The sequence below is a fragment of the Hylobates moloch genome, unplaced genomic scaffold (assembly GCF_009828535.3).
Source record: "Hylobates moloch isolate HMO894 unplaced genomic scaffold, HMol_V3 SCAFFOLD_6, whole genome shotgun sequence".
Classification (NCBI taxonomy): Eukaryota; Metazoa; Chordata; class Mammalia; order Primates; family Hylobatidae; genus Hylobates; species Hylobates moloch.
Genome location: NW_026652281.1, coordinates 139,247,999 through 139,320,087, shown reverse-complemented (window position 1 = coordinate 139,320,087; position 72,089 = coordinate 139,247,999). Strand labels below are relative to the sequence as shown.

At 37.4% G+C, this 72,089-nt stretch overlaps 1 long non-coding RNA gene across 2 annotated transcripts; it reads left to right on the top strand.

The window, feature by feature from the left end:
* The first annotated feature begins 29,056 nt into the window (after positions 1–29,056).
* On the top strand, positions 29,057–61,930 carry LOC131383802 (uncharacterized). 2 transcript variants are annotated; one of them, XR_009214115.1, is made up of 5 exons: positions 29,057–29,323; positions 57,599–57,832; positions 59,284–59,334; positions 60,786–61,068; positions 61,612–61,930. It is a non-coding gene; the product is annotated as an uncharacterized LOC131383802 (long non-coding RNA). The 2 variants fall into 2 exon arrangements; XR_009214116.1 differs by lacking the exon at positions 59,284–59,334.
* Positions 61,931–72,089: the final 10,159 nt, after the last annotated feature.

Here is a 72,089-nt window from a genome sequence, read left to right as displayed (position 1 = left end):
ATTAAGCCAATTAATCAAAATGCAATGATATACAACTAAATCTTCTTGAGATGTAACTGTTTAAAATTCAGGAGGTGAATGGAGAAGGAAGTCTCATTTCAACTTCTAGCTGCCCTGCAATGAGTGAGTTAGAGAGTACTGGTCCAGATTAATAAAGTAACTCTATTTTACATTTGGATTTTCATCCTTAATTATATGCTCACCTAATTTTACAATCCCACAGAGCACGAGGATTGAGTGGTGGCTCCCTTAGCCAATTAAAATGGGACTGTTTTCTTGGGAACATAAACATGCTGTCATTATTGAGTCAAACTCCTCTCTATTTCATTCCAGTGTTAATAGAAAACCATCAATTTTTTTTCTAAAACAGAGTTTTAAACAATGTGTTTTCAAAATGTAGCCTTCTCAGCCTCCCTGAACCTAGGAATCTTGCTGAGACAAGGGCAATTTTGAAGGGTTGGAGACATTGTAAAAACTACATTGGCCCTGCCCTGGGAAGAGCTGGTTCACTAGAGGTTATAAAACTTAGGCCATCAACTATTCCAAATGTTTCGCATTCATGGCAACACCTTTCTAGGGTATAGATTATGAGATTTCAATCTTCTTCGGTTGTGTAAAGAAATCTCTCATTGCTTTCAAACAGGTAAATAAATAGGGAGAGGTACACTAATTTCAGAATCCCAAGAAAGCAATTACTGCAAGGCTTCTGGCTTTTAACAGAATTGCTTTTTGTGTGGAAAAGAGAGATGGAGGCAGGGGAGAGAGAGGTGCTGGGTAAAGAATGACAAGTCTTATTGGTAAAGGTGTGTATATATACATATATATGTGTATATTTTTAATTTACCATTAGACTATGCTTAGCAACAATCCAAAATAAATATTTCATTAAAATCTTTTTCCAAAGGTAACCTTATGTTTTATTTTTAAATTCGTTTTATTTTTCATATTTAATTTTTATGGGTATGTAAGTGTATATATTTGTGGGGTACATTGGATATTTTGATACAGGCATTAATGTGTTACAATTATATTAGGGTAAATAGGGTATCCATCACCTCAAGCATTTACTCTTTCTGTTACATTCCAATTATATTGTTTGTTATTATATTTTTAAATGCACTATATATATTAAATTTAAATGTATTTAAATTATTGTTGGCTATAATCACCCTGTTGTGCTATCAAATACTAAATCGTATTCATTCTGTTTTTGTACCTATTAACTGTCCCCACTCTCCCACCCCATTACCCTTCCCAGCCTCTGGTAACCATCATTCTACTATCTCCATGAGTACAATCATTTTAACTTTTATCTCCCACAAATGAATGAGAACATGTGAAGTTTATCTTTCCGTGTCTGCCTTATTTCACTTAACATAATGTCCTCCAGTTCAATCCATGCTGTTGCAATGACAGGATCTCATTTTTTTAATGGCTGAATACTACTCCATTGTGTGTATATAAATGTGTTTTTTTCTCATTAATCTGTTGATGAAAATTTAAATTGCTTCCAAATCTTGGTAGTCGGGAATAGTGCTGCAATAAACATGGGAGTGCAGATATCTCTTTAATATAGTGATTTATTTGGGACACATACATAGCAGTGGGATTGCTGGATCTATTGCTGTAATTCTACTTTTAGTTTCTTGAGGAACCTCCACTTTGTTCTCCATAGTGGCTAGACTAATGTACATTTCCAACAAAAGTGTATGAGTCCAAAAGAACAAAGCTGGAGGCATCACGCTACCTGACTTCAAACCATACTACAAGGCTACAGTAACCAAAACAGCATGGTACTAGTACCACAACAGAGACATAGATCAATGGAACAGAACAGAGCCCTCAGAAATGATGCCACGTATCTACAACTATCTGATCTTTGACAAACCTGACAAAAACAAGAAATGGGGAAAGGATTCCCCATTTAATAAATGGTGCTGGGAAAACTGGCTAGCCATATGTAGAAAGCTGAAACTGGATCCCTTCCTTGCACCTTATACAAAAATTAATTCAAGATGGATTAAAGACTTACATGTTAGACCTAAAAACATTAAAATCCAACAAGAAAACCTAGGCAATACCATTCAGGACATAGGCATGGGCAAGGACTTCATGTCTAAAATACCAAAAGTAATGGCAACAAAAGCCAAAATTGACAAATGGTATCTAATTAAACTAAAGAGCTTCTGCACAGCAAAAGAAACTACCATGAGTGAACAGGCAACCTACAGAATGGGAGAAAATTTTTGCAACCTACTCATCTGACAAAGGGCTAATATCCAGAATCTACAATGAACTCAAACAAATTTACAAGAAAAAAACAAACAGCCCCATCAAAAAGTGGGTGAAGGACATCAACAGACACTTCTCAAAAGAAGACATTTATGAAGCCAAAAGACATATGAAAAAATGCTCATCATCACTGGCCATCAGAGAAATGCAAATCAAAACCACAATGAGATACCATCTCATACCAGTTAGAATGGCCATCATTAAAAAGTCAGGAAACAACAGGTGCTGGAGAGGATGTGGAGAAATAGGAACACTTTTACACTGTTGGTGGGACTGTAAACTAGTTCAACCATTGTGGAAGTCAGTGTGGCGATTCCTCAGGGATCTAGAACTAGAAATACCATTTGACCCAGCCATCCCATTACTGGGTATATACCCAAAGGACTATAAATCATGCTGCTATAAAGACACATGCACACGTATGTTTATTGTGGCACTATTGACAATAGCAAAGAGTTGGAACCAACCCAAATGTCCAACAACGATAGACTGGATTAAGAAAATGTGGCACATATACACCATGGAATACTATGCAGCCATAAAAAATGATGAGTTCATGTCCTTTGTAGGGACATGGATGAAAGTGGAAACCATCATTCTCAGTAAACTATCACAAGGACAAAAAAGCAAACACCACATGTTCTCACTCATAGGTGGGAATTGAACAATGAGAACTCATGGACACAGGAAGGGGAACATCACACTCCAGGGACTGTTGTGGGGTGGGCAGAGGGGGGAGGGACAGCATTAGGAGATACACCTAATGCTAAATGACGAGTTAATGGGTGCAGCAAAACAACATGGCACATGGATACATATATAACAAACCTGCACATTGTGCACATGTACCTTAAAACCTAAAGTATAATAATAAAAAATAAATAAATAAAAAATAAAAATAAATTTTAAAAAGTGTATGAGTGTTCCCTTTTCTCCACATCCTTGTCAGCACTTGTTATTGCCTGTCTTTTGGATAAAAGCCATTTTAACTGGGATGAGATGATATCTCTTTGTAGTTTTGATTTGCATTTCTCTGATGATCTATCATGTTGAGCATCTTTTCATATATCTCTTCAACATTTGTATGTCTTCTTTTGAGAAATACCTCCTCAGATCTTTTGCCCATTTCTAATCAGACTACTAGATTTTTTGGTTGTTTAAGCTCTTTATATATTCAAATTAGTAGTCCCTTTTTAGATATATAGTTTGCAAAATATTTGCCCATTCCATGAGCTATCTCTTCACTTTGTTGATTGTTACCCTACAGTGCAGAAGCTTTTTAACTTGATGTGATCCCATTTGTCCATTTTTGCTTTGGTTGCTTGTGCTTATGGGGATTATTCAAGAACTCTTTTCCCAGATCAATGTCCTAGAGTGTTTCTCTAAAATTTTCTCTTATTAATTTCATAGTTTCAGGTCTTAAACCTAAGCCTTTAATCCATTTTGTGTTGACTTTTATGTATGGTGAGAGATATGGTCTAGTTTGATTCTTCTGAATATGAGTATCCAGTTTTCCCAGCATCATTTATTAAAGAGACTGTCCTTTCCCAATGTATGTTCTTGACACCTTTGTGGAAAACAAGTTCATTGTAAATGTATGGATTTGTTTCTGGGTTTTCTATTCTGTTTCATTGGTCTATGTGTCTATTTTTATGCCAATGTCATGCTGATTTGGTTACTATAGCTCTGTAATATAATTTGAAGTTAGGTAATGTGATTCCTCCGGTTTTATTCTTTTTGCTTGGGATGTGTTGGCTCTTCCAGGTCTTTCTTGCTCTGTATAAATGTTAAGATTTTTTGTTTTCATTTCTGTGAAGAATGTCGTTGGGATTTTAAGTGGTATTGCATTGAATCTGTAGACTGCTTTGGGTAGTATGGATATTTTAACAACATTCATTCTTAGAATTCATGTACATGGAATACCTTTCCATTTTTTGTGTGTCCTCTTCAATTGCTTGCACCAATGTTTATAGTTTTCATTGTAGAGATTTTTCACTTTGATTAAATTTGTTCCTAGGTATTTTACTTTATTTGTAGCTATCGTAAATAGGATTACTTTGTTGATTTCTTCTTTAGATTGTTCATTGTTGCCATATAGAAATGCTATTGATTTTTGCATGTTTATTTTAATATCCTGCCATTTTACTGAATTTGTTTATCAGTTCTATTAGTTTTTTGGCAGGGTTTTTAGGATTTTTCAAACATAAGATTATATCATCTGCAAAGATAATTTGACTTTTTCTTTTCCAATTTGTATGCCCTTTATTTATTTTTCTTGTCAGTTTGCTCTGTCTAGGACTTCCAGTACTATGTTGAGTAACAGTGGTAAAAGTGGGTATTCTTGACTTGTTCCAAATTTTAGAGAAAAAGCTTTATGTTTTTCTCCATTCACTATGACATTAGCTGTAGTTTTGTCCTGTATCACTATTGTGTTGAGATATGTACCATCTACATCCAGTTTTTTTGAGGGTTTTTATCATGAAGAGATGTAGAATTTTATCAAATGATTTTTGTGCATCAATTTAAATGATCATATGGGTTTTTTTCTTCATTCTGTTGATATGATGCATCACATTAATTAATTTGCATATTTTGAACTATCCTTGCCTCCCTGGGATAAATCCACTTGATCATAATGAATGATCTTTGTAATGTGTTGTTGAACTCAGTTTGCTAGTATTGTGTTGAGAATTTTTGCTTCAATGTTCATCAGGGATATTGGCCTATAGTTTTCTATTTTTGGTGTGGCTTTTTGTGGTTTTGGTCTATCTCCCTGCTGAGCTACCTGGAGCTGGGGGAGAAGTGACACAAGAACCCGTATGGCCACTGTGCTGGGTAAGACTTGAAGTCAGCACAGCTCTGGGTCTTGCTGAAGGCCCATGGTGGCCACTGACTGACTACTGCTGATGTTCACTCAAGGCCCAAAGGCTCTACATTCAGCAAGTGGCAAATCCAGCCAGGCTTTGTCCTTCCCATCAGGGTAACAAGCTCCTCACTCCGTCCCCCTTGACCAGAGCATGTCCATAAATGTCTGACAGTTGAATTCTTTCCACCATGCATTTCTTTCTGCTGGGACAGGCAGCACTGAGTTCCAATTCAAAGCCCCAGTCACCACGCTCACCCTCCCTGAAGCACACAGATTCTTTCTTCGCATCAGAGTGCTACTACCAGGGGAAGAGGGAGGGGTGGTGTTGACAATATAAGAATGTCTTTCCTACCCTCTTCAATTCCTCTTTTCCTGCTAGAATGTTAAAACCTTGTGCTATGATTACTTACTTGATTTTTAGTTAGTTCTTAAGAGGGTGCTTTTTTTGGTGGATAGTTATTAAATTTGGTGGATAGTTATTAAATTTGGTATTGGGTGAGGTTGGGGGGACAATTGTTACAGGGTTCTATTTGGACATCTTGCTCTGCCTCCTCTTCCACAAACTTGTCTATGGTTTGTTTCTGTTGATGTTCTTTAGTAGAAGCTTGAATTCATTTTTGATACTCACATTTAAGTCAAAGATCCACTTTTAAATGTATTTTTAAATTGACAAATAAAATCTATATGTATTTGTGGTGTGTAATGTTCTCTTTAAAAATATGTACACATTGTGGAAAGGCTAAATTAAGCTAGCTAACATATGCGTCACCTCGCATACATATCAATTTTTTTGTAATGAGAAAACTTAAAATCTACTCTCTTAGCTGTTTTCAAGTATACAATATATTGTCATTAACTATACTCACCATGTTGTACAAAGATCTTTTGAACTTATTCCTACTGTCTAACTGAAATGTTGTACCTTTTGACCAACATCTCTTCAATCCCCAATTTAGTCCCTAGTAGGAACCAGTGTACTCTCTGGTTCTGAGTTTGACTTTATTTAGGTTCCACATATAAATGAATTCATATGGTGTTTGTCTTTCTGTGTCTGGCTTATTTTACTCAACATAATGTCCTCCAGGTTCATCTATGTTATTCCAAATGATAAGATTTCCCAAAATTTTAAAGGCCGAATAATATTTTATTGTTTATATATACTTTTCTTTTCTTTATACATTGATCTATTATGGACACTTAGACTGATTTCATAGTTTGGCTATTGTAAATAATGCTGCAATGAACATGATAATATAGATATCTCTTTGACTTACTGATTTTATTTCCTTTGGATATGTACCCAGTAGTGGGATTGCTGTATTATATAGTAGTTCTATTTTAATTTTTGGAGAAACCTCCATACTCTTTTCCATAAAGCTGGGTTTCATTTAACACTATGGCAACCAAAATTTACTTAAGAGAATACACTTGTACGTGTGCACACGAGCGCATACACACACACACACACACACACACAAACCTGAATAAATAATTACAATGCATTTCATATACTTAATCCTGTTAGTTTTAAATGTGGACTTTGAAAATTGTTTATAAGTCTTCTCATAAACTAGAAGGCTACAGCCATCCAATTCTGTCTGTTAGCATCTGCTAGATTTAGTATAGCCAAGAAATGCTGAGCTCCATGGCAAATGACATTGAAATTCTTCAACCTTTGAGACAACTGGCAGAAGAGCTCAACTTCTTTAATCTGATGAGGGCTTATCACCATACTCTGAGAGAGGAGACCTTTCTTCCTTCCATAAGTTCAAACTAGATCTGTCTTTTAAGGTCCATATCATGTGCATCTTCCTTATGAAGCTCTCTCCTGCTCCTCCATCACACATGGATTTCTACATTCTTTTATTGCTTAGTTGTGGGTATTATTAGACTGATATACTTTAACAAGCAACTGACCTCCCATTAACTCAGAAGGGTTTGCCTGGTACCCTAGATTTGAATTTAATTTCTCTCATTTTTATTTGTGATCTTGGGCAAACAACTAAGGATTTCTTTCTTTTCTTTTCTTTTTTTTCTCTTATTTCAGTGTTCTTCTTTGAAATATATATGTATTTATGTGTATAAATTGCATTGAGCCCAGTATCTGCTCAAGAAAGTGCAGGCTCCTATCTCCTTTTTCTATTCTTCTTTATCTTTCCTTTATCCTCAATAAAATAGATGATAATTTATATATTTTAGAGCTGGGTTAATTGGGTTATTGATAGATATTTAAAACACATTTTCAGATTAAAATCGGAATGAATAAAAGATAAATGGCATTTTTAGAACAAGGAATCTTTCAAAAAAGGAACTAAGAAAGAATAATTGTACTATTTTCACAATAGTTTTTGTAAAATAGAAAAAAGAATAGAAAAACGAATGGTTTTTCTGAAGTAGTATTGTAACAATTGTGCCAAGAAGGAAATATGTCATAGAAAACTGTAGCTTCTTTTCTCACTCTGTCAAGCTAATGCCATGTATTAAATGCATGACTACAATCTAATTTAAACTTGTGGTCAAGGGAAATCAATAGAGCTAAGAGTACACTTTGCAATTTTAAAGAATTAAGGTACCTCTAGAGCTTTTTAGTACTATTTCTCCCTTTTATAAATTGCTACTTATATAAAATCTGAAATGGAGACTTCTCTTAGAACTAGAATCGTATCTCCCCCTATAGAGCACCTTGTTTTTGGTTTCTTTTGTTTGTTTGTTTGTTTTTGACACAGAGTCTCTTTCTGTCATCCAGGCTTGAGTGCAGTGTCCCTATCTCAGCTCACTGTAACCTCTGCCTTCTAGGTTCTAGCAATTCTCCCACCTCAGGCTCCCAAGTAGCTGGGATGACAGGTGTGCGCCACCACGCCCAGCTAATTTTGTGTGTGTGTGTGTGTGTGTGTGTGTGTGTGTGTGTTTAGAGACAGGGTTTTGCCATATGCTGACCAGGCTGGTTTCGAACTCCTGACCTCAGGTGATTCACCTGCCTCAGCCTCCCAAAGTTCTGGGGTTCCAGGCATAAGCTACCATATCTGGCCAGAGTACCCTGCTTTTAGGGAACAAATAATTTACTAAATGTTTCTAGTGAGAGGAGAGACCCTGAAGGAGTTTGCTCAAATAATGATGGATGGTTACTGAACTGCCTGTTTAAGGAGGTGACTGGTTAACTATAGGGCTTTAGCCTTGCTTAGCTGGGTATGCCATCAGGGACCAGAGCAGACTTGCTTGAAGCAATAAAGAAAGTTTATTGGCTATATGGGAGAAGAGCTGGCATGGAAAGTAAACAATTGTGGCTGAGGACAAAAATATTATGGAGTGAACCACATATCAGATCTGTATTTTTAGTAAGTGGTCAGAAACATAACATATGAGTCTCTTAGGTAACCTCTATATTAACAAAGCTTGGTTTGGCCTCTGTCGGGCAGTCAATCATGGAGGGTTTTGATACTTATATCCAAAGTTGTCCCCTGATATAGGAGAATTATGACCACTGCAGTCTCCTTTACGTCTCTGTTTTTCAGGGATATGACAAAGTGCTACAACTTCAAGGTCAGTGCAGGCAAAAGCAGAAGCTGGCAATGAGAGGAGACCCAATGCTAACAACAGGTTGTCCAGGTCCACAGGAAAAATATAACACAGAAAACTCTATATAGAGTATCTTCTAATGATAATCCTCCTGATACTCTTACCTGCTTTTCTGTCTTTTTTTTTTCCTTGTAGGAGATATATCTTCCTTATATTATTACACTACAACTAAGGAAGCTATTGATGATTATTACAACTGCTGTTATAAAACTATTACTTACCATTTGCTGGATACTGTTCTAAATATTCTCCATGTGTTCAGATGGTTAATCCCTACCATTCTTTATGCCATTCTGAGCATCCTCACATGGGGTTTGGTGTTACACTAGGACATATTCTTTACTCCTTCCCTTACCAGAAAATCTACGGAACAAAAACAAGAGCAACCCAGGAATACATTTCCCAAAGATAGAGTTATTCACTAAGGACTAATAACCCACAGAAGGGTTCGGCAGAAACATCTGAGTGAGGCTTTGCATCTCAGGTCCTGCAGATTTAGCTGTCGAGATGGTAAGCAGATTTCCTTAATACTACTGAGGAAATTTATAACCAGAAACTTAGTGTTTCTGATGGAAATGTTAGGCAACAGAAAGTAAACTATAAAACCAAGCCTTTGTTTTATATTTATAGCTGTGGCATAACTATAATTCTACAAAGAGACAGCAAGTAAAATTATAAAAAACAAATGTAACATGAATGAGAACATTCTCGACTTCAAAATTTGGTCCATAATTTTTCCATCTTCAAGGCTTTTTAATTATTCATTCATTGAGTACTTTCTAAAACTTTGCAATATACTCAAAATAAAATAGTTGAAAGTGTTCTAGGGGAAAGGGGTAGCCAAATAGAATCTGACTCTTTGAATTTCCTCAAAGATGTAGTGGTTTTTAAACAAAATGTAAAGAACATCTCTGTCCTAGGATAAGCTTTACTTAATTTGTCCTGGTAGAAAGAAGCAAGACATTGTAAAGACGTAAGAACACAGGATGAAAAGGATATATAGAGAGAAGGAATAATTTAAAACTTGCTATGTAATAACAATAAATAATATTTGTTTTGTATTTATTACATGACAGGGACAATACACTGAATCAGCTTATGGTCTGAATGGAAACAAATTCCTCAGTGTAGGCCATAGGAAACATTGTTCATCTCCTATAAATCAGAAGAGCCCTTCAAAGTTAATTCATGTGGTTAGTATTTTCCAGACTCAAAGAGAGAGCATCTGACCTATTTTTGGAAATATATCATTGGTCATCTAATATAAAACTGGCAGTATCCACCTTAAAATTCAACTAAAAACCAATGGATAAGAATCACATTTAGGAACTCATGATTATTCAATAGGAAATTGTCTCTGCCTCCAGATCCGGTATTTTTGTTGGCATCTATTATCCTTCAATCATTGAGTGTCATCATTTAAAAGATCCTGGTTTTCATGCTCAAACAGATTGTGAATATATAATATCTAGAGGTAATACTAACTTTACTAGGTCAGTTTTATAGAGCTATACAATCTCTCCTGATGGTTAATTTTATTGCTTGGTGAGGTCTATGGTGTACTCTAACATGATAATCCTACAGAAAATGTTATTAAAATTGACCCAGCTCATCCAATGATATTCTTGGTGACGATAAATAGGTCAGCTAAGATGCCTGCAATACAGTTCAGATTTAAGAAGGCATAATAGAATCACCCCACCTCTACCATACACACACACACATAAGAAGCAGTCTTCGGCAGGCGCGGTGGCTCACCCTTGTAATCCCAGCACTTTGGGAGGCCGAGGCGGGCGGATCACGAGGTCAGAAGATCGAGACCACGGTGAAACCCCGTTTCTACTAAAAACAAAAAATAAAAAAAAATTAGCCGGGCGTGGTGGCAGGTGCCTGTAGTCCCAGCTACTTGGAGAGGCTGAGGCAGGAGAATGGCGTGAACCCGGGAGGCAGAGCTTGCAGTGAGCCGAGATTGCGCCACTGCACTCCAGCCTGGGCAACAGAGCGAGACTCCGTCTCAAAAAAAAAAAAAAAAAAAAAGAAGCAGTCTTTAATAATTGCATTTTTTTCCATAACACTGTTTTGTAAATAATTTCATACACAGTGCAGTTTTAAAGGATGGGAAATAATTAAGTACATTCGTACGAATTGGTCCCCTTTTTGATTCATGAATTAAACTGTGTTAGATAGCTTTTTTATGCCCTCCAGATCATCTTTTCTTATTAAATAGCCTTCTCTCTGTCTCCAAGAGCCTGACCTTTATGGATTCCTTGCTTCTTTCACTGGGTTGACAACTGGAAAGATGGAAAGAGAGAGAGGATGTTCAAGGTATTTATTCTCCCAGCTGTGGTTTCTCCTTGGCCTAGCTGCATTCCTCAACAAAAGGTCAAATCTCCTCTCCAGGTGGCGGTCTCCATATGACTGTCTTAAGGAATTTTTATAATTGCTGTGTCCACTCACCCCTTCAGGAGTGCAAACAGTCTCGGAGATCACCCTTCCACATCTTTGCAAAGAGTCCCTTTATTTAACTCCCTTGAGTTATCCTAATTGGAAAGTGCCATCTGTTTCCTGCTGACATCCTGACTAACATGCACATGATCAGATCTCAAAAATTAGTAGCATCATGTCACTCCTGATGATTGAATAGCTTGGTTTGAACAGTTCAGAAATTAATTGCAAGAGCCTCTTGCTATTGACAAGTCACAGCCAGTGCAGCAAAGCTCTTCTAGGGTGGATTGATCTTCCAGTTTGATACTATCACCATGTTTCCTTTATTCTGGTTTTCTAAAAGAAGCCATTCAGCTTCCATTTGAGATAATCATTGCAGCTAAAAAGTAGAACAAACTGTGCTTCTTTTAGATATTCAATAATTAGAGATTGTGTGAGGCAAAGATGACCAGATAGGACAAGTGAAACACTGACGAAAAAGCTTCAGCAGCAGCTTCGGTCCATAGAAAAGTACTAAACAGCTGGTCAACCAATCTAACTAAAAATATCAGGATGTGTCCTACTTTAATTGATATCCTTCCTTTAAAACAAAAAGAATTGGGAAGCTCTACTTCATGCCTTCTTAGACCATCCACAGGCCTAAAACATGAACCCTCACAATTTAACTTAGCTTCTTTCTCTTCTTTCTTCAGGATTCAGTTTTGACGTCTCTATTTTTGAAAAACTAAGGCAGATTTTCACAATATTGGGATATGTGCTATTTTCTGTGTTGCTTTAATATCTTGCTTGTATTCCAATGTATCATGCATTTAAAATTCTCTAAATATTTCCAATGTAAACAAAAGCTAGAAAATTTTTGTAATTTTTTAGTGTTCTCTAAAACAGAAGATTTTATAATAATGCTACATTCAAATTTACATTTAGTTAGTATGAAGGCCTTCTATAGGTACCCCACAGAGAAAAAAATACAGTTTTATCATTAAAGTAGAATAATTGTATCTGAAATGATAACAGCTTAATAAATACTAACTGAATGATTAAAATATAAATAAATATAATTATTAAACTAAAATTTACCAATCACATCTATAGGCCTAACTTTATACATATATTTGTTTCATTTGACTTACAGAAATTTTCAAAATAAGCATTATTGTTTCAGTTTCACTGATTAGGAATTTAATATTAACAAGTCTAATAATTCTATTCAAGGCACAATATTGGGAGTCATAGTACCAAGGTTTGAAACTATTGTCTACCTAAGTTCAGAACCTGTGCTCTTCCTGCTATTCACACTGCCCCTAGAGCACTAGAAATGGGCCGTAGACTGGAGAAGTCCTGGCATCTACCATAAACAATAGATGCAAGTAAATGCTTTCCAAAGGACAGATTTCTTACTACTTAATGATCTGGTGAATTAAGAGGTCAGAACTCAGAGGTCTAGAAATAAGAATAATAATAAAAAACAGCTAACTGCCTCTCATCACCTTACCATTTCAATAATGTTAGGTTCTTTTTTGGAATTCAGCTTGGTCACAGGTAGAAAAAATTAATAGAACTAATGGCAATGATCAATTCTACCTGTATTCTTTTAGTTGAGTATAGTGTAGAAGATTGAGGTTTAAAGGATGAAAGTTGTATTAATCTTAATGTGCCTTCATTCACCTGAGCAGAAACATCTCTTTTTTCCACAATCCAGAGTATGGAAGAAGCCATTCATCTGGGCAATGTTCTAGTGCAGTTGGAGTTATTTCATAGGATGGGAAATGAGTGACAGCAAGAAAGGGTTTCTGCAAGGCCCTAAGCTGACACTATTCAGCTGGAAAATCTGCAGAAGAGGTTGTGTTAAACTTGTTTCTGAAAGCAGTTAAACAGGTTATGAGACAGAATACTGCAATACCCTTTGAAGTAAATGAGCCCAAACTTTCTAAATATGCATGATGTCTGAGTTGGTCCTAGATACAGCTGGTTAGAAAATTTCTCGGTAATCTTCAGCTGGTTGCCCAGAAGGAGTTAAGGAACTAGAAATTATTGCTGAAGTAGAACAGCATTTGTGTATCTGCTGAAAAAATATAGCACTAAGAAGAACCAGCAATAGAAGCTAAATTTATTTTAGAGGTATACCTTCTGGCTGAGACTAACTCTTGCAATAGACAGAGATCAAAAGACGATGCAGTAAGAGACGTGGCAAAGAAACTGTAGACCGAAACATTGGTTGAACAGTGTGGTTTATATAACTTGAAGATGATAGCAAATATAAATGCTGATTTTATTGTATTAGAAATTATCTTTTCAAGTGACAGATGTATGTCAATTATATGCTAGGTAAACCTTTTTTGCCATTACATTTGTCTTTTGAAAAAGCTTTAAGGTCAGCAATTACTGGATTTGAAGATGCCGTCATGTTTCTTGAAAATATAACACAGTGCATGATTTGCAGGGATTTTGTATTATTTACTCAAGACAGTTAATTTAATAAATTTCCTGGAAATCATAACGCTATGTGAGCTCTGCAAGATTAAGAATCATGTATCACTAGTCTCTCCTCAGAACTTGTTGAACACAATGTTCAACACAATGTTGAACATGTAGAAAGTCTGCTTAATTATAGCATGCAGGATTAAAATGCCCGATATATCACAAAAACAGGGTGGGTTGATTATTTCTTTTTTGACTTTTAGCTAGTCCCAGGGCTAAAATTCTTAAGGACCCATTCATCAGCAATGTCAAAAGACCTGGAGGAAAATACATTAGTTCTCTTAAACTTCATTTGTTTCTGTACAACCTTCACATTTTTTTTTTTGTATGGGTCATCAATATTGCAACTAGTCAACACTAGTTGACTTATAATGCAGTGTTTACAATATTCTAGTCACAGTTTTGAGCATTTATTTATATTAAATTTAATCCTCCAATAATCCTGTGGGTAAATACCATGCTTATCTGGTCTATATAGCAGAGTTAAGAAGTTAAGAAACTTGTTTAAGTGGTAGAGTCAGAATTTATACTGGATTCTTACTAGATTTTAAGATCTTAAATATCATATAATACTACTTCTCAATGTTGTCAAATTTTATCAAATATTTTTCTTAAACTCACTATGCACATATTTTTTTTTCCAGAAAAACTTCATTCACTATGCTTATATATATACTAGTTACACATCTTCTTATTACTTCTTAAAGTAAAATATTTATTAAAGCACGTTTTAAAAATTCTGTCTAAAAATAAACTCACATAGAACTAATGAAACATGTACCATATTTTAGAGTCATTTGCTTGGTAGAAAACATGGATTTCTGAATCACAGGAGCTTTTGATTCTAGACCAGGGATCACAAGCACAGGGACATGCATCAGAGAGTGGGTTTGCCCATTCCTTAAAGTGCCATTGGCAGACACCAAGTAATCCTCTACAGTTCTCCTTCCCACTGAACACAGGTGAGGCTGCAGATTATTTCTTAATTCATATTTCTGGGAAATTATCACACACACACAACAAAATTCATATGAAAGGTGAAACAAAATTATCTGTATTTTAGACCCAGTTCTGTTATAAATCATTATGTTACTTTAAGCTAGATTTTCAATTCTAATATGCATCAGTTTCTCCTGCTGTATAACTAGAGGTTTGGTTAGGTTTACGATCAATTCGAGTTGTAGAAATTTGTTCTGTGACATTTTAGTTAATGGTCAGTCAAGTGCGGCCGTAAGAGTAAACAAAGAAGAGACTCAGAAAAATAAAGTTTATTATGTAACCACAGGTCCTAGAGAGATAAAGTCACTGCACACCAAGAAAAAGCCATGAGAGGAACACCTATGGAGTTGGTTCAACTAAGCAAGTAGAGAGCCTAAAGAAATAGAGGACCTGTGGGCAATTGCCATTATTAGGGGTCAGTGTGGCGGACATATGAAAAGGCATGAGACTACATTGGGGTTTTTGAATATTACTAGGTCATAACCAGGGAAGGGCAGGAAGGGAAATTTGTGGCAGGAGCCATCATTATCATAGTGGGGAAGGGTGTTCCCAGCCTGTTTGTGTAGATGTTGAGGCTATAGAAAAGAAAAATGAATATGAACTTCAATAAAATTTATAATGTAAATCCATAATGTTATCACTTTATTTCTCTGCCCCTTCTGTGTACTTATTTCCAATTTTTACCACAAATTCCTTATTTTTATTTTTATTTTACTTTTAAGTTCTGGGATACATGTGCAGAACATGCAGGTTTGTTACATAGGTATACCTGTGCCACGGTGGTTTGTTGCACCTATCAACACATCATCTAGGTTTTAAGCCCGGCATGCATTAGGTATCTGTCCTAATGCTCTCCCTCCCCCTTTCCCCCACCCCCAACAGGCCCCAGTGTGTGATGTTCCCCTCCCTGTGTCCATGTATTCTCATTGTTCAGCTCCCACTTATAAGTGAGAATGTGGTTTCACTGCAAATTCTTAAAAGAAGCTGGGTGCCATAAACATTACCACACAATCTATAATAATAGAAAGAGCCTTCAATAATCCACTTTCAATAAAGGATAGGACAACCAGATGGAAAATCAATAAAGAAGCAGAGAACTTAAACAACACTTCCAACCAAACGGACCTAACAGACATAAATGGAACTCCCCAACCAGTGACAGCAGAATACACATTTTTCTCGAGTGTACATGGAACATTGTTCAGGAGACATCACATATTAGGTCATAAAATAAGTCCTGATAGATTTTAAAAGATTGAAAATTATACAAAGTGTCTTTTCTGTTTGCAAAAGAATGAAACTAGAGATCAATAACAGAAAAAATTTAAAACTACAGAAATATGTGAAAATTTAAAAACACACTTTTAAAGAACCATTGCGTCAAAGAAGAGATCACAAGGGAAATTAGCAGATATTTCCGGACAAATGAAAATGAAAACAACATTTTCTAAAATTTATGAGATGCAGCAAAAGCAGTGGTAGGTGGGAAATTTATAACTATAAACTCTTACATTAAAAAAGGAAATATTTCATATCTGCTTTAAGAAACTACAAAATGTTTACAGCTTAAGGAACTAGAAAAGAACGAACTGCACCCAGAGACAGTAGAAAGACAGAAATAAGGATGCGAGCAGAGATAAACAAAATGAGAACAGACCAAACACAGAGAAAATCGATGAAACCAAGAGTCAGTTCTTTGAGTGGCTAAACAAAATGGACAAACTTTTAGCTAGGTTAACTTAAAAATTTAAAAAGAGAGAGAGAGAAAAGATTAACATAACTAAAATCTGAAGTGAAAAAGGGGGGATAACTATAGATTTTACAGGCAAACTTGGGTTTTACGACCCAACTTTGTCTCTTTGCAATTGGTGGTGCTTCCTTTCTCAGCATTCTAGAAACGAATGTCATCCGTTTAAAACATTTCTGAGAAAGCAGTAACTTTTCCAAAATAGTTACCTATGAATGTCCTGAAGAATCATTTTATCTTGTTTATGTAAGTATTATAAAAATTATCTGGGGTTTTAGGCTGAACACCTGTTCCACTCAAGAGAAAAAATAATCTGATATCTCCAGACATGTGTCAGTCATAGCCCTTGACACTCTTTCTCTTGTTTAGAAACTTTAAATTAAACAAACAAAACAAAACAAAGTCATAAATATAATTCGATAGAACATACTGTACGATGCATTCATGATGCATACAGTATGCATCATGACGACACATACTGAGATACCTATAGCTGAGTTAATGTGGTTGATGGGGTTTTGACTAACACGTTAGAAAGTTTTATTTATCATCCTGCTATAAACTGTGAAATAGTTTTCAGAATTTGGTGAATCCAGCTTTATGGTTTATAATTTATTACCATAATATTGGGTGGGGGAGACTACCTTAAGCCATTTGAGTCCCTAGAAAATGTCCCTTAAGCAAAAAAAAAAAAAAGGACCTGATGATTTCTGTGACTGTAATTTGCGTAGGCCAAATATATGTATGTTTAAAACCCAGAAAGGAAGGAATTATTGAACACTTTCAGGTCTACATTTTGTTACCTTTAAATTTTGACCATTTGTGCATTAAAATGTATCCTTAATCAGTACTGTTCATATCTATAGAAGGAGATGAAAGGGGAAAATGCACTTGCACTTGCAGTTTGCAGCCCCACAGTTAAAATAAGCTATTGATTAGAATTGCTTCTTTGACAGCTGAGAACAATTATAATTGCATGAGTTTTTATCAATGAAATATTTGCTAGTGAAACATTATATAATATTTACAATGCACAAATTTTCTTAGAGTTAATACTTGTTTTGGTTAACATTGCCTAATGCCAGCACCAGGGAAGAGCAATTAGCAAACTTCACCTTTCTGGTGAAAAATAAGTTTTTTAATATATTACATCTATTTATTGATCAATTATGGTGGTCTGTACCTGCAGTATTATTTTAGTAGTAAAGATCCAGATTCAGGCTGTGTTTCTCATGCTGATGCCTACAATGCAGGGTAGGGCTTGGCTTATATTCACTCTTCATACAGGGAGAAAATCAGATAGTGCTAGATTTGAATTCTCACTCAGGTACTTAATAACTGCATAATCTTGGTCCAGTCACTTAAACTGTCTGTCTCCATCCATAAGATGAGAATAATAAAGCCCACTTTATAAGATTGTTATAAAGACTAAATGACAACATATATCTAATGTTTATAGCATAGTGTCTGACACATTACTAGTGTTCACTAAAATATGACTGCTACTATTATTGTCATTTTTTTCACCACAGAGGCATAAATAACTTAATAGATAAAGTCACTAATAGTCACAATTTTGGATATCACCTACAGAATGAATATTATATCCCTCTATTGATGAATTCTATAAAGAATGTCACTAGAAAGAAAACATAATAGATTTCTGAGCCTCAGATTCCTCAATACGCTGCTCTGATTTGAATAGCAGTAGGCATTGGTTCCTCACAGCATGTCACTTTGTATCATTATATGCTCATGAAAAAAAAGTGATACACTTCATAAAGTCCACTTTGAAGAAGGAAAAAAATAAGAAATCAAATGGCTCTTTGCTGTCCCTACAATTTTAATGTGACAAAAGAAAGATGCTACTGAGGAACATGACTAACTTCAAAAATACAAATAAGCATAGAACTAATCGTATTGATTTAATTATTAATTCCTTTTGAGATGAATGCTTTTGTTACACATTTTTAAGTTTTATTACATCTTTTATGTTGGATTATTTTATGTTGTATTTTTAGTTGTCATAATGAAACTTCCTGTCATAATACAGCATAAGGAAAAGGGACATTTTGGTGGGTGTTTCAGAAGTAAGTCATAAATAACAGAAGAAAACAACTTGGTAGTTCACTATATCAATCAATGGAGGTATCCAAAATTATCTTATAGTTTCTTTATTTGAAAACATATGAATGTAAACAGTTTTGTCAAGAATTATTTACGAATGCCAATAAATACAAAAACTGTCCAAATATCTTCATTCACCTTAAGACTTAAGAAATTATTTCAGATATTTTTGACTGAAAAAGAAATGAAAAATGAAAGTATGGATTTTGAGAAATTTTTTTGATATTTCTTTTTTCCTTTGGAAAAAAAGTGTTAACATTAACAACATGTTCTATCAACTCTTTCTAAAAGCTCCTTGGAAATATCATAGCTTGGGAATTATAAATATGAGGACTCACTACTCACATAAAGTAAAATTGTTTTTTTATTAATACTAACAGTGTTTTATTTACTTGGAAATACTTGCAGAAATTTTACAGAAGAGAAAATTAGAGAAAAATATGGGTAGCTAAGAAGTATATTTAAAAATGTATAATTAACTACTTAAAAATGAGACTTTATGTCAGAAAATACATGACTTTCTTTAGAATATATTAGCTTGTCTTGGAGGTATGACTCAGAGGTGTAAAAATAATAATAAAAATACAAGCTTAATAGTAAATATCTACTTTTCACCTGGATGTACAAAGCTGCAAGAGACTATGGGTCCCATTTTAATAAAAAGAGCAAGCTAAAGAAGCTACAAAGACAACATTAAAACAAAGAAAGCAAATAAAACAAAACATCAGAGAGCTGAAGATGAAAACAAAACAACATCAGAAATGTATGAACTCCACTTCAGAAAGTGATGGACCCTTTCGAAGGCAGAAGAGCCTCCCAGCTGCTTTGATTTCTGGTGAAGAGAGAGGAGGAGAAAAAATCTTCCTGAGAAGGGCAGAAGGAGGAATCAGCTGAACCTTTAATACAGTTTTAATGGGCATTTGTGGGCTGGTTTGATAGATGAGAATACTGAGGAACCTCAGTCACAAATTCAGTTGCATTCTTCTACTAATGTTTCTTCTACTAGTCTTTTCTTAATCAAAAGCTGAGATAGGACACGAGAATTAAGGGGAATCCCATCCCTGAGGTGCCGTCCCCATTGCAAGGCAGTGGCTTACTTTATTTAGCTGAGCAGGGCAGGACAGCCAGAGAACAATTACCTGAGACACAATGGGTCATTGTCATTTGCAGGTAACCGCCGTCAGCGATGGTGAGGAGGACAGGAAAGCTGAGATAAATCCCTCTAAGCCACTCTTCACCGTCTCTGTGTGTATTGCGGAAACCCTCCACAGGCCGCACAGGTGAGGTAGGAACTCTGAGAAAGAGAAATCTTTCTCGGGCACCCCTGGTGTTCACTGAAAGCATTGCAGCTCTGCTTCAAAGGGTCAAATGGAGACCAGCTGAGGGAGGGAGAGTCCCAGAAAACTTCCCAAGGATTGACCTAGACACGAGAGAGGATTTCTCAGTGGCCCAAAGGCCTGGTGCCGAGCTTAAATTAGAAAGTGACTTCCCACGGCTTGAAAGCTGGCATCCGGAAAGGCACACGAAAATTACTGACATTTTGCTGATGTTCAAGTCCCAGGCTTGGATGAAGAAAATGTCGTTGTTCTTTTCACCAAGTAGTGGAAACCAGTGGTGAACCGAAGGAATAAAGCTGCAACGAAGTCCAGACCCAGGTGAAATATGGCTATAAGGGTGTTCCATTTTCTAGGCTAAATATTGTTTTGCAAATGTACTAGATACTTTTATATTCAATATCTGATGTACGGTAAAAATTACCAAACATGTAGAAACAAGAAAGTGTGGTTCATAGTCAAGGGAGGAAACAGGCTGGGCGCTGTGTCTCACGCCTGTAATCCCAACACTTTGGGAGGCATCCCAACACGTTGGGAGGCCGGGGCGGGTGGATCACCAGAGGTCAGGAGTTAGAGACCAGCCTGGCCAACGTGGTGAAACCGTGTCTCTACTAAAAGCACAAAAAATCAGCTGGGCGTGGTGGAGTGTGCCTGTAGTCCCAGCTATTTGAGAGGCTGAGGCAGGAGAACTGCTTGAACCTGGGAGGCAGAGGTTGCAGTGAGCTGAAATTGCGACATTGCACTCCAGCCTGTGCAACACAGTGAGACTCCATCACACACAAAAAAAAGAGGAAACAGAAAATTCAAACAGATACAGAGATAGCCTAGATTTGAAAAATTTATGCATGGATTTAGTTGAAAAAAATGTGTAACATTTAATAATAGAGGTATTTCAACACAGGGATAAAAACTATAAAAATAAACCAAATGAATTCAATTGACAGATTTAGCAGCATGCTAGCAACTAAAAAGGAAAGTGTCAGTGAACTTGAAGGCAATTCTATAGGAATTATCAAATTGAAACACAAAGTACAAAAAAACTTTTAATAAAAAATAGTTAGAAAAACTAGTTATTTGAATGGAAAAAAATAATCTCAACCCATTTCTCTGTAAGTATACGAAGAAGATATAAAAGCTAAAAAACAGTGATCCTCAAGTGAAATGTGGAGAAGTTAAAGGATGCATAGAAAGATTCAGAAGCAGAAATTTCAGTCACTATGTGTGCTGGCTCTATTCCATTTTTGTTCTGTCAGTAAAATTGATTACTGCACACTTTGAAAAAGTTCTTTATTCGCTTACATTGTGTTATTATATTAGTATAGTACTTTGTACTGAATGAGCCCTGAGTAAGAATGAGGATACTAGTTGTCCAACACTGTTGACAAAATTTTATATTGTAGTATTTCTATTAGCTACTCCAGCGTTTTTGGAATTATATCTTTTTGTAGCTTTAATTTATATTTCCCTAATGACTAATAATTTGAGTACTTTTACATGCTTATTGATCATTAATTTATCTTTCTTTAGATGTATCCAAGCCTTCTATCCACTTTTAATTGGGTTGCTTGCCTACAGAAGTTTGTTATGTAAGTTTTCTGTATATTATAAATTTGAGCTTTTGCCAAACATACGTATTACAAATAGTTTTTTTCTCAGCGTGTGGCTTGTCAAGTTATTTTCTTAATAATATATTTGACGGGCAGATGTTTTTAATTTTGATGAATATGATTTATCATTTTTTCTTGTATAGTTAGTACATTTTGGTCAAATCTAAGAAATACATGTGTACTCCAAGATTATGAAGATATTTGCTCTAATTTTCATTTAAAGTCTTTACTCTGATATTTATATTTATGTCTACAATAAATATAAAGAAAGATAAATGAATGATCAAAAAAGTTACTAAAAATCATTAGTCATTAGGAGAATAAAAATTAAAGCTACAAAATGATATAATTCCACAAAAAATGCTGGAATACCTAATAGAAATACTACAATATAAAATTTTGGCAAGAATGTTGGACAACTAGTATCTTCATTCTTACTCAGGGCTCATTCAGTACAAAGCACTATATTAATAAAGTAGTACAATACAAATGAATAACGGGTTTTTCCGAAGTGTGCAATAAGCAATTTTAATGACAGAACAAAAATAAAATTCAGCCAGCACACATAGTGACTGAAATTTCTGCCTCTGAATCTTTCTATGCACCCTTTAAATTATCCATATTTTACTTGAGGATGAGATTTTCTTTTCTTTGTTTTCTTTTTTCTTTTCTTTTCTTTTTTTTTTTAGCTTTCATGTCTTCTTTGTACCTCTAAAAGTGCTATTTATTCTTGGCATTGTTCTGAAAAAGGAACAGATTCTGGCCTGTATTGTTCACTATGTTTTTGTTTAAACTCATATCATCATTTAATTTTCCTGGTTTTCTCATGTCCAATTTGAAACACTTAGAACCTCTTCTCTGCTCAATTGTGACCACAGGGATAAAATATGTATTAAACACAGCACCTAGCCTCATATCCTCATCTGGCAAATGGCAATTTCAAAGATGGGAGCATGAGCTACGCAAGAAACCCTAAATGTATTTATTACAGAATTTAACCTCATAAGGTTTCCATGTAGAATCAATGAGAAAATGCATATAAAATACAAAGTAGAGTACCTTACACAGAGTAAGAAAATAATAGATCTTTTACTATTATCAAAACAAATCTTATAATAACAACAAATTATAATTACATGCATCTTATAAATATATTATTATAGATCTTTTATTATTATTATTTGAAAATGTACCAGGACACATAGCATGCTGTGAACACTTTAGTAAGTACTAAAGACTTGTTTATTTTTTTTAGTAAAGGGATATGCAATGCAAAGGAAATTAAATTTACTAATCACTATGTCTTTATGTCAGCTTGACCTCTATATTTTGGTAACACCATTTAAAGGGCGAAAAATTTCAAAGTAGAGTCATGTCATTTATTCTAAATATTCTTAGTCATGTCAAATATATTGCTTATATAATAGAGCAATTAACCTAGAATCAAATGAAAGTGCTTGAATCTCCAGAAGTATACTTCTGGTCTGTGTTATCATCATGAGATTGATTTACATAAAATTTATTCCAGGATTTATAAAAGAGCATTAATGAATAGTAAATTCATAGCTGTGCAGAAGATGGTTTCTAGCTGAGCTACAGAAAATATTTTGGTTATTAGATAATAATTTTCTTGAGGGCTGGAAATACACTTGATCGTAACTTTATCTCACTATTTATCAAAGTGCCTAGTATAGAGTAGGTATCACTATATCATCGTTACATAAACTTCAGATAGTGCATTTTCTTTTGATGTATTTCACCTGTTCTATGTGTTTGGTATTTTAGTGATACCTCATAATATAGAAAATATGATTTTGAGAAACTTATCATGAGATGACTTATATTAACCCCATTTTCTTGTACATATACAAATAATTTAATGTATTTTATTCAATGTTAATCTACCAGTAAATGGAAAACCTGAGATTAGAAACAGATCTGACTGCATACTAAATTTGCATTCCAAAGTGATATATATATATAGAAGCATGAACATCAATTAAAATAGTTCAGGTTTTTCTAAAAAGAAATGTCTCCATTTAAATTTAACTAACTTCCCAAGATACCCCATAAAGTTACATTAATTTTAAGGAAACATGCTGAACTAGAAATTCTTAATCTGAAAACTCCCTTGTTGATATTAAGTATTCTCACCAAAGGACTCAATCACAGCACGTAGCACTTTAGAATAGCCAAATTAAATTTACTGAGCTGTAGGTTTATTGCTTTGATAAGTGCAGTGTATATTTACTATTTCTGTCATATATTTTCTGTAATTAGAGCAACTGTTATCTCATTTGACAAAGAGCAGACAAAATGTTCTTCAAAAAAGGGTTTTCACTGAATCCCTTTTTTTCTCAGAAGCATTCGGTAATACACTGTGCTTAGAAGCCTAGCTGCTTAGCAAATCAAATCATCTCATGTCTTATGCCCAGCATTCAATGTCTTTCTTCAGTTACCCTCTAATTCTCAACCTGTCTATTCTCACTTTGTAAAACCTCCTTTATCAAGTCAAACCTTCTCTACTTTTGACTATGTTTTGTACATGTTTTATTCTTCCTCTACTCCATTTCATGCACACTATTTTGATGCTCAGATGAAAAGTTACCCAATTTGAGATGAATTTCCTTGTTATTATTTCCATAGCTTCGAATTTTCTTACCTTCTTCGAAAAATCCATATTCTGATTGCCGGTATGGCAAGAACTGAGCTCTTTCCTACTCTTGATCCACATATTTTTAGGGAATCTGGTAACATTGGATGAGGCAATCTAGAAGAAATCCTGGAAGAGGAAATATTTGGTCTGAGACCTGAATGACGAGAAGGACTAATTCTATGGAAATCTGAGGACAGCATTCCATGCAGAGAAAAGACAAGGGCAAGAGTTGGGGGTAGAAACAGACTTTGCTTTTTTTATCAATTGAAAGAAGACATAGCAGCTAAAGTATAATGAACAATGTGGACAGGAGTAAGAGATGAGATTGAAGGAGTTTCCAAGATGAGATCCTAATAGGGCCTTAAATGCGTAGAAAGTGTTTGGATCTTATGTTAAATATGCAGAAAGCTATTGGAATATTTTAACAAGAAAGCTCATGTGTTCTGACACATATTTAAAAAAAATCATTTTGTCTATTAAGGGGAAAATGAACTAAGGGTGTTACAGAGTAAGTCTCCTCTGTGGCCATGGGAAAATCCGATATGGACTTCTTCAGTTGTCAAATGGGGATAGCTTCACAGAATGATGACAAAGTATGCTGCTTCATGAGAAAAACTTAGACACAGGTGTGATGAAAATAAAGATATTAGAAAAGATCTTGAAATTTATAGAAAAAAATGCCTATGGCAATGTAAGGAACATAGTCTATTCGAGAAATCAGAAAAGTGGAGAATAACAGCAATAAGTTATGCAAGTAACTAAAGGAGAAAAAGAAAATGTAGTCTCCACTGAGCCACCTTCCTGACTCATTGGTTTTATTGTCCTTGTTTGTTTTCATTTTCTGACTTCACTGGTTAGCTTAGGCCCTTTTCTACTCTCAATGTAACTTTCATTATTTATTAAATACGTTGAGAGACAAGTATAGTGAAAGTGGGGAGTCGAATACAAAAAAAGAGGGTTCAAAACAAGTGCAATGATGAAGAAAATACTTGTAGCAGCTATTTCCAAGCTGCTTGAGACATTCATCTAGCTATTTCATGAAATCTGTCTAATTTTCCATTTTCTGCTCCTGTCCAGGAATAGCCAATGGAATGTGCAGGGCAAAGAACAAAGAATGATGCCGCTGAATTGTTCCACGTATCCACAACCGTGTCTGTGAATTAACATTGAGATCTTAATCCAGGCTTTCTTTAACTCTAGAAACAAGTGATGCACAAATTATTTTAATAATTGATACTAACTTTGCTTATTGTCTCTACTGTTGAAGTCACTATGTGTGAAAGTATTAGAGCATTCACATCAGAAAGAACAATAAACACATCCCTAATATCTTATCTCTGTGTCTGAGGAAGCAAAGGCTTTGTTTGCTTAAGGGAATGTTCTTGTTTCTTCATGATCATTAATATGGGAAACTTGTGAACTTTTCTGTTTGTTATTTTGGCAAGTTATTTTCAATCCACCTTAACATGCAAAATGTGCAGTGTTGCATAATGCTAGTTTGGATGCAAAAATAAAGTCATTTCTTTGACTTCAGATAATTCATTGCTCATCCAAAAAACGTTCCATTTTGTATTAATATTTTATTGTGCAAACAATAGATAGATACAGTCTCTTTATAAGAATTTTAACTTGCTTATAAGCTACTGTCCACTTTCTTCATTGTCCAGAAATATTAGGCACCTCTCTTTTCATTGTGAGGTAACTACCCTTCAATTTGTGAAAACGTCCATCCATATTTACTTATATTTACATTCATGCAGTATATTCATGGATACAAAAATAAATTCACAAAATATCTAATATTTTTCAAATAAATGTTATCAATCCATACATGTTTTCCTGAACTTTTTTAAAAATTTAACACGGTGTCTTGAAAATAATCCCGTATTTCTATAGATTATTTTTAGCCATTGTATAGTATATTGTGAATTTTTTTTTTTTAAATGAGAAGAACCTAAATGCTATGACTAGGAAAAAAATTAATATTTTCTATCCATTTTCAAATCAATACTGAGGCATCTCTCTTCTTTTTATGTGGAATCTCTGGCAATAGCGCAAGTTTCTAGAAATAAAAAAAATATCAAATATAATGATTTACTTTCCAGTGATGTATGCCTAGTGATAATGCAATAATATTGGGTTCTAATTTAGTATTTTAAAAATTTATCACCAATAATCTAGTCATGAGAGTTACAAAAGAAATTCAGTCAATTTTGCAGAAACTTTGTCTCCTCACCTGTAGAATGAATGGTTGTGCTATAGGATCTGCTGCCTTTGATACAGGAGACGGGGCAGGGAAGTGATGGGTAGAGAAAGGCAGGGTCCCTGGCGAGGGCTCCACCCTTAAGCCTGTGCCCACGGACCTAGGTGAGGACGGGAACTCCTGTTTTCATGCCTAAATATTGCATTTTTCAAGGCCACCCTGGCCCTCCATGCCCTCCATCTGATGCCTATAAAAACCCTGAGACCCTAGTGGGCACACACACATGCCTCTGGACATTGAGAGAAACACACCAGCAGAAGAACACACAGGTAGCTGGATGTTGAGGGGAGCAGAGAAGCAGAAGAGCACACTGATAGTCACCAGCAGATGCCAGTAGGCTATCAAAGTGAGACCATATGGAATTCGGTGGGAGGCGGGGGTTGGAGGAGAGTCTGGCCACTGGATGGCCTGATTCCGGGGAAGTCCACCTTCCCACTCCATCTGGCTTCTGGCTCCCCATTCATCTGTTGAGAGCAACTTCAACCATTCAATAAAACCTTACACTCATTCTCCAAGCCCACGTGTGATCCAATTTTGCTGGTGCACCAAGGCAAGAACACTGGAGTACAGAACGCCCTCTGTCCTTGCAATAAAGCAGAGGATCTAATTGAGCCGATTAACACAAGCCATCTACAGATGGCAAAACTAAAAGAGCGCACTGTAACCCCTGCCCACTGGGGCTTCAGGAGCTGTAATCATTCACCTCTAGACACTGCTGTGGGGTCAGAGCCCTACAACCTGCCCATCTGCATGCTCCCCTAGAGGTGTGAGCAGCAGGGCACCAAAGAAGCAAGCCACACTCTCATCACATGCCCTGTGAGGGAGATAAGGAAACTTTCCCATTTCACTTTCATGGCAGTATTGTGAAGATGACTTGGAGTAAGTAATAGATGTGAAACCATTTGGGTGCTTACTAGGGATTTATTAAAATTGCTAGCAGACATACATTGTTTGCTTCTTATTCTCTATCAATTGATATTATGTTATTGCTACCTAACAAACAACCTCCAAGCTCAGTGGCTTAAAATACATTTATTATTTCTCATGCATTTGCAATTTGCTTGGGTTTAGGCAGAGCTAGGATGGACTCTGCTGAGGTGACTCTCTCCTATGGGTCTCTCAATTTCCTTAGACTATCACGCTAGCTAATATGTGTTCTTCTCATGTTGATGCAAAGGTGCAAAGGAAACAAGTGGAAACATGCAAGGCCTCTTAAGTTCTCGATTCAGCACCAGTACACTGTCACTTCTCATCTTCTATTAGCCAAATAAGTTACATTACCAAAATGACCTCAAGGGTCAGAGAAATGTTCATCACCCCTTTAGGGAAAGAATTTGCAAGATCACATGGAAAGGCTGTATATACAGGGAAAGCTGAATAACAGGGGCTGTAGGTGCAACCCACAAATCAAATTGGTTTTTCTTTCCAACTTAGTGATTCCAAATTCCAATCACATCTTAATACCCTTAAGAGTGTCTCCATATCTCTATAGGTAGCTATGCCATTACATAATTAATATTTTAACCTATTTTGAACAAAAGCTTCAAATTACTATAGCAAAATAACCATAAAATAAATATATACTTATAAACATTTAAAATGTTATTACAAACAACACCTGTTATCATTTTGCATAGCAGCAGCAGTCTACTACACCGTGAGAAACCCCTAGTATATCAAAACATCATAAAGAGTGGTCAGTCTTAATGTTAAGTGCTGTATTTGCTGCATTACTTTCATAACTAATTCTTGGCCACAATTCAGCATCATGCTGGGCTGCAGCTTAGATGATCTTGCTGTAGGAGAAGAAATAATTAATTCAGTTATTATACTACCTGTCTCAAATGCTAGACTGTCATTAATTCGTTGTAGAATTATTTGAGGACTCCAGAACTTCTCTTCAACTAAATTGTATCTCTAGATGGAAAAAAAATTCCTGTCAGCAAAGTTTCTTTGTGAAAAGACCAACAAATGAAGAACATGGTAAAAAAAAAAAAAAAGAAAAAGAAAAAGAAAAAGAAAAACTTGGTTTAAAATGTGTCTCCTTGAGTGACAGCAGGATAGCGGACTGTTTTCAGATAGCAAAATGATTACAGTAGTCTCTCTCCCTCTCCCTCTTTCTCTGTCTCCCTCTCTCTTTTTCTCTCAAAACACATTATAATTAAAAGGGCTGGAAATATTTTCCTTCTTATAAAAATAAGAAGATAAAACAAGGAACTTCTATAGTATCCTTTCCAACAGATTTCTCTACTACCTTTCTGTGTTTAGATAAAATACATTGATATCTAACATGCTACATGTTCGTGATCATGATTCTTAGAAATAACCCATGGAATATGACAGTTCTATTCAGAAGCTTGAGACTGAAACATTCTGTTTCTAGATTATGCTTACCATTTGGTCCCACTGGACACATTCTGGGCATGGGGCTGTGAGCCCTTCAAAGAAAACCTGTGTGAGTCAGGAAAGGTTTCAGGAGTGGTTTCCCTAGAACCCAAACCAATTTTCTTAGTGGTGGGAATACTGGTGCCCTGGTGACCTTATAGCTCATAGGCCACACAGTGAAGGCTCATGTGATGTAAGCCTTGTCAGAATGCCTTGTGATCCTCCAGGAACAGGAAGGTGGGCAGTCTTTGAGGAACTGCTGCAAGGCAATGTCTCACCTACTCCCTTACCTTGAGAGAGACTTTCACAGGCAGCTCCTCATCTGCCTCTAATTCCTAGAGGGCTGTTTTCTGCCTTGTTTCCTCTTGGGGTACAGCCGCAGACTATAAAACTGCTTAGCTGTTGTGTGGAATTGGCTCCACAGAGCACAGTGCCTCATAACTTATTTGCATGTCATTTTGCCCCTTTTGTTTGAGTGTCAACCTGTGGGACAAGGAACATGGAACGTGGAGCACTGCCATCAATGTTGACCTTGTTTGGCTGACAATGTAAGTGAAAAACTATGACTTTATCTGGGTTTATATTTTATTTACCAACTGAATCATTCCGCTTTCTTGACAAATTTGGCTCCCAACTTTGGGCTATTGAGATCACAACGCTTTTTTGGAAGAATGACCACAGGAGTCTGGTGGGCTGGGTGGTCAGATATAATACAGCTTGTTGGTGAGTGGAAGCAAACTTGGTTGCTAAAGTGTTCAGTAACAATAGAGGTAACTGTTTCTGGGCCATGATGTCTAAGATGATGGATGAATTTCCTTGGTGGTTAGAATTAGAGATAGAACCTGTGAAATCAAGAAAGTGTACTGTGGTTGTTACTCATCATTTGGCACCACTGGGAAGGTGAGGCCACTTTCCTCGGGCCTGGTTACCGACAGTCAACAGTAATTAGTTATCCATAAAAATACTGAGGTTTTCCCTTACAATAAACCCAAACAAGAAAAATTGGATATCAATTTGGGCAAAAGCCCTATGGTATTATAAACGTGACTCATCTGATTTGCAGATTAGGGCACTATGCAAGTGTTGCTAGATAAAAAGAAATGGAATTATTTTAGTCACTTAATAATAGGCCCTGTGCTCCAAGACAGTCTGGCCACAGCCACCTTATGCAATGACGTGGGCAAGGAAGAAGAACATGTAAAGACAGACCAAGACCTACTGTAATTGTCCAGTGATATGGTTAGGCTTGGTGTCCCCACCCAAACATCATCTTGAATTGTAATCCTCACAATCCCCATAGTCCCCATGTGTGATTGGAGAGACTAGGAGGAGGTAACTGAATCATGAGGGTGATTTCTGCCATGCTGTTCTTGTAATAATGAGTGAGTTCTCATGAGATCTGATAATTTTATGAGGACCTCTTTCCCCTTTGCTCAGCACTTCTCCTTCCTGCTGCCTTGTGAAGAAGGTGCCTTGCCTCCCCTTTGCCTTCCATCATGATTGTAAGTTTCCTGAGGCTGCCACAGCCATGTTGAACAGTGAGTCAATTAAACCTCTTTTCTTTATAAATGACCCAGTCTCAGGTATTTTCTTATAGAAGTACAAAAATGGACTAATGTCAAAGGCCTTTTCTAACTGGAAGCATTCCCTTTGAAAACGGGCACAAGACAGGGATGCCCTCTCTCACCACTCCTATTCAACATAGTGCTGGAAGTTCTGGCCAGGGCAATCAGGCAGGAGAAGGAAATAAAGGGTATTCAATTAGGAAAAGAGGAAGTCAAATTGTCCCTGTTTGCAGATGACATGATTGTATATCTAGAAAACCCCATCGTCTCAGCCCCAAATCTCCTCAAGCTGATAAGCAACTTCAGCAAAGCCTCAGGATACAAAATCAATGTACAAAAATCACAAGCATTCTTATACACCAATAACAGACAAACAGAGAGCCAAATCATGAGTGAACTCCCATTCACAATTGCTTCAAAGATAATAAAATACCTAGGAATCCAATTACAAGGGATGTGAAGGACCTCTTCAAGGAGAACTACAAACCACTGCTCAATGAAATAAAAGAGGATACAAAGAAATGGAAGAACAGTCCATGCTCATGGACAGGAAGAATCAATATCGTGAAAATGTCCATACTGCCCAAGGTAATTTATAGATTCAATGCCATCCCCATCAAGCTACCAATGACTTTCTTCACAGAATTGGAAAAAACTACTTTAAAGTTCATATGGAACCAAAAAAGAGCCCGCATTGCCAAGTCAATCCTAAGCCAAAAGAACAAATCTGGAGGCATCACACTACCTGACTTCCAACTATACTACAAGGCTACAGTAACCAAAAGAGCATGGTACTGGTACCAAAACACAGATATATACCAATGGAACAGAACAGAGCTCTCAGAAATAATGCCACATATCTACAACTATCTGATCTTTGACAAACCTGACAAAAACAAGCAATGGGAAAAGGATTCCCTATTTAATAAATGGTGCTGGGAAAACTGGCTAGCCATATGTAGAAAGCTGAAACTGAATCCCTTCCTTACACCTTATACAAAAACTAATTCAAGATGGATTAAAGACTTACATGTTAGACCTAAAACCATAAAAACCCTAGAAGAAAACCTAGGCAATACTATTCAGGACATAGGCATGGGCAAGGACTTCATGTCTAAAACACCAAAAGCAATGGCAACAAAAGCCAAAATTGACAAATGGGATCTAATTAAACTAAAGAGCTTCTGCACAGCAAAAGAAACTACCATGAGAGTGAACAGGCAACCTACAAAATGGGAGAAAATTTTTGCAACCTACTCATCTGACAAAGGGCTTATATCCAGAATCTACAATGAACTCAAACAAACTTACAAGAAAAAAAACAAACAACCCCATCAAAAAGTGGGTGAAGGATATGAACAGACACTTCTCAAAAGAAGACATTTATGCAGCCAAAAAACACATGAAAAAATGCTCATCATCACTGGCCATCAGAGAAATGCAAATCAAAACCACAGTGAGATACCATCTCACACCACTTAGAATGGCCATCATTAAAAAGTCAGGAAACAACAGGTGCTGGAGAGGATGTGGAGAAATAGGAACACTTTCACACTGTTGGTGGGACTGTAAACTAGTTCAACCACTGTGGAAGTTGGTGTGGCGATTCCTCAGGGATCTAGAACTACAAATACCATTTGACCCAGCCATCCCATTACTGGGTATATACCCAAAGGAATATAAATCATGCTGCTATAAAGACACATGCACACGTATGTTTATAGCAGCACTAAATAGCAAAGACTTGGAACCAACCCAAATGTCCAACAACGATAGACTGGATTAAGAAAATGTGGCACATGTACACCATGGAATACTATGCAGCCATAAAAAATGATGAGTTCATGTCCTTTGCAGGGACATAGATGAAACTGGAAACCATCATTCTCAGCAAACTATTGCAAGGACAAAAAAGCAAACACAGCATGTTCTCACTCATAGGTGGGAATTGAACTATGAGAACTCATGGACACAGGAAGGGGAACATCACACACTGGGGACTGTTGTGGGGTTGGGGAAGTGGGGAGGGACAGCATTAGGAGATATACCTAATGCTAAATGACGAGTTAATGGGTGCAGCAAACCAACATGGCACATGTATACATATGTAACAAACCTGCACATTGTGCACATGTACCATAAAACTTAAAGTATAATAATAATAAAATTTAAAAAAAAAGAAAATGGAATAATGTAATAAATTTGTACCACAGAGGGTGGAGTGTGGCTATAAAGTTACCTGATAATATGGAAGTGTATTTGGAACTGGGTAGCAAGCAGAGGTCGAAGGACTCAGAAGAAGACAGAAAGATGTGGGAATGTTTGTAACTTCTCAGAGACTTGTTAAAGGTTTTTGACCAAAATGCCGATAGTGATATGGAGAATTAAGTCCACACTGAGATGGTCTCAGGTGCAGATGGGGAACTTGTTGGGAATTGGAGTAAACGTTAGTTGATATGCAGAGACTGGCAACATTTTGCCCCTGCCCTAGAGATATGTGGGACTTTGAACTTGAAAGAGGTGATTTAGGGTATCTGGCAGAAGAAATTTCTAAGCAGCCAAGTATTCAAGAAGTGACTTGGGTTTTCTTAAAAGCACTCAGATTTATGCATTTACAAAGAGATGTTTTGGAATTGGAGCTTATGCTTAAAAGGGAAATAGAGCATAAAAGTTTAGAAAATTTGCAGCCTGACAATGCAATAGAAAGAAATACCCATTTTCTGAGGAGAAATTCAATCCATCTGCAGAAATTTGCATAAATAACAAGAAGTCAAATGTTAATCACCAAGACAATGAGGAAAATGTCTCTGGGGCATGCCAGAGGTCTTCATGGCAGCCCCTCCCATCACAAGACTGGAGGCCTAGGAGAAAAATATGGTTTTGTGGGCCAGGCCCAGGGCCTTGCTGCTTTGTGCAGTATCAGAGCTTGGTTCTCTGTGTACCTGCTGTGGGTAAAAGGGGCCAAGGCACAGCTCAGGCTGTTATGGGTACACAGAAGTCAAGAATTCAGATTGGGGAACCCCATCCTAGATTTCAGAGGACATCTAGAAATGCCTAGATGTCCAGGCAGAAGTTTGCTGCAGGGGTGGAGTCCTCATGGATAACCTCTGCTAGGGCAGTGTGGAAGGGAAATGTGGGGTCACAGCCTCCACAGAGTTTCCACTGGGCACTGCCTAGTGGAGCTGTGAGAAGAGGGCCACCATCCTCCAGACTCTAGAATGGTAGATCCACTGACAGCTTGCACCATGTGCCTAGAAAAGCAGTGGACAATGACAGCCCGTAAAAGCAGCCAGAAGGGGGACTTTGCCCTTCAAAGCCACAGGGGCAGAGCTGCCCAAGACCATGGGGGCCCACTTCTTGCATTAGCATGACCTAGATATGAGACATAGTATCAAATGAGATCATTTTGGAGCTTTAAGATTTAATAGCCCCACTGGATTTTGGATTTGAATAAGGCCTCTAACCTGTTTGTTTTGGCCAATTTATTCCATTTCAAATGGGTGTATTTATCCAATGCCTGTACCCCCATTGTGTCTAGGAAGTAACTAACTTGCTTTTGATTTTTTTTTTTTTTGACATAGAATTTTGCTCTTAGGCTGGAGTGCAATGGCACAATTTCAGCTCACCACAATCTCTGCCTCCTGGGTTCAAGTGATTCTCCTGCCTCTCTCCTGAGTAGCTGGGATTACAGGCATGCACCACCATGCCTGGATAATTATGTATTTTTAGTAGACATGGGGTTTCTCCATGTTGGTCAGGCTGGTCTCGAACTCCTGACCTCAGGTGATCTGCCCATCTCGACCACCCAAAGTGTTGGAATTACAGTCATGAGCCACCATGCCCGGCCCTGTGTCTCAGGCAGGACTGTGCAGTGTCCAGGATGCCAGGTTGATTGGCGTGTGCCATTGCCTTGGCTGAGCCTTTTGCTCTTTGTCACTTCTAACCTGCCTGAAAGTCCTCCTCCATCTCTTTTAAAAGTGAAAATATATTTCAAAAAAAAATTTCAGTCATAAAAATAAAAGATGTTGCATTGGCAAATTCTGTAAATAGTGATGTCTGTTTTTACTGTGTTTTCACATGTGCTTGATGACAACATGTAATTCTCCTTTTAAGTTCCACTCGTACCTCACTATGAGTATGTTGAAAGTTTTAACTTGGATATTATACCTATATTAGAATCATTCTTAAATGACTTTTAAAAAGTTTGTTTTTCTTTTGCAAATATATTTGTTTCTTCTAATACGAGTGTGATGTCATCCTTCTCTGCCATGCCTTTGGCCAAACTTTAGTGTATTTCAGTAGCTAAATTAGAGTATTTGGGCTAAAAGGAACCAAGTAGTTAAACTCTGCTCTTACTGAGTGACTGCTTCGGCTTCTAAAGAAGACCTTGTTCATGGATGGAGGATGACAGTGGTGTTGACACCATTACCATCCTTGGCTTATTTTATTTGCACCTACTCAGATATCCTATTGCCATTTATTTATTCATTTATTTATTTATGAGACAGTCTCACTCTGTTTCCCAGGCTGAAATGCAGTGGTGCAATCTTGGCTTACTGTAGCCTTTACCTCCTGGGTTCAGGTGCTGCTCCTGCCTCAGCCGCACAAGCAGTTGGGACTACAGGCACACGCTACCTCGCCTGGCTTTTATTATATTTTTCTTGTGAGATCAGGGTCTCTCTGTGTTACCCAGGCTACTCTTGTACTCCTGGGCTCAAGCAATCCTCCCGCCTACAGGCTTGAGCCACTGCGCCCGGCCCCATTTCTCATTTTCATTCAGCTTTTAATCTGAAAATATATATTGTTTTTCAATAACTCAATGCACCTGTTATTGAAATAAATGAACTAGCACCTTCTTCAATTGAGGGCAAAGAAGAAAACAAATGGGAGAAAAATGGGAACTAGCACTTTTTGAGCAGGAACTGGGTTTAATGCGGCATATAAATATAAACGCATATGTGCTTTAAAACAGAACGATGAGATAAGAAATAATAGAAAAAGCAATGAAGGATCATTTAGATTAAGTAGTTTTCCCAAAGCCATGAAACTGGAGAGTGGTAGAGATTCAAGTTCAAATCAAGGTAGAGATAACCCTCATAAATTAGTATAGCTGAAACCAGATGTCTCCAGGGCTACTTTTTGAATATTAAAGTAGTTTCATAATATGCAGAATTATTTTCCTGATCTACATGATTCCCCTCGTTAAATTCAGGTCTTCAGAACATGCTTGAATCCTGCAGGTTTAGCCTTTGTTTCTCTGCTTTGCACAAGGAAGAAGGCAGCCCAGTAATTACAGGCATGTTTAGTTAGCTATGTGATCTGTAAAGTACCTCTTTGAGTTGACTGTCTTCCCTGCACGAAGTCCACACCTTAGACGCATTGCACCCTGTGGGATGAGGTCCATGACTGACATTGATCTTGACTTTCAATATCTTCAGTGTCCCCAGATCGGTTTGGTTAGAATAGGCCTGAACTCTGCTCAGATAGTGACATTGATGTATTTTGTTTCAGGGGAGCTTACTGACTTTTTCATTTTTTTCCTGGGGCGAATTCACCCTAGTTAATGATGTGTTCTTTATCTGACTTTACTTTTCTGAGGAGTCCAATCCTTTTAGGAAAGGAACTGAGGACATTTTGCTCAACAGAATGAATATCTGTTTGACTTCCTGTCCCTGGCCAAGTTGCTTGTCTTTCCTCTGGTGTGTAAAGTGCCCCAACCTTGGATCCCTTTCTATAATATATGCTTCCCGAAAAGATTGTCTCTCAAGGCCTTTTTCTTTTTGGAGGGTCTAAATTAATACACTGTCTTTTTTTTTTTTTGGACATGAAAGCAAAAGGATGCTTGCTCCCGCTGACCCAGTGTGCACCCCTGTCCTCCAGCTCTCTAGTTCAGTCTCTTTGTGCCTGGTTTTGTCTTTGATGTGGGGCATGAGGGGTTGGTCCCTGGAAATTCATGTTTGATATCAAAGTGGGACCATCTCAAGTCTCTCTTGTCTTCCTCATCTATAGGGGAAAGTTCAAGTAAAACATTGTCAAGGGTAGATAAGAACTCTTTTTGTGTCCAGGTGCAGTGGCTCATGCTTTTAATCCCAGCATGTTGGGAGGCCAAGGTAGGCAGATCACGAGGTCAGGAGTTCGAGACCAGCCTGACCAACATGGAGAAATCCCGTCTCTACTAAAAATACAAAAACTAGCTGGGCATGGTGGCGTGCCTGTAATACTAGCTACTCAGGAGGCTGAGGCAGGAGAATCGCTTGAACCCGGGAGGTGGAGGTTGCAGTGAGCCGAGACTGCGCCACTGCACTCCAGCCTGGGTGACAGAGCAAGACTCCATCTCAAAAAAAAAATGACCTTTTTTTTTGTAATCACCTGTTCTCCGTGAAATGCTTGACATTTTCCTATTGGAAGCTGAGAAACCATGGCTATGGAGTCTGCCCCTAAACCAAGCATGTCCAGTATGCCCTTCCCCAAGAAAGAGACCAGGTTAGGCCTCATCTCTGCCACCCACAAAATTATATCAAGTAGGCTTCTAGCACCTGTCGAGTCCTGAGATCAAGGAAGGAAAGCTCCAAGAGGTATTGAGATGATGTTATTGACCCAATAAAATAGCACATTTTTGATTCCACATGTATATGAGACTTCTTATGAAGGGAGAAGATAGAGAGAGCTGCTATCCATGAAGAATGTATGCCCTGATTGACATGCTCTGTCTTTCTGACCAAGGTTATGTTCTGGATGTTTTCTGGATGATTTCCTCTGGTTCTCCCTTAAATCATGAAAATAAATCATTCACTGAGTGAGTCACTAAGTCACTTTTTACCTCGTTCTCAGCATTAGCTCCCTGACTATTAGGTGTATTTCCAAGAGCCTTGAGAGGTTATACTTTGGACTTATTAGGATATAACCCAGGCCCTTAAGTCATTCTTTAGGCAGATGTTTCTGGGCCTTCTCCCGTAGAAGCTTCTTGGATGCATGAACCCAGTCCTTCGAATCTTACTGCTTTGGCCTTAAACACAGAGGGCCATGAGAGGCCACGTTTCCTTTTTGATTTAGAGATCTCTGGTCATTTGCTATAAGGCTGCATGAATGCCAGATTTTCTGCAATTGTGCAGGCCAAGCCTATTTTGAATGTGATGCTAGGATTGTTTCCATATATTCTTGCTGACAGCAAAATTTTAAGGAACGCTAGACACCATCACATAGAACAGAGAGGCCAGGCCATCCTGGGGAAGACTGTGAGCTGGAAGACTAAGGCTTCCTGAGGTCTCTGGACCTCTCAGGGTAAACTCCTGAACCTTTCCAGTTGCTTCCACCATGAGCACCATTTTTCTTTTCCAATATTAATCATCATAAAAGACTGTGCTTCTTTCTGGAATCTAATGAGCAATACTCCACAGACTCCAAAATGTTGGAGAGGATGTTAGTAGAATTGGGAGATAGGCTTGAAGTGAGCCTGTGGCTATAACAGAGACAAATGTCTGGGCTGTAACTGAGATGAAGAGGAGGCCACAGCTGGAGAAGCAGTGGGGATTCTTGATACATGTTAGGCCCAGGGTTGGGCCTGGATATTACTCTGAATAAGACGTAGGTAGCCGTGAGAGGAAAACAGCTACCAGAGACCAACACAGTGGCCACCAGTGACTTGCTTTGTCTGAAGAGGAATTTTTGGAAGAACAGAATCCATTTCTGTTGCAAATGTCCTCTAGAGCTTTTCAGATTTGGTAGACAGTAGGAACTATGCAGCTACTCTGATTACCCCTCAGTAGTCCAGGAGTGTTGAGGTAGGTGTATTTCTGTGCCTCAAGTTATGCTAAGATATTAAGAGTATTCAGTTTATAGCTTGGTCTCAATTTTTTTTGGAAATTAGACCTTCTTTTGTTTTCCTCCAACCCTATCTGGAAGTTCACCTTCTTCAGGACTCAGATCTTTAGGCTATCATGGATATTGTGTCTACACAGAGAGAGGCTTCCATCTTCTATATTGCTGGTTGCAGAATTTTCACAGAGTCAAGTCTTGATATATGGAGAGAAAGATGGCCTTGTGAAGAACACAGTGTGGGAATGTTGAAAAGGACAAGTCTTTTGCACATATATGCCACAAGAATGCTGTAATGGGCAGTTGTGAGTAGTCTGTGGCTGATAATATCAGAACAGCTAAGGCCAACAAATCTAGACATTCTGGAGATACACTCTTTCAGACATTGTTCAATAGAACCAGAATCATATAAGTTTGGATCAGACTTCGTATGGTATATGGTAGTTGTGGTAGGCATAGTAATGAACCCCAAAGATGTCCACTTCTTAATTCCTGGAACCTGTGAATATGTTATTTTCCATGGAAAAATAACTAAAGGTATAAGATGGAATTAGGTTTGCTAATCAACTGACCTTAAAATATAGAGATCAACCTCGATTATTTAGTTGGGACCGATATAGTCACAAGGCTCTTAAATGGGGAAGATGGAGGCAGAAGAGTCAGGATTAGAAATATGTGATTTTAGAAAGACTCAAACGTCCATTGCTGGCTTTGAAGATGGAAAGGGACCACAAGCCAAGGATGCAGGAATCTTCTAGAAGCTGGGAAGGGCAAGAAAGCAAACTGTCCCTTAGGACCTCCAAAAATGAGGTAGCCCTGCTGATACGTAAATTGTAGCCTACTGAGAACCATTTCATCTTTCTGTAAGATACCAAATCTGTGTCATTTTAAGCCATTAAGTTTGTGGTAATTTGTTACAGCAGCCATAGAAACACAGTGTTAGTGAAAGAGAGAGGGTTGGTGGTGGAGGAAGACAGGCAAGTGAATCAGCTGGATTCTTGGGGTGGTTGAGACTATGATAAATTAATATCCTTAGGGAATGTGGGATCAGCTGAGGACTTTCTGTCTTGCTTCTGTGTGAAACAAGAAGGCAACAAAAGCTTAACCAAACTGTCACTCTTCTCTCCCTAGGCAAGCTACAGAGCTTTATTAGCATGAATTATATGACTTTCTACATTGGGTTCATGGACTCTGTGCTTCTTTTCTGTTATTTATTTGTAAAAGTAGTAAATACACTTTATATTGCACCTTCTTTGTAAAACTCAAATAAAGAAGTGCTTTATGCACATGGTTCTCTCTTGAGATTCCAGTCAGGAGCCCTCTGCTGAGGACAGCTGCAGAATCAATGACCTGTATAGGTGTGTGTGTGTGCTCTGTCAGGTAGGATTCTGCTCCCTGAGGTCAGAGTTCAGTATTTAGCATCTGATCGGGGGCTTTCAGACACTCAGCCTTTATCTCCACGTCATCCCAAAGACAGAGGCCAGGTCCAGAGGTGCCTCACGTAGAAAACAGAGTGCTGAACAATTGTGTGATTCTGCTTCCCCACAAGTATGCTGCACTGTCTTAACAATCCACTCCACAGACACTGTATCACAGTGTTTCAACCGCATCTTGGAATTTTTTACAACACCAAGATAGAATTGCCCGTGAGCTTTAGATAGAAGATTCGGTAATCACTTTAATCACTGTCTTGTCCAGCCTGCTCTCCTAGTAGAAAATATTTCCTATTTATACTGAGATGTTCCATCTCACATGTCTGTTGATTTAGTAGAACTGGAAGAAAAACATGAAAATAAAAACAAGAACAATAAAATACAACCAACCTTCATTGGTGGGCAAATCCAGAATTTTTAAAAAATCTTATTTCTGTCCCCTTTTTCTAAAAATTGATTCATCTGGAGGGAGTACATAAAACAGAAAAGAGTCTCACACTCCGCAAGAAGAAAAAAGAAACAGAAAATGTCCTAGGAGGTTGAGTTTGAACTCATCCATGGGTACTACAGCTGTTCAAGAAATGAAAGTTTTTCTCTATTTTATACAGCACACTGCTATCTCAGGCCACTGGGCCCTGAGCGTGTGCTCTATGGCCTACAGAGCTATGAGGGTCTTGAGTGTAAAGAGGGTGAAGAAGGGACAAAAAGAAGGTGCATCCCCAATCCCATCCACACCATTCAACCAAGCAGATCCAGCCACTTATCCTGGACTACCATATTTTTCCATCCTTCTCTTGGCCTTGCTAATTTCCAACCCTAACCATTTAGAAATATCATGTATACTTCAGTACATTTTTTATATTTTTGTCAAATAAAACCAGATATTAACTTGGTCTAACTTTACTCCTTTGAGTTCTCAGCCTTGAAATGACCAGTTTCACAACCTTGAAAGCCTGGAGTTTTCCCAGAAATGTTTGCTTATTCTCTGATCACTATACTTTTAGGATCTTCCCTATTCTTAACTCCAGCTTCACAATATAAATTGGTCCCGCCTTTGATCAACCCTGATGTAGACCTAAGCAACTTTTCAAGTTTACCTAGAACAATCTACTTAAACCAAAAAGCATGAGTGAGCAATATAGCCTCTATTAAATATCTTGCAAGAGTGCAAAATTATTGAGAAAAATGTTAGCATACCCTATGACAAATAATTTGATCAACTCTCTTAATCATTAGTCATCTTTATCTCTTGTAGGCTACTATACCCTGAGGTCTATTGTGTCTCTTCTTGAAGATAAACTTCCCAACCTGCTGGTCCTTCACTTTCAGGTCTCCTACCATTTTAATTTTTCCCCTGTTCTGACACTGAGCAATTCAATTCTCACATACAAATTGGCATCACATCCCTATGCCAAGCTGCATAGCTAAACCCATCTTGATGTAGAGAGTGGGTGAGAACCTCTCCTTAGCAAAATTCAGTCTCTAATGGGAGCGTGTGAAGTTACACAGAGCAGGATGTACGGTAGTGTTGAATTACATCAAGATTTATTCCTCTGTTAATGGTTTCCCTATTTTTCTCTTCTATCCTCTGAATTTTTGGTTTAACCCAAACCACTATTGGTGGTTTTAAAAATATCTAATATTTTAAAACATAATTAATGAGGAGATTTACTTGATGGTATATATTGATATAGATGTAGGCAGGTAGATGTGTAAGCATATTCCCAGGAGTATTTCTTCCTGTGTGATGTATGCCTATGACAGTTATAATATGGATAGCTTCATCGCTGAGATTAGAAATTGCTGAAGTCAAGCACTACATGATTTACTTGCTTTGATTTCTTCAATTCTCTTCTGATTCTAAAGGAACAGTCTTGGCCCAGAAAATCAAACCTTTCTCACTCATATTATGGAGATTTAGTAGACTTGGCAGCTTTTTTCTTTTCCTAGCTTCTTCTGTAACAACAGCTTCTCCTTTGTCAGGTAACCCCTAAAAACTTGGAATTTAAGTCATGCCCCCTTTCCTCATTTACTCTACTTCAATGCAGAGAGTCCTTCTGTGTGGAAAATTTTCTCTGAACATCCTGGCATGTCTGGTATTGCCATATCTTTAATATCGTTTATGATTCTGGCCCTGGCTGGCTCTTAAGGCCTCAGCACTTCTATATGTAAAAATACTCTTTACAGTTTGAACAAAGGTATGCTTCAAACACACACTATCAAGGTGATGTAAGGGGCTATAAAAGTAGTCCATCAACTTTATTCTTCAAAAATGTCAATATCATAAAAGGCAAGAAAGCCTGGGGAACCTTTACAAATTAAAGGAGTCTAGAGGCATATGATAACTAAATATATTATGTGACCACAGACTAGAATCTATGACTATAGATTATAATTCATAGCCAATAAAATATGTAGTAGAAGAAATTCAATGCTTTAAAGGATACTCCAGGATGAATTGAAATGTGACTGGCAGATTTGATAAAATTCTGTATAAATATTCCATATAAAAAACTTGATAATTGTACTATGGGTACAAGTCTATATTTTAGAAAACATCCTCTAAAATATTTAATGGTGAAGGGCAATGATGTACTCAACTTACTCTCAAATGTTCAGGAAAACCTATAACATGTATATTATATAAAGAGAGCACAGAACAAAAATATTATAATTAGGTAAATCTGGGTAAAGGCATAGAGGACAATCCTAATTATTCTTGTAACTTTCTGTAAGTTTGAAACAACTTATAATTTAAAAAATTTGTATATTTGATTTTACCTCTATTTTGAGATTCTATTAGTTTATCATGAAGTCACCAGTGCCCACAATTCCCAGAATTGTGCTATTCCAACTTTAAATCAGTTGTATCAGATCCTGTCCCAGGAAAAAATTGTATATACTTATGAAAACTGAGGTTTTAACATTTCAACTAGGTTATTCAAAAATACTAAAAAAGAGCAAAAATCAATACGCACAACTTACAAGAATACAAAATAGATAGAAATGTAAAAAGAATCATATTTCTAGCCTATAGGATTCAAATCAAAAGATTCTAAGAGTAGATTTGGAGTCCAACACAACTAAGTCCAAATCTTTGTTTTGATATTTACAAGCCTTGCGACTTGAACATTTTAGTTCTTTAATATTTGGTTTCCTTATCTGTAATGTAATGATAAAAGTCCCTAGTATATGCAAAAAAATATATGCAGGCAGATGATGAAGAGTTATGATAAAAAGAAAATAAGGAGGAAAAACCAGCATTATCAGAAAAGAAAACACAATATCCAGCCATCATGGTTAAAGCAACGTGGTACCAATATAGCACGAAACCAAAAAATCAATAGAAACAGGATAGAGTCCCCAAATTCATCCCAATAACCAGACAGCTTTATCTTTGATACAGGAAGCCATTTACATAATTAGGAAAGAGATTGATTCAACATATTCTATTGAGACAAATGAATAGCTGGGGAGAAATGAATTTTCAGAATGATGGAAAAGTAGTGGCTGAGACACTGATCAGAAGCACCAGGGTACTGACATGACCTTTCCCCCATAGGGAACTGGACGCTTCTATCATTTCCATACATTTGTCTGAATGAATGAAAAAAACAGCAAGTATAAAATACAAAATAACTCAGTTTCCATATCCAGGAGATGAGGTCATCATTCAAGACTGAACATCAAGGGAATAACCAGTGAGAAGCTTTTTGTCTCCTTGTGAACCGGAGTGGTCACCTCTTTTGAAAATACTGTTTGTGTGTTTCTGTTTATGTGCTGTTTCTTCTTCTTAATCTGTAAGCCACTCAAGAACCTGTAGAAGACATGAAAATATCAATCTACTCAAAGATTTAAATGTGGACAAGCAATGCCATAAAAAAACCACCAGGGACTATTTTACTATATTTCCTTTCCCTCCCTCCCTCCCTGCCTCCCTCCCTTCCTTCTTTCCTTCCTTCCTTCCCTCCTTCTCTCCCTCCCTTTTTCTTTTCTTCTTTTACAGATACACGGTTTCTCTCTGTCACCCAGGTTGCAGTCAGTTGGCATGGTCACAGCTCACTTTAGCCTCAATCTCCTGGGTTTAAGCAGTCCTCCCACGTCATCCTGAGTAGCTGGGACCACAGGTGCCCACCACCATACCTGGCTAAGAGTTTTGGTTTTTTGAGTTGTAGTCACAAGGTCTTGCTTTGTTGCCCAGGCTGGTCTCAAACTCCTGGCTTCAAGTGATCCTACTGCTTTGCCCTCCCAAAATGTTGGAATTATGGATGTTGAGCCATTGACCCTAGGCTTCTTTTTCCTTAACAATCTCAGAATGGGAAAGTCTGTCCAAGTATTTTCCCACAGCTATTTACCGAAGTGACTGATAAATGCAGGAAAAAACATGCCCATTTCTCCCATCTCTGACCCATGACCACCCAGTCCCTCTACTCAAAGACCACCAATTGTCCTGATCTTTGAATACAATTTGCAGTTGTCTATGCATATAGAATAACAGAGGGACATGGAACACTTAACATTTAACATAAATGTTAACAGACTACAAATTGTTCTTCTTCTTACTTTTTAAAAAAGATATTCAAAGCTCTATATCAACAAAATAAAATTACCTAGTTCTTTATGTATCATAGTTTTCCATTGTATTACTCTGCATAACTTATTTAACCAGGAATGATTGATGTGTATTTTTCTTCTTTCCAATGTTTTGCTATCACTAAGATGCTTTGATGACATTATTCAATTCATGTCAGTGAGTATATATTTTGAGTAAATCTTTAGAAACTTTATAAACATTCCAGTTTTTAAAATTATTGAAAAATTTATCTTAAGGACATTGAAATCATGTATCCTCCACACCAATCAAAGGTGAGTGCTCCTGCTTCCCCAATACCCCAAAGAAGCTGTAGATTTACTAAACGACTTTTTTATCTTTACCAATCAGGCAGTTGAAATGGCAATTTGTGGCTTTAAATGGTATTTTAAAAAATATTTTAAGTCAGATTGAACATTTTTCCAAAAATTTTAAAATTACTTTCCTTTTAACTATGTTTGGTTGTTACTCATATTTATTCTACCTGAATTTTAATATTTTTTGTCTTAGAACAGCCATTTGTATATTAATAATATAAACCATTTGTCTATAGCATTAGATAGAAAATATTTTTTCCTAACCTAATTTGTTTACCATCTTCAGTCATATTTATTGGGGTTGTGGGTGTGTGCACATATGTGCACACGCTCATAAGCATAAATGTATTTGTTGCTCTCCTTAAAAGTTTTTTTTTTTTTTTTTAGGTGCTGCTGCTTCTTTTTTTTTTTTTTTATTTGAGATGAAGTCTCACTCTGTTGCCCAGGCTGGAGTGCAGTGGTGCGGTCTTGGCTTGCTGCAACCTCCGCCTCCCGGGTTCAAGCGATTCTCCTGTCTCAGCCTCCCAAGTAGCTGGGATTACGGGTGTGTGCCTCCATGCTCGGCTAATTTTGTATTTTTACTAGAGACGGGGTTTCACCATATTGGCCAGTCTGGTTTCAAACTTCTGACCTCAAGTGATCCATCCACCTTGGCCTCCCAAAGTGCTGGGATTACAAGTGTGAGATACCATGCCTGGCTAAGGTGCTACTTCTTAAATTGTTTAATTAATGACAAATCAGAAAATCAGACAGTTCAAAACAATTCTCTTTGCTATGCTTTTATTTTATTTTATTTTTAATTAGAGGCAGGATTTTGCTCTGTTGCTCAGGCTGGAGTGCACTGGTGCCATAATAGCTCACTGTAGCCTTGAACTCAAGGGCACAAACGCCCTTCTCAGCCTTTCAAATAGCTAAGACTACAGGTGAGTGCCACCTCACCCAGCTAATTTAATTAATTAATTAATTAATTTTTTGTATTGGCAGGATCTCCCCATGTTAATTAGGATGGTTTCAAACTCCTGGCCTCAAATGATTCTACTGACTTGGCCTCCCAAAGGGTTAGAGTTAAAGGCATGAGCCACCATCTTCAGTCCAGAACAGTTTTCAAATTCACATGGAACAAAATTTCAGTTTCTTTGTTGTTTTTTTTTTTTTTTTTTTGGTAAATAAAAGGATAACCAAAGCAAAACGATATTCTATTTTATTTATTTATTTATTTTGGAGACAGGATCTCCCTCTGCCACCCAGGCTGGAATGCAGCAGAGCGATCATAGCTCACTGTAGCCTTGAAGTCCTGGGCTCGAGCAATCCTTCTGCCTCAGCCTCCCAAGTAGCTAGGACAACAGGCATGCACCACCACCCCAGGGTAATTTTAAATTTTTTTGTAGAGACAGGGTCTCACCATGTTTCTTACTCTAGTCTTGAACTTTTGCCCTTAAGCAATCCTCTCTACTCAGCCTCCTAAAGTGCTGGGATTACAGACATGAGTCACAGTGCCCAGCCTACATTCTCTTTCATACTGAACATATTGTACTGATGTTTTGTTAAGATTTGTTTATCATTAAGAAAATGCTTAGATTCTATCAATGCTGTTAACTTCTGAATCATGTTTCCATTCAAGGAAGGAAAGATTAATTGGAGTTTTATATTCTAAAATTTCCACCATTTGTATTAGAAAAATGTATAAAGAACAAATGTAACTTAATCAGAAATATTCAAAACTGTCTACTTATTTTAGTATTTTATTTAATATTTTAATTAGCTCACTTTGTAAAAATATTGGCTACTTAAGACATAAAATATTCTTATAGGGATGTAATTAGATTTTAGTCCTGCTCATTTTTATTCATTAGCAAAGAGGACTTCATTTGAATTTTTATTGGTGAGTTAACTGAGTTCATGTATGGCATATCCAGTAGCCAGACCAACATCATCATTTAAACATGCCTGTATATATGTTTACTTACAGTGCAGGTTCTGTTACTTGAAGTATATTCAAAGACAGAACTATTGTTTGAAGAAAGTGTTAAGGACACTGATTTATTTAGTAACCAGCTCTACACCAAAAGCTTTGCAAATGCTCTCTCCTTCTGTACCTCTCTCTGACACTCTCTCCTCTTTTATCATTTGCTTTCTCTGTATATTCTCTTTTCTGTGGGAGGAATTACAAGAGAATTAATCAGAACTTACTATTGGAAGAAGGTAAGAAAATACAAATTTAGTTTTTATATTTTATACTATCATGCTATTTACATTTTTCTGCCTAAATATATATTCTTTTCATTTATTTCTAGAAAATACATTAACAGTGGATTTCCCAGCAAGGATATTATTCATCCCCTCCTTGATTTTTATTCTATAGTAGGGAGAACACAACAACAGAAAATATGTATTCTTGCAAAAATATTTAAAATCCTGGATCCTATGCCATCATGGTCCACGTGGGCATTTGCAGACACTGAGACAAGGTTCGAGGAAAGTGGTTTATTTGGGAGGTGATCCCAGAGGCACTGGCAGAGGAACAGGGGAGTGAGACGGAGAAGGAAAGTGCATTGTTTCTCCAATTCACTGGATTTTCATCCCCACTAGGATGAAGCTGTGAGTCAGTGTGGCACAGGTGCCTCAGGGTCATCCCATAGGAGGGTTCACTGGCGGGGGTGTGGGGCAGGGAGCTGCTCCCAAGGAGTGTTAACTCTCGGGCCCTTCAAACCTGCCAGAGTTCTGGGGAGAGCAGGCTCTGGCAGCCAGAGAGAATCCTCGGAGCAGAAAGCCAGTTGTGCGTGACAGTCATAATGCCTTAGTGGATACAGGCAGGAAGCTTCAAATCAGCTTCATATTTTCTGACATGTACCCAGAGCAGTGAGCGCTCCATCACAGCTTCCTGTGGTCTGAGGTTTTCATTGAGTCTTCTCTCTCTCCTGCCCTCATCTGGCCACTACTGACCCTTAGGGGTGGCTCAGGACTTGAAGACAGATCCTCTGGAAAAGAGTAACTCCTCTGAGGCCAGCTTGCGGGGCGGATGAACCTCACTTCACCTGTGTAGCATTCATTCGTGTTTGCCTACACAGAGGAGTCCAGCTTCTAAAAAACCCCTCAGTTTTTATTGGGGGATGCTCCTCCCTCATGCCAACAGTCTCAGTTTATGTGAATCAGGATGGACACATGCAGATTTAAATCAGTACATTTTAAATAACGGCAGGTTAAGTCCTAAGGTCTTTGTTAAGAATACCGGAAAAGGGGTCCACATCTTTGTTCTTGAGCTGAAGCTGGAAAGATTTTGCCTTTGGTGTCTCTGTTTGCCATTGGGTGAACACAGGGAGAGACTCTCTGAGTGTGGGTTAGCACAGTAAAAGAGAGCTGAGTTTGAGAGAGAGGTAAGGTCCTGAGCTATCATTTGGGGGTGTCATCTTTATTCCAGGATTGCTTAAATGCCAGACCTACCCCTGGGTTTCTTTATCCCCGGTAGATAAATCAGTTTAAGTAATGCATTTTGTTCATTTGTGTAGAAGAGTTTCTAAAATACAGCATTAGGTGATCAGATCATTTCTGAATAAGGGTAATGAGATATGAGAAAGACTGAAAACAGTATAAACCCAACAATGGCTGTGTTGAGAAACAGCACTCCTGGGTTTGCCAAATTAGAGATGGGACAAGTCAAGTCCTCATTTCTGAAAGATCTAGAAAACAAGAGAGGGGACCAAGGAATGCAGAGTTTCTGCTTCAGGAAATTAGCCTGTCGGTTACTTAAACAAGGCTACAACACAGAGCCCTCAAGAGGAGAAATGCTACAAAAACTGAGCTACTAAAACCAAAGATGTCAGCAATGTAGATCTTCCTTTCTATTGAGCCCCTCTTTCCAGTTTTCTTGTCATCCTTCTCCCCTTTTCTGCTCTCCGGAACATTATTTGTACCAGGCTGTGGGGATGGGCAGAATGAACGTAGTTCATCAATATTATTCTTGGATTCTGGATTTATGAATTCATCTACTCTCCAAAATTGATATGTAATCCCCAAATTGATACAGCACTTTTACAGTCACTGGAGATGTGAAAAGTGCAGTGAAAAATTTTTACCAGAAGTGCACATTCCCAAATGAGATTGAACTCTTCCATTTTGTTTCAGCTCTCATTCTGTAAACAAGTTTTCTTTTAGTGGTCAACTTAGTGCCACATTTTTCCCATTTTTGACTTTCTGTTGATGATTTTATTATTTAAAATGGCCCCCAACCAGAGTGCTAAAGTGCTGTGTAGTGTTCCTAAGAGTAAGAAGGCTGTGATGTGTCTTAGGGAGAAAATGTGTGTATGATAAGCTTCGTTCAGATGCAAGCTATAGTGCTGTTGGCCATAAGCTCAGTGCTAATGCATCAGTGGTATATTACATGAGTTTTCTGTAAATAGAAACATGTAAAACAAGGTTATATATTTATCAGTTGAAAATGTCGGTCAGGCATGGTGGCTTACGCCTGTAATCCCAGCACTTTGGGAGGCCAAGGCAGGTGGATCACCTAAGGTCAGGAGTTCGAGACCATCCTGGCCAACATGGTGAAGCCCCATCTCTCCTAAAAATACAAAAATTAGCCAGGCGTTGTGGCATGTGCCTGTAATCCCAGCTACTGTGGAGGCTGAGGCAGGAGAATCACTTGAACCAAGGAGGTGGAGGTTGCAGTGAGCTGAGATTGTGCCATTGCACTCCAACCTGGGCAACAAGAGTGAAACACCGCCCCCCACCCCCCTCCAAAAAAAAGAAAAAGAAAAAAGAAAATGTTGTGACCAGAGGTTTATAGAAATTTCACCCTCCGTTCCCCCCAGAAGCAATGGTTCAGTCTTTGCTAATTACATTTTTTAGAATGACTTTATATAGCATAACTACCACAAATACTAAGAAACAATGGTGTCTTTGCTCCTTTATTGATTTAACCTAAATGTCATTGTTCAAAGTGCACTTGTCTGGATTTAGGCCAACCTGCATCCTCATATGCATCTGCTCATATGTTACTCTACGCACCTCAGTTTCCTACAAATATGAATAATGACACCAACCTGATAGATTTGTTTTGGAGATTAATGTTAGTTCATGTAAAGTGCTTATTTCAGTGTCTTGCAATATAAAAAATGCTCAATAACATTATTTTCAGGTGATGCCTTTTTAATTCTAACACACAAGTGTAAGTGCTCATTATATTTTCGCTTAATCAGATTTCAGGTACCTCAACCTAGAAGTGGTGCCAAAAGGCGGCTGCTGTTCCTCATATCTCTTTTGGCTTCTTAAAGGGAAGCTATTTTTTTAACGGAGAATTTGGGTGCCCTTCTCCTGCATCCTGACTATTTTATACTTTTATCATGTTTCTCAACTTCTAACAGATTTAATTTGACACCGCTCCCCTTACCTCCCTGCTCAGAGCTGTGGGCTATCACGACTGTCATCACTCGGCAGCTTAGCTTGCTGTCCTGGACTGTTGTTTAAGGAATAGTTCAATGAGACTGCAGTGAACTTTTCAGTTTTAGAAAAATCACTAAGTTTTCTTACATGGCAAAAGTAATTTTTTTAATTAAAATGTTTAGTAGTCACCTAGCAAATCCTAAACAAAATCAGGGTGACATAAACATCTGCCTGTTTATTTTGTTTGGAAACTGCTTCAGGAAGTTTCCAGTCTCTTAGACATTAATTTTAAAGAGGCCTCTGGCCATATCTTAGGCTGTCTGTGGGTAGAACATTCTCTTTAACCAACAATACTGAGTGTCAAATTATTATGCTTCTCTCATCCCCCCTCAGAGGCAGGGCCTCTAAGATGGGCAAAAACTTGAGGTTTTGTGACCCCTTTGCATGTTAATGCCTATTTTGCTTTTTATTTGAAGAAGGACAAAGACAAAAGGGCTTGGATTTTGCCTCCCATGTGTTTTCTGAAAACAGCTTGCCTGGAAGTGAGGTGAAGTTTATCTTGGGGAAGAAACCATTTTTTCTTCTCTATGCATTCCTCCTCCATTTCTGTGGCTCCTCTCCTGTATCCCTCCCTCCTGAGGAATTTGGAGGCATCTTTGTCTCAGGTTTACCTGTAGGCCAGTGTCTTTCCCTGACACTCCTATCACCCCTACTGAAGAGAAGCTGTCTCCTCTGTTCTATGACCTTAGAGTCCTGTTTCCCATCCCCCCATTTTTCATAATCTTTTTGTTCAGCTTTATTGAGATATAACTGAAGACAATAAAAATTGCATGTATTTAACGTATACAAGGTGGTGTCTTGATATATGTATACATTGTGAAATGATTGCCACAATCAAGCTATTAACATAACCATCACTTTGCATAGATGCCATTTGTGTGTGCCTGTGTGTGTGTATGTGTGTGTGTGTGTGTGTGTGTGGTGAGAACACTTAAGATCTACTCTCTTAGCAAATTTCAAGTATACAATACATTTTACCAGCTATGGTCACCATGCTGTACATTAGATCTCTAAAATGTATTCATCCTGTATAACTGATAGTTTGTTTTCTTTGATCACCATTCTTTGATCTCCTCAATCCTCCATCCTCCCCTGGCAGCCACTATTTTACTCTTGCTTCTAAGAATTTGACTTTAGATACCACATATAAATGATGTAATGCAGTATTTAACTTTCTGTGCCTGGCTTATTTCATTTAACATAATGAACTCAAGTTTCATCCATTTTGGTGAAAGTAACAGGATTTCTTTCTTTCTTGAGGTTGAATAGTATTTCATTGTGTGGGTAAGGGTGTGTGTGTGTCTGTGTGTGTGTACATATGCATATATATACATGTACTTATGTACATATATACATATATACATGTACTTATGTACATATATACATATATACATGTACTTATGTACATATATATACATATATACCTGTATATACATGTACACATCAACATTTAACATGAATATATATATTTACATATACACACACAAAATATATACATTTGTCCAATAAATATTATCTATGTATCAGTCCATGAACATTTAGGTTGTTTTCATACCTTGGCTATTGTGAAAAATGCTATAATGAACATGGAAGTGCAGGTATCTCTTCCACACACTGATTTCATTTCTTTTGGATATATACTCAGGAGTGGGATTGCTAGTAGTTCATTTTTAATTTTGTGAGGAATTGTTCATAATGACTGTACTAATTTACATTCCAACCTACAATGCACAAGGGTTCCCTTTCCTCCACATCCCTAACAACATTGGTTATCTTTTGACTTTTTGGTAATAGCCACCCTAACTTGTATGTGATGATATCTCACTGTGGTTTCAGTTTGTATTTTTAGGGTCCTGCTCTTGTTGCCTAATGTGTCCACTTAATTCATGGCCAGCTTTCATGGTAATGGACATGAACAGGTTTAATATGTTAACCCATCTGTCAACTTTGCATCTCATTAGAGCCTTTAAGGCTAAACTAATGTGATTAACTAAGTGGTAAATTTTAGAACTATTTACAAAATAGTAAAGGAAATGTTTTTGCCCTGCCTGGAGAAGGGCGGTTCCCTCCCCATCCCATACCAGGTTTCTGTTACACAACAAAATGTGTAGTAACAATGATGTGGTTTGTGTGTGTCCCCACCCAAATCTCATCTTGAATTGTAGCTCCCATAATTCTCATGTTTCATGGGAGAGACATGTTGGGAAGTAATTGAATCATGGGGGTGGGTCTTTCCTGTGCTGTTCTCATGGTAGTGAATAAGTCACGTGAGAGCTGATGATTTTATAAAGGGCAGTTCCCCTACCCATGCTCTCTTGCCTGCTACCATGTAAGATGCTCCTCATTCTCTTTCAGCCTTGATTGTTATGCCTCCCTAACCATGTGGAACTGTGAGTCAATTAAACCTCTTTCCTTTATAAATTACCCAGTCTCAGGTATGAGTTTATTAGCAGAGTGAGAACAGAGCAATACAAGGAGAATGAGAAAGCCATCGAGTTCATGATCCCCAGCCTGGAAACTCTGGAGCAGAATGCAACTCCCTCTCTCCAAATTTTTTTCAGAAGGGAAAGAAGAATATGATTTGAAAAGGCAGATTCAATAAAATAATTGCTTTGATTTGCTTTTAGAAATAGTATTTATATATTCAATAGTATATATTTTTTATTATTCTGAAAAAGCCAGGGTGTGTGTGTGTGTGAGGCTGCGGGAGGGGGTGAAGGCTGGGGATCAAGAACAAGAAAAAAAAACAAAGCAAAATAAACAAACAGAAACCCGAAGATAGTCTTGACTAGCCAGGGCAACTGTGAGAAGAATTGCCACTGCACCATAGTCATGGTCGGGGGTAAATTTTCTGATTAGGGACCACTGCAGCCTCCCAGGCCCATCTCTTCTCTCTCACACTAGCAAGCATAAGACCCTCAGAAATAACTAAGAAAGAAAGAGCTGAAGAATAAAAGGTCCAAATGCCTTGTGGACAGTGCAATTTAAAACAAGTAGTAGACTCAGCCAGGAAAGCAGAGCTAGATCTCTGGTCAGCCCTTATTAGATCTTCGGATACTATTTACAACATTTGCACCTCAAGGAGTCCTTCTATGACTACAACTCTAGGACAGACCCTGTCTGTTACCATCTCATACCAGCTTTCATTTTCCTTCATAAGGCTTCCGTTATTTGTATTCAGATATATAATTGTCTGTCTTCCTCAGTTGAGTGTAGGATATTTGAAGATAGGAACCAAGTTTTGTAGACCTAGCAACATGCCGGAAAATACAGTCAGTATTTATTCCATAAATAGATGTTAAATGATGTAATGGAGGCCAGGTCACCAGATTTCTGCCCTCAGTGGTGCTACTTGGAGTAAAGAGAAGATCATTTAGATTACTGGTGGGGTCTTTGCATCATTTTCTACTTAACATCTAAATCAGTGGGTGCCAACTTGGAGCAATTTTGCCCCTTTCTGTGGGGAACTTTCTGGAATATCTGAAAAATCTTTGGCTGTCACGATTCAGAGGGTTAGGGAGTCTTATTAAAGATGTGTAAAATGCACAGGATGGCCCCTCACAGCAAAGAATTATCCAGCCCCAAATATCAGGGCCAGTGTTAACAAACCTTGACCTAAATATGCTGTCTCCTTTTTCTCTTGAGTTCTTGTTCCCCAATTCCATTCATCACTCTCCCTGTAAACTCTCCCAGATGAGTTTTAATTACATTATTGAAAAGTACTCAGAGCCATACCTAGAGCTCTTAGAATGCATTCATACAAAAAGGGCCAGATTTGAGAACTGGTTTTCTTAAACCCAGATAGAGATAATGAATTGTTCACCTCTTCAAAAAATCTGTCAGGAAGCATGTAAAAGGAGGAGACAGTTACGGGGCCAGACCTTTATTTAGAGTCCCAAGCCATTTGAAACTGTCAATGAGGTTAAAAAAAAAAAAAGAGGAAGCCTAGAAATTACATAAAAAAGGAATCTTAGCTTCTGCCAATGATTAAGAAATTTATAGCCTCTTTGTAAGCTTGATCTTAATACTGCCAAGCAGTATAAATGTCTCCACCTCACAGATTGGGGTTTCTATTAACCAACAGTAAATCTAACATGTCTTCCTCTTAGAAAGAATATCACATATTTTTACAGGCAGTTCTCAAGGAAATCTGAATAACTTCCAACCCATCTCATTAGCTCACATGCAAAGAAATGAAGCTAAATATGAAAGCTTGAGTGTATGGCTTCACTACACTGTGAGTTGCTCAAAATCTGACATCATCATGTATACATGTATGCATGCACACATACACACACTACAATTCACAGTGAATATATATAACAGTCCAAAATGTAGAATGGGGAAAAATCATACCACAGTTGACCCTTGAACAATATGAGTTTAAGCCATGCTGGTCAACTTATATATGGATTTTTTTCAATAAACCTAGAAAAATTTTTGGAGATTGTGACAATTTAAATAAACTTGCAGACAAACTACGTAGCCTAGAAATATTGAAAAAAATCAGAAAAAGTTAAATATGTCATGAATATATAAGATATATGTATAAGACACTAGTCCATTTTGTCATTTACTATCATTAAATATACACAAATCTATTATATAAAGTTAAAATTTATCAAACTTATACACACACAAACCATTCATGGCACCATTCTCCATCAAGAAAAAATGTAAACAAACATAAAAGTGCAGTATTAAATCATCACTGTATAAAATTAACTGTAGTATGTACTGTACTACTAGAACAATTTCTCCTCCTGTTGCTATTGCAGTGAGCTCAGAGTTGTGAGTATACACTTAAAATGCCATATGATGCTAATCATCTCTGTGTGAGCAACCCTTCTCTCTAGTAAATTGAGTATTCCAGTAAAAGGTGATCTATCATGGTTCTTGCATTTTTTTTATTGTGTTTAGTATGCTATCATGAACCTTGAATAACACCATGGGACTCATACAAAATGCCACTAGTGATGATGGAAGTGCTCCCAAGAAGCAAAGTCATGACATGACACGAACAAGCTGAATTGCTTGCTATGCACCACAGATTGAGGTCTGCAGCTGTGGTTGCCCACCATCTCAGCCAGATGATTTATCTTGTAAACAGATGACATAAACTTATGGTATCAATGAACACAGTACAGTACTATAAATGTATTTTCTCTTCCTTATGGTTTTCTTAATAACAAATTATTTTCTCTAGTTTACTATATTGTAAAATAAACTATATAATACAGTAACATACAAAGTATGTTAATCAACAGTTTATGCTATTGTAAGGCTTCTAGTCAATAGTAGGCTGTTAGTAGTTAAGTTTTGGGGAGATCTAAAATTACATGTGGATTTTTCACTGTGTGGAAGGAGAGGGGTTGGCACCACTCTTAACCCTGGAGTTGTCCAAGGATCAAATGCACTCACCTGTAAGGCTCATAGTGAGTATTATATAAATACAGTCTAAAGAACTGCACAGTTACTTACCCACCATATCATTCCAGCGACTGTTGTCATGTGGACAAAGCCTCCTAATGAGAGCAGGCCTTAATTATGCTTCAAGATGAAGCATTTATCACTATTTACGAAGTAGAAGGTTACTATGTACATTCTATGAAAGCTGTTTAGTTACCGGATTTACCATAGTAATTTTAGTAGCTATAGATCAAACAGTAGTATGATTATAACAATGTCTAAGGGAGCCACTGGATGAAACTTTACTTGAAGAAAACGTAGTCACTAACAGCAACTCATCTTACTGAATATTTATTGTGTGTGTCACAAGTTGAGTTCCCAGGAAGCAACAACTCTGAGATAAAGATTAGTATGCAAGACATCAACTAGGATCAATAGTTATGAAAAAAAAGGAGTTTTGATGAGAGGAAGAAGTTGAGCTGTAATGCAGTCTCAGTAGATGCCTCAGCTGACCCCAAGAAGCCTCTCTAGAGCTGGGATGGCCCTTTGGAGTCTTCACAAGTTAGAGCAAGGGAATGAGCCTATATATCCTGTGATCAGTCACTGATGCAGGTTGTCCTTGGAAGAAGGCAATCTGAGGCCATCTCCTAAGAGAGACAAAAGAATTGTTAGCGCTCTTCAGCCAGCAGCTGAGGGAATATATCCATCGTTTCTTCTCAAAGATGCTCCTCAGAGAATCTACCATTATGTTCCAGGAACTGGGATGAAAAAAAAGCATGTGTGTATGTGTGTGTGTGTGTGTGTGTGTGTGTGTATGCACATATGTGTGTATATATAAGCATGTGTGTGTGTATATATATATTTATATTTATATAAAACCTAACTCAATTATTAATTATGTAAATAATCATTTGGAATAAAATGTATGTAGAGGATTGAGTCGAATCAAATTAGTGCTTTCAGGGCTTGGATATCTATTCTTGTTTATTAAGACAATCCCCATGTAGTAGTTATTACTAGTATTGCCTTCACTTTCAAAAGTGTCCCAGTTTAGATAATAAAATGAAAAACTACCCTTGATAGGGCCAGCGTTGAGGCTGGCCACTGTCAGTGCACACAAGCTGAATATCAAGTTGGGAAAGCCAAGGCCAGAGGAGGACTCAAGAAGTATAGAAACAAACAGAACCATCTAGGGGTTCTCAAAGTCAGATCTCCGGAGAAGCAATGCCAGCACCATCCGGAAATTTGTTTAAAAATGCAAATTATTGGGCCCCACTGAAGAGCTGTTGAATCCAACAGTTTTTGAGGAAGGGGGTCAGGATACTGTGTTTTAAGGAATCTTCAGATAATTTCAATACTTTCTCAAGTTTGAGAATCACTGGGATAATCCATAGACTGACTTGGAGAACATGTTTCTAACTAATTTGTTTGTCCTTGGCTATGCTTTTGACTGTAGTTAAGAAGGACTGGTTTCCCAGCAAATGGAGGAGAAATTCCAGGGTGAAATGCAGGTTTTAAGGCTCAAAATTTTCCACAGTACTGTGACTCATCACACCTAAAAAGTCTTCACAGTTTTCTCCTTCTTGTTTGTATTAACTTGGAGAGTCAGCTGTGCCACCTCAAAATCCTATTTTCTGATGTGGGTTCTGTCAGAGGCATTCTGTGTGATGATACTTGTTATTAATCTCAGTCTTCTATATTCTCCTTCTCTCTCTTTCTCTCTCTCTCTCTCCCTTCCACTCCCCCATCTCTCCACTAATTTATTCTAAACCATATTTAAGGTGGAAGTTATACGACTTTATCCAAGATATGAAACATCTGTATGTCTCTATTTATATGTACAATGGAGGGATTAATACCTATTTTACGTATCCCAAAGATTTTTCATGAAGATTAAATAAAATAGCATAGGAAGAGTTATTTATAAACTATGCAGTCCTGTGCAATCATAAGATGAGAATGTAATAGTATAATTATTACTAGTTTTTTTAGCTTCCAGGAAACACAGTTTTTGCTTGATTAATTTATGTGTCATTTTTATAAAGCAACCTTATTAAAATAATAGCTTCTGTGAATGTTTGGGGTCAGGGAAGAGAAAGGAGAGTGAGAATAGCATAGTGCTTCAAAAAGGCATTTCTTTTCATGTTTGATAAACATAGTTTTCCCTCTGTCTGTGAGAAGGGGAGGTAAGACTTTAACAAATATTTAACCTGAAAAGATGTCTTCTGGTTTTTGTTTCCCTGTGGTATTTAAGAAGAAAACCAGTCTGGACAGGCAAGGATAGACCAATAAAGGACTGAAAAACAATTTCATCATGTTTTTGGAATTGCATGAGTGTTAGTGAAACCATCCAAGAAAATGAAACTGATCTCCGTGGACTCCTAAATCGATCTCAGTACTCACCAGCGCATCCACTGGGGCTTACATAGCAGCTTCACAGCATTAACTGAGTCCAAATACAACAGATTCTGGCCCAGTGATGGAACAGGTAAGGGACAGTTCATTACTGCTGGAAGCCAGAACTATAATCTCTACTTTCCCCCCATATTGAGCTATCCATGAAGATTTTACAAATATGTCAACTAGGGCACCGTGGCTCATGCCTACAATCCCAGCATTTTATAGCCTGATGCCGGGGAATCACTTAAACCTAGGAATTTGTGAGCAGACTGCGCAACATAGTGAGACCCAGTCTCTACCAAAAATAAAAAGAAATAAAACAATTTTTCTTTAATGTCAGCAAATTCTTTGAAACTCCTTTCTTGAACAGGGCTAGACTTATTGTTTTACTTCTAACAAAATGGGATTAATGATGTGTGACTGAGACAGGGCATAGAAATGTTGAGACGTCAGTGTGCTCTCTCTCTCTCAATACTGTCCCTGGGTGAAGTATCTGCCATGTGGGAAGCAGGCCTGTGGAAAGGCACATGTGGCAGGGAACTGAAGCTTCTGGCCAACAACTGGTCTAACCTTGAGATGACCACAGCCCCTGCCCAGTTTTGACAGCAACCATGAACCAGAACCATCCACTTAAGCTGTTGGACTTCTGACTCTCCAAAACTGTGTGAGGTTTTTAAGTTTGTTGCTTTAAGCTATTAAGTTATGTGGAAATGTGTTATATGGAAACAGAAAGCTAGCACAAGATATCTTGTCACAACCAATGATTATTTATGTTAAAGTCCGTTGTCTTCAGCTGAGCCCTAGAAGACCAGAGGGGTATTACACGAAGACAATGGAGATGGACACTTGTTTGTACCTAGTTTAAAGTTTTGTGTCTATCCAAAGTGTGGCTATTTGGCTATTTGAATCTTTAAGGCTAGCTTTTTTACTAACCGAGACCTGAAAAAAAAAAAGAAAGATTCTTCTAAGTCACGTGTCACAGCCAAAACTTGGGCCTGGGAGTTCATGGTTGCATTGCTTCAGCCAAGGTTTTAATTTTCTCTTTATATCCTATTACATGGGGGGCATGGTGCTAGGCACTCAGGATCAGGCTGTGAACAAAACAGCTTCTCTCAGCCATTCTGTGTAGGCCATGATGTCTGATTTTCTACTTACTCACTGAATTCTTAGAAATTCTAAAATTATTTGACATAGAATCTGTATCACATGCCACCCCCATTTTCTCTAACCCTATCTTCTAAGAAAATAGTCTGCAAGAGAGGAGAGAGGCCATATTTGTGTTAGCTAGAGAAAATGACAGATAATAATGGAAAATGCAAGATTGGATCCATGTAAAATGTCTTTTTATTGAATAGAGATGAAATAACTTTTACTTGCTTATTTTACAAAAGCAATGTATATTTATCTTAAAAACATAAATTCAAAATAAAATGTCACCTGTAATCACACTGAAAATGGTAATAATTACAAACTTTATTCTTATTAGTCTCTCTCTCTTTCTGTATCTTCCTCCCTCTCTCACTGTGTATTTCTGTGTAGTATATGATACACACATTGAGAAGAAGAAGATACAGACAGATGGATAAATAGGTAAGAGTTATTAATTATACACACACACCTATTTATTTTAGATAAAATATTCTGGTGAATCTTTGTATTCATATAATGATTTATATTTTCAATTGCTCAATAAACAGATGAACTATTAAACCTTTAGAGACAGTGACCACATCTTATAAGTTTAAATGTTTACCACAGTAACCAACATGTAGCATGGATCTAATAAATGTTGAAAGCATTCTTTCTATTTTATATGGAGTAAAATAATTCAAAGAGAAAGAAAAAGGCTTATTTAAGTCATGCAGTTGGTTCTCAATAGGTTTGGAATTGAAATCTGCTATAATCCTAGTATGGCTTCCTCTTCTCTAAGACGGCACATCACTCTTGTCTAAGAAGGCACCTCACCGTCCTCTGAGAAGGCAAACTGCCATCTAGGAAAATGGATTGGTGAAGAGAATGACCAGACTCTGAAGATCAGGGTGTAGTTACCTTTGAGCTCAGCTTTCTCTTGTAGTATTGAAAACCACCTGATTGTTTTACCCACAGACGGTCAAAACCAAGTCCAGTCATAGGTTAAAGATGGTGGGAGGGAGACCACACCAGTGGATTCTGCAAAATGTGTGGCTTCTGGAAACTGTGGTGGCTTTCATTACCAAGGTGTTGTCTGCAGATGGTATACAGCAGAAAAACTTTGACTCTTTAATGTTTCCTTGGCAAAAAAGCAATTTCAGAAATCATCTCCGTGATTCATCCACACCAGGCAGAAATTCTGTCAGAACTTGTCACTTTTATTTAAGCAAGGCCCTGACATCGAGCAGCTTTATTCTAATCGTGCTCACATTTGATTTGACAGTTTCAGAATATTTTGTGTGTCCATTGTACATGCTCAGATAGATAATTTATCACCAAGCATTTCTCTTTTGGCAACTCTGATAGATTCTCACCTTCTTTTAGCCCAATTTCTGGGAAGCAAAAAAGCCTATATTAAAAATATCACAGGTTTTAGTTCTCTGGGGATAGTGTGAGAAAACATATTACAGAAACAAACACAATTTATTATTAGGAGGGAGAAAAGTCAATGAAAAATATCATAAAAAGATGAAGAACCCACAGAGAATTGAATCCTGGACTTTTAAATTTTGTCTTTAAATCTTATTTTCCCAAATAAATAGATTATATTAACTCAGTCAGTTATCTTGTAGTTTACACAAACATCCTAACATGTAAATTTAAAATTATATTAATAATGATATGCAAACTGAACCTTTTAAACATATCAAGCATACCTTAAAAAGACTAAAAGTTACAGAACATAACTGAATAATCTGTTTTAATTGGTAATGCACAAAAACTACTACCATAACTACTTTTTTAATTTCTTGAACATGCATTATGGCTCAAACATTCTACTTGCTTTATGTACATTATTTCATATAATACTTTCATCCACTATGTGAGGCATTATTATCTCTATTTTGCAGCAAAGGAGAATGAGCCTCAGAGCAGTCAAGCTTCTCATTTAAAGTTATTGTAAAGAAAGTTCATCTCAGAAAGATGGCCAACTATGAATTTTCAGTGTAGATAATTAGGTAACTCTACAGCTGTTTTTGGAGGTGTAGAGGCACAAATATGTGTCTCCTTATGGCCTGGAAGACTGACCAGGACAAATGATACAACTGGACTTTAACCAGAAGCCTTCTCACAAGTTCCAACCAGCAACACACGTCAATAGACAAGGAAAGCTACAAACGGGCAGTGCCTCAGGTATGGCAACACCCACTTTGCACAGGTTGTTGAAATTAGAGTCCTCTGGCATTTACATATATCTCTGGAATCTCTGGAGAGATTAAGTGTATTCAGTCATATACCTGTCTAAAAAAATATGGGGAAGAGGTCATTTGTTCTCACAAAATATCCATGTCCTCCTCTCAGTTCATATTCTCCTTTGCAGTTGATCAGCATTGTGTAATGTGTTCTGGCCAATGACTCTGCAAAGTGATTTGTTTCACTTCCAGGCTAAGACAGTCAGAGAAAAAAGACATTAGTGAACAAATAGACAAAATTCTAATAAGACCTGTAGTTTAGTCATATTTTACCAGTGTAATTTATTGGTTTTGATAATTGTACTATAGGAGATGTTACCATTGGGGATGCTGAGTAGGAGATAAAGGGGAACCCTCTGTACTATTTTTATAGGGAGCCCTCTGTACTATGTTTATAACTCTGTTGTACGTCTGAAATTGGTTCAAAATGAAAAGGTTAAAAAAAAGTAGTATGTTTTCTCTATTTTTCTCTTCTGTTTTTTAGCTCCTGAAATTACAAGATGGAGAAAAATCCCACTGCCCATGTGAAAATTTAAGTGAAGAACAAATAGAACTTTTATGATGCTAAGTCTCTGAGATTTGGGAGTTTGCTGTGGCAACAAATGATAATTAGATACTAGAGATGATACTATTGGTTCCTTACCCTAGTGACCTTCCTGAAAGGACCACAGTTGTGTTCAGGTTTCCATTCCCAATGTCAGTGTGACTGATGGGTTCCCTCATGTATATGTGATACAATCCTTACCAAGAAAGCATGAGGAAAGACTCATACAGAACTCTGGAAATAAAGATGCTGTCTTCTCTTCCTCTTCCTCTTTCTCTGGGAATAAAGGTGGTTCTCAACTGATGGCAATTTTGACCCATCTTCCCACCAAAGGCCATTTATCGCTGTCTAGAGACATTTTGGGTTTCATAACCAGGGGAAAATTTGGAAAGGGGCGAATGTATTCTACTAAATAGACATCAGGGCTGCTGCTACATATACTACCATGTACAGGACAGGCCCCACGACAAAAAATTATGCAGAATACTGATAGTTCTCAGGTTGAGAAACCTCGCTCTTAATGTTGATGTATCAGGATATGAAATACAGATCTTCTGCTTCCTATGACAAACAGCTCAAGAATAAAACCAAGATTAAGAATGGCAGAGAGATAAGATAGAGGTCTTGGTTCTAGAAGGCAAAACCAAGTAGTTGAATGAAGCAGGCTCGAAATCCGTTCTACTGATGTTTGCAGTAATCAATTTCCTTATTGTTTAAACCTGTGTTTAAACAATAGAGTTTTTCATATTTGCAGTAGAATGTGTCTTAACAAAATAACATAATCAGGTAAATCAGTATTTATTTAACTAAATATCTATGTCTCATGACTTTTGTCACATATCTCAATTTATAACTCTTATAGTTTGTGACATAGTCACAAAACTAGTAGATAGAAGAGCTGAAACCCAATGTTTACTTACTCCATAGCCTTCACAAATAACCATCACACTTAATTTTGTTTCAAATTTAAAATGCAGCATGCCTAATAGTATTAGAATAATAGCAGTAATTAGTATTGATGGTATTGGCAGCAGCAGTATCAGTATTTACTGTTCCAGATACTGCCAAGCATGACCCAAAAATCCTATTTTTAAATTCTAGCTTTAATCTTTTGAGGAAATGTAACTTTTAACAAGTGAGAAATTGCTTCTTAATTGTTCATGGTATAGAAACACTCTCATGGGCCCTACTGGGTTCTCTATAAAAGATCACCACCAGATTTGGCTAGCACTAATATTCTTGGAGTTCATATAAACAATACAATTATAGTATTGTACCTCTTTTTTGATTTCTGAAACTTGCTGGTTTGGATAAGACTCATTTTTCTTGTTTGCGAAATGAAGGAGTTAGATAATGTGTACAGTTCCTTTCAGAATTGGGTTATGTAAGAATAATATTATACTCACCCGTAAGTAATGATTGCTTTTCCTCTGTGTGTTCATGAGTATGAATGAGAACTAGATTGATGGGCACAATCCCTTCCATATTAGGGGTTTACAACTGCAAACCTAGACAGTGGCAGTTGGTCAAGATTTCATATGTGAGTTCGCAAAAATAATGACACAGAATAATAATACATACTCTGTCATGTTAGAATGGACCCAAGGAAGCTGAAGTTCTATGAAGACTTTGATGATTTTCTGAGTCATACTGAAGTGAGAAACAAAAATGTCATTAAAATCCATTTCTTGGCTGGGTGTGGTGACTCATGCCTGTAATGTCAGCACTTTGGGAGGCCGAGGCAGGTGGATCATTGAGGTCAGGAGTTTGAGACTAGTCTGGCTAACATGGTGAAACCTCGTCTCTACTAAAAATACAAAAATTAGCTTGATGTGGTGGCATAAGCCTGTACTCCCAGATACTTAAGAGGCTGATGCACAAGAATCAGTTGAACCCAGGGTCGGAGTCTGCAGTGTGCTGAGATTGCACCACTGCACTCCAGCCCGGGCAACAGAGCAAGCCACTGTCTCGAAAAAAAAAAAAAAAAAGGTTTCTTGACTAAGAATTATCTTGCTTTATAGTCCTACATTCAGCAACATGTGACTCCTCTGAATTTATGAGGCCTGGGAGTAAGGACTCAGGAAAAGATAGGAAGGGAATCCTGAACATCCACATCCTGAGATAACATATATGTGAATGCAATTTTCTGTGGTCTATTTATTCTTATTTTTAGGCCTTTTGACCTTAGGATTAACCCCTACCTATTGAGCAGAGTGTCATGGAACAAACCCTGTAGATTGTGCTCTGCCAAATGTATAGAATTCTTTGTGGAATGAAGAGTCTTAGGCCATTTTTTATGTTGATTCTTGACAGCCTTTAAGCCTCACCATTCCGCTTCCTTTCTGTGCAATGCCTGAGAAAGCTCATAAGAGAGGCTGGCTATTTTCTTCTTTGATACCATCAGAATGTTCAAGCTACGGAATCCCTAGGCTGTGCATTGGAAAACACAACCCAGCCTAAGCAAATAACTACCATTAAAACCAAGCATTTCCCTACTCTTTCAAGCCATTTCTGGACCAGCTTGAGAGCTAACCCCTGCTTCCTCCTAGAATGTCTTATTATGTAGGTAATAGCCATTTTCATCCCCTCTTGGTGTATGTGTAGTTGTAAAATTATCAGTTTCAACATCCAAATCAAATTTTAAGTGAGGGATTCATCTCATCTCTATGGGGTAACCAAAACATCATCTATGTTTTCTTTTATAAGATAGGGTTAATAACTTCATCTTTGAAAGTTTGTTAAGAAGGTAAACAGTAATTTAGAAGAAGCTAATGCATTTGCTGAAAGTTACATTTCTTACTGCAAACGGTCATAGGCATATTCAAGATCCCTGGGCTTCTATATGATACTCTCCTAAAAATAAATTATAAGTAAATTTAAAAAGGACATTGAATATTTAGAAAAAGATTGGCAGGAGCAGATGAACAGCACATAGTAGGAATCAACAATTAGAGACTATTTTTATTTCATTTAAGACCATAGAATAGAAGAACAGTAAGAATAATAGGTAAGTTTCCAAATTATGTCTGCATATTGGCCTTTGATGAAGTCTTTAACATAAAATTAATTTTCCAACTCCAGTGGTTGATTTTTACTTTCCATGACATGTAAAATATATATGTAATATTGTATTTTTTCCATTAATTTTGTTATGAGTCTACATAAAACTCTCTTCCTAAGAAAAGCACTAGAATGAACCAAAGGAAAAACAGCAAAACCTGATTCCTCACAGCTGGAAAGCTCAAACCTCTTTCTTAACACCTTTGGGAAAATTATTATAAGCAACTAATTATACAATGACTTTTCACAATTATCTTTTTGGAAATATTGTATTAATGGTGAAAAATATGTTATAGTTAAATAAGTGAGGAAATTTACAACAATCTACTTGAAAAGTGGGCAGTGTGTATTGCAATTCTACAAGGAACCGTTTGGAAATCTTTAAAATTTCACCTAATGGATCGCGCTGTTATTGCATAATTTATAATGCTAGGTAACGTCATGCTTAGTAGCTTTAAAAAGCTAGGAAAATAGACAAATAAGCAGGGAAACTATTATAAGAAATGCAATATTCTTAAGTTTATTTATCTATTTCAACTAATATACTCTGGTTTATGTGTAACAAAGATAAACAAAATGATTGACTATATGGTTAAAAAAGGCAAGAACATTGACTGTGATCCAATCAATCAAAATGTAGGTACTATGTTTTCTCCAACTCCTATCTGAAATTAATTTTCTCAATAGAATTACGTTTAATCAACCAATTTGAGGAATTTTACTCTCTAGTGTGGCATTACTTGTGATGAAATGAATGCAATTCTCTTATAAAAACATAACCTTTGGTACTATACTTCTAAAAATAAAGCATAGTCCTCTAAAGTAGATGTTTTCACGCAGGTGGTATGCAAAATTTTAAAGTAACCATGGCAGGACTAGATTGCAACTCTTAGACAGAGCAGTGTGTGGAGGCTCTCTCCGTGATTTATTATTCCAGAACAACTACAGGAATAAATCAAGAAAGCTGAGAGGACCCACAGACCCCTTTAAGAAAGCAGATTGATTCTGCAGGACCCAGGAGACACCCCAAATACTGTGAGTGTCCAAACTGTGGAAGTGGGAAAGATCCACCCCTGAACATCTGCTACTCTCACTGAGGAAACTGAAGGCTTAGATTATGGGAGAAGATTTTGAATTTACCTGGAGCTGAGTCAATTTAAAGAGTAAAGCAAAATACAGGGGTAGAGGAAGCAGTGGGAAAAGCCCTAGGATCTTGTAGGGTCCCCTATCAAGCTATTTTTGCCCAGCCATACAGGAGTTCTTTAGGAGGGTGGCCAGCAGTGCTGAGAAAAGGCCACAGGGAGAGGGAAATCTCCAGCTGAACTTTATAGCAATTTGAATTGATTGAGAAGTCTCCTGGTCAGAACTCGGGGAAAGACATGAATCCGGTGTGTGGACTTCACAGGCGGGGAAGGAAAGAAAGCCATATATGCTTTTGCTGCTGGTAGGCAGGTAGTCTGGGGTAAGTTCTCAGCCCTGCTTGCCCACTGCCTGGAAACAGACTCGGTGCTGTTGCAGGGGGCATGGCGGGAGTAAGACTGGCGCCTTGGATTGAGTGGGAACTGGATGAGGCCTGTGACTGCGACTTTCCCCCACTTCCCTGACAACCTAAATGACACAATAGAAACAGTCATAATCCCCCTAGGTACCCAATTCCACTGACCTGGGAATGTCATCCCTATCCCCCACAGCAGCTACAGCAAAACCCACCCAAGGAGTCAGCTCAGACATGCCTAGCCCTGCCAACACCCAGTGGTACTTCCCTACCCACCCTGGTAACTGAAGACAAAGGGCATATACTCTTGGGAGTTCCAGGGTTCTGCCCACCACCTGTTCCTCCACATACTACTTATGCTTTCTGGAAAGCACCACCTCCTGGTAGGAGGCCAACCAGCACAAAAATAGTGCATTAAGCCACCAAAGCTAAGAGCCCTCACAGAGTCCATTTCACCCGCCTGCCACCTTCACCAGAAAAGGTGCTGGTATCTATGGCTGAGAGAACCACAGAGAGTTCACATTACAGGACTCTGGGCAGACAACCCCCATTACCACCCCAGAGCCTGGTAGACTTGCTGAGTGGCTAGATCCAGAAGAGAGATAACAATCATTACAGCTTGGCTCTCAGGAAGCCACATCCATAGGAAAAGGGGTAGAGTACTACATTTAAGGGAACACCCTGTGGGACAGAAGAATCTGAACAACAGCCTTCAGCCCTAGACCTTCCCTCTGACAGAACCTACCCAAATGAGAAGGAACCAGAAAACCAACTCTGGTAATATGACAAACAGGGTTCTTTAACACCCCCAATAAATCACACTAGCTCGCAAGCAATGGACCCAAACTAAGAAGAAATCCCAGATTTACCTGAAAAAGAATTCAAGAAGTTAGTTATTAAGCTAATCAGAGAGGCACCAGAGAAAGGCAAAGCACAATGTAAGGAAATCCAAAATATGATACAAGAAGTGAGGGGATAAATACTCAAGGAAATAGATAGCATAAATAAAAAACAATAAAAACTTCAGGAAACATTGGACACACTAATAGAAATGCAAATTGCTCTGGAAAGTCTGAGCAATGGAATTAAACAAGTAGACGAAAGAAGTTCAGAGCTTGAAGACAAGGCCTTCTAATTAACCCAATCTAACAAAGACAAAGAAAAAAGAATAAAGAAATATGAACAAAGTCTCCAATATCTCTAGGATTATGTTAAATGACCAAACCTAAGAATAATTGGTGTTCCTGAGGAAGAAAAGAAATCTAAAAGTCTGGAAAACATATTTGTGGGAATAATTGAGGAAAACTTCTCTGGCTTTGCTAAAGACCTAGACCTCCAAATAGAAGCAGCACAAAGAACACCTGGGAAATTCATCACAAAAAGATCATCACCTAGGCACATTGTCATCAGGTTATCTACAGTTAAGAAGAAGGAAAGAATCTTAAGAGCTGTGACAAAATCACCAGGTAACCTGTAAAGGAAAACCTATCAGATTAACAGAAGATTTCTCAGCAGAAACCCTACAGGCTAGAAGGGATTGGGGCCCTATCTTCAGCCATCTCAAACAAAACAATTATTAGCTAAGAATTTTGTATCCAGTGAAACTAAGCTTCATATATGGATGAAAGATACAGTCTTCTTCAGACAAACAAACGCTGAAAGAATTCACCATTACCAAGCCACTACTACAAGAATTGTTAACAGGAGTTCTAAATATTGAAACAAATCCTGGAAACACATCAAAACAGAACCTCTTTAAAGCATGAATTTCACAGGACCTATAAAACAAAATACAATTTTAAAAAAACTAAAACAAAGAACAAAAAGCTAAGGTATACAGGCGACAAATAGCATGATTAATGGAATGGTACCTCACATCTCAACATTAACAATGAATGTAAATGGCCTAAATGCTCCACTTAAAAGATACAGAATTTCTGATTGAATATGAATTTACCAACCAACTATCTGCTGCCTCCAATAGACTCACCTAACACATAGGGACTCACATAAACTTAAGGTAAAGGGGTGGAAAAAGACATTTAATGCAAATGGACACCAAAAACGAGCAGGAGCAGCTATTCTTATATTAGATCAAATGAACTTTAAAGCAACAGCAATTAAAAAAAAGACAAAGAGGGACATTATATAATAATAAAAGGCCTTGTCCAACAGGAAACTATCACAATCCTAAACATATGCTCCTAACACTGGAGTTCCCAAATTTATGAAACAATCACTAATATACCTAAAAAATGAGATAGACCATGACACAATAATAGTGGGGGGCTTCAATACTCCACTGACAGCACTAGACAGGTTATCAAGACAGAAAGTCAGCAAACAAAACAATGGATTTAAACTATACCCTGGAACAAATGGACTTAACAGATACAGAACATTCCATCAAACAACTGCAGAATATACATTCTATTCAACAGCACATGGAACTTTCTCCAAGATAGATTATATGTTAGGCCACAAAATGACCCTCATACATTTAAGAAAATTGAAATTATATTAGGTACTCTCTCAGACCACAGTGGAATAAAACTGGAAATCAACTCCAAAAGGAATCTTCAAAGCCATGCAAATACATGAAAATCAAATAACCCACTCCTGAAGGAGCATTGGGTTAAAAATGAAATCAAGATGCAAATTACAAAAATTTTTGAACTGAATAACAACAGTGCCACAACCTATCAAAACCTCTGGGACACAGCAAAGGTGGTTTTAAGAGGAATGTTCATAGCCCTAAACACCTACATCAAAAAGTCTGACACAGCATAGACAATCTAAGGTCCCACCTGAAGGAACTAGAGCGACAAGAACAAACCAAAACCAAACCCAGTAGAAGAAAGGAAATAACCAAGATCAGAAGAGAACTAAATGAAATTGAAACAAAAAAAACTCACAAAAGAGAAATGAAACAAAAAGCTGATTCTTTGAAAATATAAATAAAATTAATGGACCATTAGCAAGAAAAGACGAGAAAAAATCCAAATAAGCTCAATAAGAAATGAACTGAGAGATATTACAACTAACACCATAGAAATACAAAAGATAAGTCAAGGCTACTATGAACACCTCTACGTGCATGAACTAGAAAACCTAGAAGAGATGGATAAATTCCTGGAGAAATACAACCCTGCTAGCTTAAGTCAGGAAGAATTAGATACCTTGAACAATCTAATAATAACCAATGAGATTAAAATGGTGATTAAAAAATTTCCAACAAAAAAAATGTCCAGGACCAGACGGATTCACAGCAGATTTTTAGCAGACATTCAAAGAGGAATTGGTACCAATCCTATTGACACTATTCCACAATACAGAGAAAGCAGGAACCCTCCCTAAATCATTCTATGAAGCTAGTATCATCCTAATACCAAAATCAGGAAAGGACATAACCAAAAAAGAAAACTACAGTCCAATATCCCTGATGAACATAGATGCTAAAATCCTAAACAAAATACTAGCTAACTGAATCCAACAACACATCAAAAAGATAATCCACCATGATCAAGTGGGTTTCATACCAAGGATGCGGGGGTGGTTTAATATACATGTCAATGTAACCAAAAAAGAGAATTTCAGACCAATATCCTTGATGAACATTGATGCAAAAATCCTCAATAAAATACTGGTAAACCGAATCCAGCAGCACATCAAAAAGCTTATACACTATGATCAAGTGGGCTTCATCCCTGGGATGCAAGGCTGGTTCAATATATGCAAATCAATAAATGTAATCCAGCATATAAACAGAACCAAAGACAAAAACCACATGACTATCTCAATAGATGCAGAAAAGACCTTTGACAAAATTCAACAACCCTTCATGCTAAAAACTCTCAATAAATTAGGTATTGATGGGACGTATCTCAAAATAGTAAGAGCTATCTATGACAAACCCACAGCCAGTATCATACTGAATGGGCAAAAACTGGAAGCATTCCCTTTGAAATCTGGCACAAGACAGGGATGCCCTCTCCCACCACTCCTATTCAACATAGTGCTGGAAGTTCTGGCTGGGACAATCAGGCAGGAGAAGGAAATAAAGGGTATTCAATTAGGAAAAGAGGAAGTCAAATTGTCCCTGTTTGCAGATGACATGATTGTATATCTAGAAAACCCCATCATCTCAGCCCAAAATCTCCTTAAGCTGATAAGCAACTTCAGCAAAGTCTCAGGATAAAAAATCAATGTACAAAAATCACAAGCATTCTTGTACACCAATCACAGACAAACAGAGAGCCAAATCATGAGTGAACTCCCATTCACAATTGCTAGAAAGAGAATAAAATACCTAGGAATCCAACTTACAAGGGATGTGAAGGACCTCTTCAAGGAGAACTACAAACCACTGCTCAATGAAATAAAAAAGGACACAAAAAAATGGAAGAACATTCCATGCTCATGGGTTGGAAGAATCAATATGGTAAAAAATGGCCATACTGCCCAAGGTAATTTATAGATTCAATGCCACCCCATCAAGCTACCAATGACTTTCTTCACAGAATTGGAAGAAACTACTTTAAAGTTCATATGGAACCAAAAAAGAGCCTGCATTGCCAAGTCAATCCTAAGCCAAAAGAACAAAGCTGGAGGCATCACGCTACCTGACTTCAAACTATACTACAAGGCTACAGTAACCAAAACAGCATGGTACTGGTACCACAACAGAGACATAGATCAATGGAACAGAACAGAGCCCTCAGAAATGATGCCGCATATCTACAACTATCTGATCTTTGACAAACCTGACAAAAACAAGAAATAGGGAAAGGATTCCCTATTTAATAAATGGTGCTGGGAAAACTGGCTAGCCATATGTAGAAAGCTGAAACTGGATCCCTTCCTTACACCTTATACAAAAATTAATTCAAGATGGATTAAAGACTTACATGTTAGACCTAAAACCATAAAAACCCTACAAGAAAACCTAGGCAATACCATTCAGGACATAGGCATGGGCAAGGACTTCATGTCTAAAACACCAAAAGCAATGGCAACAAAAGCCAAAATTGACAAATGGCATCTAATTAAACTAAAGAGCTTCTGCACAGCAAAAGAAACTACCATCAGAGCGAACAGGCAACCTACAGAATGGGAAAACATTTTTGCAACCTACTCATCTGACAAAGGGCTAATATCCAGAATCTACAATGAACTCAAACAAATTTACAAGAAAAAAACAAACAACCCCATCAAAAAGTGGGCAAAGGACATGAACAGACACTTCTCAAAAGAAGACATTTATGCAGCCAAAAAACACATGAAGAAATGCTCATCATCACTGGCCATCAGAGAAATGCAAATCAAAACCACAGTGAGATACCATCTCACACCAGTTAGAATGGCCATCATTAAAAAGTCAGGAAACAACAGGTGCTGGAGAGAATGTGGAGAAATAGGAACACTTTTACACTGTTGGTGGGACTGTAAACTAGTTCAACCATTGTGGAAGTCAGTGTGGCGATTCCTCAGGGATCTAGAACTAGAAATACCATTTGACCCAGCCATCCCATTATTGGGTATATACCCAAAGGAGTATAAATCATGCTGCTATAAAGACACATGCACACGTATGTTTATTGCGGCACTATTCACAATAGCAAAGACTTGGAACCAACCCAAATGTCCAACAACGATAGACTGGATTAAGAAAATGTGGCACATATACACCATGGAATACTATGCAGCCATAAAAAATGATGAGCTCATGTCCTTTGTAGGGACATGGATGAAACTGGAAACCATCATTCTCAGCAAACTATCGCAAGGACAAAAAACCAAACACTGCATGTTCTCACTCATAGGTGGGAATTGAACAAGGAGAACTCATGGACACAGGAAGGGA